Source organism: Phyllobates terribilis, unplaced genomic scaffold (assembly GCF_046119375.1).
Source record: "Phyllobates terribilis strain yellow unplaced genomic scaffold, ASM4611937v1 Scaffold_7__3_contigs__length_470593459, whole genome shotgun sequence".
Classification (NCBI taxonomy): Eukaryota; Metazoa; Chordata; class Amphibia; order Anura; family Dendrobatidae; genus Phyllobates; species Phyllobates terribilis.
Window position 1 is genome coordinate 403,495,530 of NW_027362767.1, and position 71,551 is coordinate 403,567,080.

General features: G+C 45.8%; 3 protein-coding genes across 7 annotated transcripts; all 3 read right to left on the minus strand.

Moving 5' to 3' along the window:
• Positions 1–5,947: 5,947 nt before the first annotated feature.
• LOC141155048 (ADP-ribosylation factor 6-like) lies at positions 5,948–10,857 on the minus strand. 2 transcript variants are annotated; one of them, XM_073641669.1, is made up of 2 exons: positions 10,706–10,857; positions 5,948–8,005 (listed from the first exon to the last, which is right to left on the minus strand). In XM_073641669.1, the coding sequence occupies exon 2, from the start codon at positions 7,974–7,976 to the stop codon at positions 7,449–7,451; it is 528 nt and encodes a 175-aa protein (XP_073497770.1). In that variant the 5' UTR covers positions 7,977–8,005; positions 10,706–10,857; the 3' UTR covers positions 5,948–7,448. The 2 variants fall into 2 exon arrangements, with proteins under 2 accessions (XP_073497770.1, XP_073497771.1); XM_073641670.1 differs by having other exon boundaries at positions 10,690–10,844.
• Positions 10,858–17,605: 6,748 nt separating this feature from the next.
• Positions 17,606–24,904, minus strand: LOC141155040 (uncharacterized). 2 transcript variants are annotated; one of them, XM_073641657.1, is made up of 3 exons: positions 24,775–24,904; positions 24,040–24,107; positions 17,606–20,745 (listed from the first exon to the last, which is right to left on the minus strand). In XM_073641657.1, the coding sequence occupies exon 3, from the start codon at positions 20,714–20,716 to the stop codon at positions 18,266–18,268; it is 2,451 nt and encodes an 816-aa protein (XP_073497758.1). In that variant the 5' UTR covers positions 20,717–20,745; positions 24,040–24,107; positions 24,775–24,904; the 3' UTR covers positions 17,606–18,265. The 2 variants fall into 2 exon arrangements, with proteins under 2 accessions (XP_073497758.1, XP_073497759.1); XM_073641658.1 differs by lacking the exon at positions 24,775–24,904 and adding an exon at positions 24,485–24,729.
• A 17,062-nt stretch (positions 24,905–41,966) lies between these two features.
• Positions 41,967–59,370, minus strand: LOC141155049 (galectin-4-like). 3 transcript variants are annotated; one of them, XR_012247507.1, is made up of 6 exons: positions 59,178–59,370; positions 53,616–53,704; positions 51,885–52,090; positions 42,801–42,873; positions 42,683–42,711; positions 41,967–42,226 (listed from the first exon to the last, which is right to left on the minus strand). XR_012247507.1 is itself a non-coding variant. In XM_073641672.1 (6 exons), exons 1-4 carry the CDS (start codon positions 59,220–59,222, stop codon positions 42,848–42,850), a joined length of 366 nt encoding a protein of 121 aa, XP_073497773.1. In that variant the 5' UTR covers positions 59,223–59,368; the 3' UTR covers positions 41,967–42,226; positions 42,683–42,711; positions 42,843–42,847. The 3 variants fall into 3 exon arrangements, 2 of the variants coding, with proteins under 2 accessions (XP_073497773.1, XP_073497772.1); XM_073641672.1 differs by having other exon boundaries at positions 42,843–42,873; positions 59,178–59,368; XM_073641671.1 differs by lacking the exon at positions 42,801–42,873 and having other exon boundaries at positions 59,178–59,368.
• Between the last annotated feature and the right edge of the window lie 12,181 nt (positions 59,371–71,551).

Genomic DNA, 71,551 nt, shown 5'->3' on the forward strand with positions numbered 1-71,551 from the left:
TAGTCGGACATTTGAAAATAATGAAAACCATATCAATAGACTGCCACTGGTTTGACCACCCTGAGCCACGGGACCGGGTCATCGCCACGGTGACTACAACCCCCAGCATCCCACCAAAGGCCCGGTTCCGGGATCCCCACGCGGCCCAAGCGATTTTAGCATCACTTGGAAAAGTGCTTGACAACTTGGTCACACTATATACACTGCTCAAAAAAATAAAGGGAACAATCAAATAACACATCCTAGATCTGAATGAATGAAATATTCTCATTGAATACTTTGTTCTGTACAAAGTTGAATGTGCTGACAACAAAATCACACAAAAATCATCAATGGAAATCAAATTTAAGACCAATGGAGGCCTGGATTTGGAGTCACCCCCAAAATTAAAGTGGAAAAACACACTACATCAAAGTTGGATCAGCCTGTAATGTTCTTAAAACAAGTCAAAATGAGGCTCAGTATTGTGTGTGGCCTCCACGTGCCTGTATGACCTCCCTACAACACCTGGGCATGCTCCTGATGAGGTTGCGGATGGTCTCCTGTGGGATTTCCTCCCAGATCTGGACTAAAGCATCCGCCAACTCCTGGACAGTCTGTGGTGCAACGTGACGTTGGTGGGTGGAGCGAGACATGATGTCCCAGATGTGATCAATCGGATTCAGGTCTGGGAAACGGGCGGGCCAGTCCATAGCTTCAATGCCTTCATCTTGCAGGAACTGCTGACACACTCCAGCCACATGAGGTCTGGCATTGTCCTGCATTAGGAGGAACCCAGGGCCAACCGCACCAGCATATGGTCTCACAAGGGGTCTGAGGATCTCATTTAGGTACCTTTTGGCAGTCAGGCTACCTCTGGCGAGCACATGGAGGGCTGTGCGGCCCTCCAAAGAAATGCCACCCCACACCATTACTGGCCCACTGCCAAACCGGTCATGCTGAAGGATGTTGCAGGCAGCATATCACTCTCCACATGTGACAGACGTGACAGAGTCTGGAGATGCCATGCCCAGACCTGAATTAGATTGAGCACATCTGGGACATCATGTCTCGCTCCATCCACCAACGTCACGTTGCACCACAGACTGTCCAGGAGTTGGCGGATGCTTTAGTCCAGGTCTGGGAGGAGATCCCACAGGAGACTATCCGCAACCTCATCAGGAGCATGCCCAGGCGTTGTAGGGAGGTCATACAGGCACGTGGAGGCCACACACAATACTGAGCCTCATTTTGACTTGTTTTAAGGACATTACATCAAAGTTGGATCAGCCTGTAGTGTGTTTTTCCACTTTAATTTTGGGGGTGACTCCAAATCCAGGCCCCCATTGGTTAATAAATTTGATTTCCATTGATGATTTTTGTGTGATTTTGTTGTCAGCACATTCAACTTTGTACAGAACAAAGTATTCAATCAGAATATTTCATTCATTCAGATGTAGGATGTTATTTAAGTGTTCCCTTTATTTTTTTGAGCAGTGTAAATCCATGCAACCTGCATGGCTTTATATAGTGTGACCAAGTAATTGTCAAAAAAAATAAAATAAATAAAAATCGTAAAAAATAAAGATTATACTTATATTCCGATGGCCCCCGGTGTTCTCTCCGCTCCGTCTGGTCTGTTGTATGGGTCGCGGTGGTGTGAAAAGTCCTGCAGTGAAGTCATTGAGTCATGTGACAGGTCAAACTCTCTTACATCCATGACTTTGTCCTCTCTAATTCCCTCAACCTTCTGGCTCTCACCGAAACCTGGATCCAGCAGTCGGACACCACCGCCACTGCTGCTCTCTCATATGGTGGTCTACACTTCTCTTGAGACCTGATAACCGATCAGGTGGAGGTGTTGTTCTGCTTCTTTCAACAAAATGTACTTTTCAGGTTATCGCCCCAGTACCCTCCCTTATCTTCCCTTCTTTTGAGGCTCACATGGTCAGACTCTACCGGTCCTTCTCCCTGCGAGTGGCGGTTGTCTATCGCCCTCCAGGTCCCTCCCATCAGTTCCTGGATCACTTTGCTGACTGGCTTCCAAATTTTCTATCCTGTGACAACCCCACTCTAATCATGGGAGATTTTAACATCCCAATTGGCGATTCTCTTTCCCCATCTGCCGCTCACCTTTTATCACTAACCTCCTCCTTCGTCCTTTCACAGCTTGCTAATTCTCCTACACATAAAGACGGGAACACATTGGACCTGATCTTCTCCCGGCTTTGCTCAGTACATGACTTTACTAACTCTCCCCTTCCACTCTCTGACCATAATCTTCTTTCATTCTCTGTCAAGAACTGTGACTCAAATCAAGAAGCCCCCACTTTCCACACTTATAGAAATATACACACCATTAACACCCAGAAATTTATGAAAAAGTTGCAATCATCATTGGCCCCAATCTCCTCCCTCTCATGTCCTGACTCTGCATTGAAGCATTATAACGAAATATTGCTATGCGCCCTGGATGAAGCCGCACCTCCTACACAAAGAACAATTCGGCATAGACGGCGACAACCCTGGCACACGCCTCAAACACGTCTTCTCCAGCGGTGCTCCAGGTGCGCTGAATGGCTGTGGAGAAAATCTAATCTGCCCGAAGATTATAAATTTATGCTGAAAACTCTGCCCTTCACCTCTCCAAACAAACCTACTTTAACAACCTCATCACTTCACTTTACAATAATCCTAAGCGCCTCTTTGACACGTTTCACTCTCTCCTCAATCAAACAGCACAGGCCCCGACCACCGACCTCAGCGCTGACTATATGGCCAATTATTTCAAAGAAAAAAAAATGTATCATATCCGACAGGAAATTTTCTCCTTATCCTCAAATGTTCTGCATGCTCCCCCTTCCCCCATATTGTATCTTGCTCACTTTCTGACTTCGAACCAGTCATGGAAGATGAAGTGATCAGGCTCCTTGCATCTTCTCGTCCTACCACCTGCACCAGTGACCCTATTCCCTCACATCTCCTTCAGTCCCTTGCTCCAGCTGTCACCACTCACCTAACTAAAATTTTCAACCTCTCCCTCTTATCCGGTATCTTTCCCTCTTTTAAACACGCCAGCATACATCCAATACTTAAAAAACCATCCCTTGACCAGAACTGCACGGCCAACTACAGACCTGTTTCCAATCTTCCCTTTATTTCTAAACTCCTGGAACGCCTGGTCCATTCCCGTCTAATCTGCTATCTCTCAGATAACTCTCTTCTTGACCCTTTACAAGCTGGTTTCCACTCTTTACATTCTATTGAAACTGCCCTCACTAAAGTCTCTAATGATCTACTAACAGCTAAATCTAATGGTCACTACTCCCTGCTGATTCTCCTGGATCTCTCTGCAGCATTTGACACTGTGGATCACCAGCTCCTCCTCACTATGCTCCGCACTATTGGCCTCAAGGACACTGTTCTCTTGGTTCTCCTCCTATCTCTCTGACCGCTCCTTCTCGGTGTCTTTTGCCGGCTCCTCTTCTTCTCCCCTTCCCGTCGGGGTTCCTCAAGGAGCAGTCCTAGGCTCCCTTCTTTTCTCCTTATACACAGCTCCTATTGGACAAACAATCAGTAGAATCGGTTTTCAGTACCATCTCTATGCTGATGACACCCAATTATACACCTCTGCTCCGGACATCACCCCTGCATTACTACAAAAGACCAGTGATTGTCTTTCTGCTGTGTCTAACATCATGTCCTCCCTCTATTTAAAACTGAATCTGTCAAAAACTGAACTACTCGTCTTTCCTCCCTCCACTAACCTACCTGTGCCCGATATTGCCATTCCCATTTGTGGCTCCACCATTACTCCCCAGCAACAAGCCCGCTGTCTTGGGGTCATTTTTGACTCAGATCTTTCCTTCACTCCTCACATCAAATCACTCGCTCGTTCATGTCATCTACACCTCAAAAACATCTCAAGAATCCGGACTTTTCTTACCTTTGACTTGGCAAAAATGCTTACTGTAGCTCTTATTCATTCTCGATTCGACTATTGCAACTCTTTACTAATCGGTCTCCCTCTTACTAAACTCTCCCCTCTCCAATCCGTCCTTCATGCAGCAGCCAGGATCATATTCCTCGCCAACCGCTACACCGATGCCTCTTCCCTGTGCCAGTCATTGCATTGGTTGCCCATCCAATATAGAGTTCAATTTAAACGTATCACGCTTACCCACAAAGCGCTCCATGCTTCAGTACCCCCCTACATCTCCTCCCTTGTCTCAGTCTACCACCCTACACATGCCCTCCGTTCTGCCAATGACTTAAAACTAAAATCCTCCATAATCCGAACTTCCCACTCCTGTGTCTCCAAGATTTCTCGCGTGCTGCGCCAATTCTTTGGAATGCACTACCCAGGACAGTTCGATTAATTTCCAATACCCACAGTTTCAAGCGGACCCTAAAAACTCATTTCTTTAGACTGGCGTATCGCCTCAACAGACTAACTGTCCCAGTTTTGGCCTATATTAAAATCTTCTTGAATTTCAGGTTCATACCATCCATGCACTTAATAGCCTCGGTCAGGACTGTACACATACTGGCTGGCGACCAGTCCATGTATTATTATTTATCCTATTTAGTATATCAAGGCTGCATTATACAATATATGTACATTCTACCTTTTGTGTCTCCCCCATTTCCTCAGACTGTAAGCTTGCGAGCAGGGCCCTCACTCCAGGGCACTTTACAATTCATATATTTTTGAATTATAAAGTGCTGTGGAATATGTTGGCGCTATAAAAAATAAAAATGATTATTATTGGGCACATGGATATTACCAGCAATAGACCATCAGACCCTATCAAATTGTATTGAAGTATTTAATCAGCTCTAGTCTGGACAAAGGTAAAAATACAGGAGGAGGAGGTGAGCTGTGATAACACGTTGTAAATGGTGGGTTCTGTGTTATCTACTGTATATAGAGGTGTTATCAGCCATTATACAGGAGGGGGAGGAGGTGAGCTGTGACATCACCTATTGTGAATAGTGGATCCTGTGTTATCTACTGTATATAGAGGTGTTATCAGTCATTGTACAAGAGGAGGAGGTGAGCTGTGATATCACCTATTGTGAATGGGGGATCCTGTATTATCTACTGTATATAGAGGTGTTATCAGTCATAATGCTGTCTGATCAGATGATTGCTAAGAAGTGATCTCTATGGAACAGGAAATGTCCTATTGTGAGAACAAAGTGACAAGATTCCTAAGGCCTATTGGAGCACATGTCAATACCTGTTTTTGTTGCCCATAGCAACCAGTAACCGCTTCAAATTTTCAAACCCGGAATATGGAATGTTGGCAGAGCTGTGACTGGTTGCTATGGGCAACAAGGAGTTTCAGACAGTTGCACAAATCTTACCAGTTGTGTTTTAGCCAGGCTTCACTTGTATTTTCTTTCTATTAGTCTGACAAAGCAAAAAGAAGGATAAATCTAGATATAACATCTTATAATTTTTGGGTCCTCTCGAGCTTACAGCCTTCATAACGAAAGGAACTTTGACAATCCGCATATATTTATGAATTTTAGCCACGTCTTTTGCCTCTCAAGTGATGAGTGAGCACGGCACGGCTTAGCGGAAAAGAATTTTGGTGTTACCCAAGCCAACCAATAGTTGGTGCAAAAAGTGTCTATAGGGGCGCCAAATTTATCATCCAGCAATAGCCACTGCGATAAATTTGGCTTCTCTTCTGACCCTCATACAACTATTTTGAAAAAAAAAGGAAATTTTGTAAAAAATGAGAATGAGCGACTTCTAGACCTACCTGCAATAGCTGCTTGGTACCTGGCCACCCTGCACAAATCACACAGCAACATACAATGACAACACACTGCACAAACCCAACCGAAAAACTGCACCGGCTGCTACGGGCAAGTGTGCACACAATTCTATAGCGGAGGACAGACATGTTCCCTTTCTCCCACAACAAATGCACAGTGCCGACACATGGAGCCTGAGTTTGGATGCATTATTGAGCTTTTATTGATCAGTTGAATAAGAATTAAGCAGTACAACATGGAACAAGGTCCTACTGAAATCGAACATTTTGGAACAGAAACAGCATTAGTGCACCGGACAGGAGAGCAGAAAGAAAGAGGGAGGCTGCATAGCTCAGCACTGTATGTCAGGAGGGAGGGGTCGCCTCCCCAATGTGTCAGCAGGCAGGAGGGCGAATGTCGGACACTATTGCCCATGGAGGGGCTGGAAGACTGAGCCGGTCAAAATAAAGAAAATGTGTATGTTGGCCTCATAATCAACGATGAACACTGCATTATAACAATACATAGGGGGACATGGCTAAACCGCTATTAACACCATTACAGGACAAAGGACCTTGTCCGTACAGTTAAGTGCAACCATGTCAGACTCCATTATTTAGTCTCAGGAGAGGGAAGGGCCAGTGCCAAAAGTGACGAGAAATTCCGAGGCTTAGTGTACAAACTTTTTTTTTTATTATTTTTATTTTTTTTTTATTTTGGGTGTCAGTGTAAAGTTTTATCCTATTCCAGGGGGGAAAAAAAACAAAAACTATTCTATAGCGGACCACATGATGTGTAACGTGTAAACGCAAAGGTAACATTTACGAGACAAGTCAAAAATGGTCATCGTCAAAAGACCCAAAATAGGGACAAGCATAAAAATATGTTCTGGAAAGCATTAAGAAACAACAAAAAAAACAAAACACTGGCTTATGCGATGCCAAACTTTAGTTCTGGCCCCCAAAGACAAAACGGAATGATGGTCAGATCGATTGTATGTTGGATAATAATGTATGGATATACAGAATGATGCTTACGAGCCGGCCATTTGAAGGAATGGTCACCCACAAAATGCATAGAAGGAATGGGTCGTCAGAATGGCGCTGTGTACTGGGGGGGGGAGACGACACCTGCTACGGCATCCATATGTCCAGAGAAAGGCGTATGGACTGAGGGTGGACAGTCCCTTTAAGAGATGACCAACACAATCAAGTGATTTAATGTACAGGCACCAGTCTGGAAAGAGAAACGACATGTTAGGAGGTTACTGCACCTGCGGTAATGTAACACTGAGACATTCACCCTGCACAGACTTTGCTGCCTTTATCGGAAACCATATTTTAATATCGGGGCTGTGGTGATTTTTGCTGCCAAGCAAGAGGTAACCAGCCCTTTTTTTTGTGTGTTAATATTAGGGAGACAGACAAGAGCGTTGGTTGCTGAGGTCTGAAGGAAGAGCGACCGCTCGACTTGTGTTAATCGCTTCACACTACTTATTAAGGCAGATATCGCAGGGGGCCGTCAGAGTCCTTTGTACAGCCCTGCAACTCCAAAAGAAAATAAAAAAACTCCCTTTAACTTTCATTACATAACAAAATGGTTCCCCCAGATTTGGTTGATGAGGATTTACTCCTTCAAAGATCCTCTACTAAACCCATAAAAAAAAAAAAAAAAAAAGTAATCACCATAAAAAGACGAATTTAAGATTTGTAGTTTGACGTTAGCCACATGAGACCCTCGTACAGTCCCTCTCCAGTGTTGGCACAAGACGGCTGGACGTACCAGTTCCTGTCCCTGATGCGGGTTAGTCCCAGCTTTTCCTGGATTTCGTGAGGCTTCATTGCATCCACCAGGTCCTGTTTATTGGCGAAAATCAGAATGATGGCATCCCTCATTTCACGGTCGTTAATGATGCGGTGGAGTTCTTGCCTGGCCTCATCGATGCGATCTCGGTCAGCACAGTCTACCACAAATATGAGGCCCTGCGTGCCTGTGTAATAGTGCCGCCAGAGAGGACGGATCTTGTCCTGGCCGCCAACGTCCCATACGTTGAACTTAACATTCTTATAGGTAACCGTCTCCACGTTGAAGCCGACCGTGGGAATGGTCGTAACGGACTGGCCCAGCTTCAGCTTGTACAAGATGGTAGTCTTCCCGGCGGCGTCTAGGCCCAACATCAATATCCGCATCTCTTTGTTCCCAAACACCCTGGATAGCATATGCCCCATGATGGAGGCTTAGAGTCCATACAGCTGGGCTAGAGAGAGGAGAAAAAAAAGAACATGAATAGCAAGAAAGTAGAAAAATATCAGATCAAGAAGAAAAAAGAAAATCAACCTGTTCTGTCATATAATGGATATTCCAACCTTATAAATTAACGCGACAATATGCCGTCAGTTCATGATCGACCTATGAGACCCCAATGGATCCTGGGACAGAAGGGGTTGTGGCTCCAGTGTAGAGTTACTTCCCCCACTACAAAGCTCAAAATTAAAAAAGGGCCAGCTGCGTTTTCCTCCGAGCCGGGTGGCCACGATCACTGCTGTACAGGGAAACGCTAGAAGAGGACATCGTGTCAGACGAGAGATGTGGCCCCATCATTTCCAGGATCGGTAGGGGTTCCAGATTTCTGACACCTATCACCTCTCCTAGTGATATGCCATCATTTTTTTGTAGAAAGAATACCCCATCAACTCTTATTTTTTCTTGGTTAAAGGGTTATTCCCATCTTTAGAAGTTATCACCTATACAGATGTATATACTATACAGGTGGCTGATCGGTGGAGTGGGGCGGCCAACCGATCCTGAGAATGGGGCTCTGCGGAGTCCGGTCCTAATAGAGCTCTGGCCGAATCTTAGCACCACCACTCCATCCATTCTCTATGGGACTGTTGGAGATAACAGAGTACCGTGCTCAGCTTTTCCAGCAGTCCCATAGAGAATGCCCGGCCGCTGCCCAGTTAGGGGGGGGGGGGGGTGTTCTCAGCATCCGATACCGCCGCACACTACTGGCAAAATGAAGGCAAAATAAAACCCCCAACACTTTTGGGCCTCTGTACTGTTAATGTAAACTTATAAATAAGCTAAGAGAGTACTTCGGCTTTGGGCATATGTGATGTGATCGCAGTCTTGCATGCATTCCCGATAAACCTTAGACTTAATTACAGTCACATCCGGAGGTGTAATCCAGAGTCCAAAAATGCCTCAAACGGCAAGTCTCCTAAGCTATGATGTAAAATGGGATCAGGAATATATCAACTATCCCCTGTCCAACTCGGCTTCTTCTCCAGAGCCCACCCCAGTCAGTGCACGTAGAAAGATAAACCATCCCAGTGTAGAAGTACAAGTGCCATAAGAGTCAGAAATCACATTGTAAATGGGACAGTAAAACATGTAAGCTGTGTGTAAGCGGTGCCACCCAAAAACAACGCGTGGAACAAAATGTAGTGGGAACGAGCACACACACAATAGATTCAGTGTAAGCAAAGGTCAGAGGAGACATTACTAATGGAGGCACAATGCAGGCAGACAAGCAAATCGCTCATTCTCTGCACAGAAAAAGTACAAGGGACCCAACACTACTACCGGTCAAACCTCTCCGGCTCCATGCAGAAATGGTCCACAACCAGAGCAGGGCGCCGAGGGAAGGTGCACGCCAACTGCAAATGAAGGGTCTCTATGCTGGCACCACGGCAAGGAATTGAGTGATTTGGAGCCAGCTCAAATTTATTTTATAGAGGCTGGTAGATGTAGGGTGTGTTCACATTGAGGTTTTGGAGCAGAAACTCTCCAAAAATAAAAAACACTAGTTTTCAATGGAGAGTTTCTGGTCCATAAATTAAAGCATAAAAAAACCTCAATGTGAACGATCCCTTAGAGAAAGTTATTAAAAGGAGGAGGAGGTGTTGGATAAAGTTGGGACACTACTAAAATTAATCTGCATCACAGGCTAGTAAGATACATAGTGTAATATGCCGTAGCGAGAAGGAGCAGGAAATCCCTGGCGAGATTTCCTATAGAAGTGATACTCGTGGGGGTGGGGCACTAGTGACGTCAGGACAGACTTGTACAGGATACAGGAGCCTGGGACACTTGTTTTTGTTTTTTAGCATTGAGGCAGTATATTATTTCAAGCCTCTCCCATGATCACCTGCTTGAAAAAGCCACAGGATATGGATATAAAATAAGTCAGGACGTACATGCAGATTTTTTTTTAAATTTCATCCGCTTTGCAGCCAGTGTAATAATTTCTACAATCCTAGACGGGAAAAAAAAACCTCCTTGTGAAAGCATACACTTAAAGGGGTTTAAAAACATAAAAATTATCCCAGCAGGAAAACTGCAAAAAAAGAAAAGAAAAAAAAAATAGGTGCCAATCATATGGCTGTCACTGCTGCAAAAACCCTGCCGAGACCACCAGAGAATGCCTACAAGGGACCAAACAGGTTAAGTAGTAGTTCACACTCACAGACAACCCCTTTAAGCAAACATTGGACTTTTTATCCTGGATACAATTTCTGCAAACCTTCCGTTTAGGGTTATGGAGACATTTTGTTTGCATTCACTGACAGCAAGCAGAGAGTGTGAAAAGGTGAAAGAAATGGGACGCAATGCATATTAGAAAGTTGCAGAACTTTTCCTGAGATGGACTGGACAACCCCTTTAATAAAGGAGTGCCCCCCATCCCTGGCTCAGTGCTGACATCCTCCCTCCCAGGTCACAATATAAAGGGGTGCAGAGACCTAAAAGTTAAAGGTTCTCCATAATCCAAGGGAGGAATACCCCCCCATCATCCATTGTGACACATGCACATCCCCAACAATGGCCAATTATTAATAAAAAGAAGCCCCCCATAGTCCCAGAGCACAGCTGTGATGTGACAGCCCTGCAGCACAAACCCACCACTTGCCCTAAACCCTTCCCCCACAGCCTGTTACCTACAGAACCGAGCACGTACATTGCCCCCGGTGTCACAGCTGCAGCAGCTCTCAGCAGTCCCGGCTCCTGATCCGGAATCGGAAGGGCGGCGGGCAGCAGAACCACACCGAAAGCAGCCGCGCATGCGCAATATCCCGCCCACCCGACGCACTGCCATCACACTGCTGTAGACTGCCGTCTGCGCATGCCCAATGCCCTCGCCCTGGTTCAGTTAGCGTAACGCGCAGGCGCAGTGATACCTTCAAGCCTACTATCTCACCGGCACAATGTCCATTCAAAAAAGAAAGCTTTATTAGCGCGTGTGCGCATGCGTGCTCCCTTTTTTTTTCTTTATTTGATCAGTACTTTTTTTTTTTTTTTTTTTTTTTTTTTTTTTTTTTTTTTGGTGGGGGTTCCCTCCAGAGCTGAAATCACAGTCATTACTTGTCTAATTGTCAATGCATTTTATTCACCCATCTTTAGTTTTATAGATTTGGATCTGGGAAAAAAACACTCCCGATGCCATATATATATGTGCACTTACCAATAATTATGGCAGAGGGGGTCATAATGATAATTCTTTATAAAATGTTATAGGGATATTAGGATAGTCAATAGGTTAATGGTGTACTATTGAAAATGTAGTGTCTCCATCACAAAAATCATATTTTGGGGAAAAAAATAATGCCTAATAATAATTTTTAATAATAATTGTATTTATATAGCGCCAACATATTCCACAGCAGTTTATAATTAATATGGCTTAAATTGGTGGGCTTCAATGCAAAATCTACCAACAGGACCCCCAATTATCAGGGGTCTTCAATAATATTCTTTTAGGCCTCTTTAGACTCCTGGACCTGGGGGCAACTGCAGCCCCTGCACCCACTATGGTTACACCCCCCGGTACGGTGGCGCCATGACGGAGCCCATAATAAAACATTAGGGTCCAGTGGGCACCATTAGTGTCCGGCTTGTAACCGATCTGGCGCTGTGTATTTTCTGCTTCCTTTTACTATGATGGAATGTAAGACCAGAATTAATGCCGATGTGACCCCAACGTAACTGTATGGGTGGACATATTATAAGTGAAGACAGGTACAGTACGGAAAAGCAAGGAAAAGTGGTATCAGATTTTATGGTAGGGGTAGGATATTCACAGCCCTCCTAAAGCTCTTATGGAGAAAGCAATCCACAGAAAAGGAGCAGCACGGGAGAAGTATTGAGCACGAGAATGGGATGTGGCTATTACGAAGGAAGGCATGGATTACAGCTTATATTTTCATTTTCTGCACATGCTTATAAGGCTATGATCATATGTCCTGTCGGGCTGGTGGGTGTGGGCCCACTGCTCCACGGGCCAGGGAGGAGCGTGACTAAGCGACTACCTGGTTCTTCACTAGAGCCTCTCATGATGAGGTTAGGCTTGAGCTGCAGGTAGCCGTCAGGTACCACTCCAGGGCAGTCTCCGGTACTGCAGCAGCTGAACCCAGGGGTAAAGGACGCAGGTACGGACTCAGAGTGTCAGGCAGGACATGATCACGATCATTGGCAGTATGTATACTGGTGATGATTCAGACAGAACGGGTTTAGGTTCGGACAGAATGGCTGGTTCAGGTAGAACGGATTCAGGTTCGGACAGAATAACTGGTTTCTGATGGGACCGGCTCAGGATCACTGGACTGGTTCTGATGCAGGGTCACAGAATGGGTTCAGGAACAGGGACCTGACAATGAACTAGTAGATTGAAGACACACACTAAGCACTGAAGTTGCTCAGGCACCTCCCTACAGAGGAGGGTGCCTTAAATACCTAATGCCTCCCAGCTATAGGTGGGGTACACTTCCAGAGTACGCGCTGACCCATTAAGAATCAAGGAGTGCGTGAGCCCTAAGCGTGTTGCCGGAAGACCTGCGCGACGTGCGTTGGCCCTGGAAGCCGAAGCAGGAGACGGCACTGACCAGCCATGGTGGTGAGCATGTTGCATGTTTCCTCTTCCTCCTCCCAGCAGGGACTCCAGGTTACGTGTCCATGCCTTACATGTCCTTAATATGAAGAGAAAAGTGGAATAAGTGATCTGTGGTGTCAGTTATATAAATGGAAGAAGAGAGGCAACATGGAATATTCTGCTTGGTGTTAATTTTTTAGAACAGATAAAAAAAATTCCGGAATGCAAAACCTCTGCTTCCGTTTATATAACTGACGCAACGGAACACTTATCTGTTTGTCTGTTCCTATAACGGAATGTCTGGACGGACGTGTGACAACATCCTCACATCTAGCAGCACAGGTAAGATTGGATCGCTTAATCTTTTTGGTGTTTTTTTTAGTGCTTTTTCAGGTGGGTTCCAGACTGAATCCGCCTGAAAAAGGTGTTAGAGGTTTGAAATGGGGTGCTGATGGCATTGTCATGGCAGGCAATGCTGGAGGCCCCGTTGTTTGCCTTGTTTGTACACCTATGAACATTTTATAACCAATGCAATATTACAATATAGTATGGTATTGTACAAGCAATCGCAGGTGTTTAAGTCCTCTAATTGGGGAAAATAAAAGATGTAAAAAATAAAATAAAAACAATAAAAAATATATTTTTTTAAATTTGCCAACTTCGCCTCCTTAAAAAAATAGAAAAAAGAGATCAGTGAGTCACATGGACCCCAAAATGGTAACAATGAAAACTACAGCTTGTATTGACCCCAAAAAAAGTTTTTGAAAAGTGAGGATGAAAAATTGAAAGCAAAGAGAATCCCACTGAGTGTTGCCCAAGGATTCGGCCCTGGTGGAGAGCCCCCTTACTGAAGTTAGGGATGCTTGTCTTTTTTTTTAAACCAGTGTCAGAATGGTCATGGCTATAAACCATTCCTAATACAGAGGAGCAATGAGAATAACATTGGTGGCATGAAATTAGGCAAAACTGCTCATGTAAGGGATGATCATCAATGGTGTGATCGGTATGCGTCCCATCTGCTTCCCCCCTCACCCACCACTTCCTCTCTAGCCAATACTATTGTACTATGTCTTGTCAGACACTAAAAGCCAGTGCACGTGTGGTGGCCATCTGCTCCAGCTTTCAATATGTAGATAATATATTTGTTTGAAACATGTTGGATGTAGTGCATGTGGGGGGTTTCTTCATTCTCTACACTTATGGTCAAAAGTTTACTCTCATTTCTAATCTTCCCTTCAGCAGAACTGCCAGAGGTCTTGGTTATGTAGATATTGTACGGACCCTAATAGGCAGTGATTGCATAGTCAAGAAGGACACTAGGGTTACATAAAAGTGGAACTTTCAGTGGATTTTTACATTTTATCTCAGTACCTCATTTTACTCCTACTGATCCACTGATTCCATAAAAGTTTTGTTTTTTCTTCTATGCCCCTCTGTTCTAAAGTTATGCCCCATGGAAATAAAACTGCAAATTTCCCCTTCAACCAACTGGTAGTAATAAAAGAGAAAATCAGCACACTTGCGGAAAAAGGATTCCTGATGCGCGGAAAAAGCCTTGTAGTATGACAAGTTCACAGGTAGGAAGAATGTAGAAATTCAGTGTAATGCTGGTGGGTGTTGACCCACTGCGCCACGGGCCGGGCTTACCCTGGAGGGGTGTGACTAAGTGACTACCTGGTATTCACTAGAGCCTCTGGTGGTGAGGATAGGCTTGGCCGCAGGTAGTCACCAGGTACCACCCCAGGGCAATAGCCGTGTCCCAGACAAGGGTCTGACGGTCCTAGACACAGGTATGAGGTACAGGAGGGCGAAGATAAAGATGTGATCAGACAATCCGGTGTCAGGGCAGTGTCACGGATGTGTCAGGTGCGATGGACAGTCATTCTACTCCCCTCTTATCTCCTCTTCCCACAATCGCATATAAGATTTCTCCCGTGCATCCCCCTTACTCTGGAACTCTCTAACCCAACATATCAGACTCTCGCCTACTGAGGAATCCTTCAAAAGGAACCTGAAGACCCATCTCTTCCAATAAGCCTACAACCTGCAGTAACCCTCGCTCCACCATACCGCTGCACGACCAGCTCTGCCCGCACATACTGTATCCTCACCTATCCTGTAGATTGTGAGCCCTCCTCACTCCTCCTGTACCAGTCGCCGACTTGTATTGTTCAAAATTTATTGTAATTGTTTGTGCTATGTACATCCCTTTCACATGTGAAGCGCCATGCAATAAATGGCGCTATAGTAATAAATAATAATAATTCTGGATCCTGCTATAGAAGGTCATTGCACTTGGCTCTGCAGGCACCTTCTTGATCTTTGCATCTCTACAGTACAGTGATATCCTGCTCTCTCTAGGACCTAGCAGTTACTGTCACCTTCTGCTGCTAATTGACACACCCTTGCTGGATGTTTAAATACCCTCAGTCTCTCCAGAGAGTCGCCGGTGATAGCTCTATTTTCCTCTGTCCAGGCTTGAAGTACTAGCAGTCGGCTAGTGGCTTCTTGGAGTTCCCTTGGAGAATAGTTGGATCTCTCTGGTGTCTTCTCAAGCTAAGTGTATTCCTTTGTCTGTTTACCTTTTTGTCTTTAGTTACAGTGGGGGCTGACTAGTGCTCACCCCGCCCTCTCCCTATCTATTGCCTATCGCTAGGGACAGTCAGGGATTAAGTTTCCTGCTCGACGATAGGTGCGGAACCTATTTAGGGACGTTAGAGGAGACAGGGTGTTATCAGATCTGCCTAGGGGTCTCCACTCCCCCTATCCCTAGTGTTTGGGCTTCTTCCCCCTCTTCCCATCATTGTGCACTTACTCTTTCCCTCACCTTGTGTGACAGGCAGGCAGTACAGGATCAGAGTACAAAACTGAGGTCAGTAGCGGAGAAGTCAGACAGGGCGGGTTTACGAGCCGCGTCAATATCAGGAGAGACAGAACGAACATGCTCCCTCAGGATTCAGAGACAAGCAACTGGGAACCAATGATCAGGCAAGGAGTGATGGGAGAGGCTGCCTAATAAACCCCCTGTTGCCTAGGGATAGGCTGGGAAGACAAACCGTGCATGACACAGCAGGGTTAAATTCCTGCAGGATCTGGCCGTGCCACCCTAAAGCCAGGTGGAGACTCTCTAAGAGCAGAGCTGGGGAGATGGTCTGATCTTGGAGAAGCAGAGCGGTGACCGCAGTGAGTAGGGTGGCGCTGAGAAGGTGTGCGAGATGCCGGCGTGACATCCAGCAAAGGGGTCCTTACAATAACATCATTATTAAAGATCCATTAAAAATCCATTATGGAATAGCAAACGCGTTTCAGACACAACGTCTTTAATCATTGCATACAATGGTATGGTAATTGGTATACAATGATTAAGGACATTGTGTCAGAAGCACGTATACTATTCCACATTGGATTATTATGGATCTTCAATAGAGATGTTATTTAAAGGACCCCGTTGCTGGATTTCTACATTTTTCCTACATGTACCACATAAAGCTCATTGTGGGCTTTGTCTTTTTCTCCTCTGAGGCTGGCCAATCAAGACATGGCTACTCCCACAGAGGAGTTCTGTGGTACACACCCAGGTGGTTGAAGAGGACATTTTCACCTTTATTACCGGGGGACATAACTTTGGAATGAAGGAAGCACAGAAGAAAAAGAAAAACTGTTCCAGAATCAGTGGAGCGGCGGCAATTGGATGAGGTACAAGGTTTAAATTAAATTATCCGGTGAAAGGTCCACTCTAAAGGGTTTCCGGTGGGAACAAGTTATCTATGCACAGTATAGGTAGTTGTTTGGATGTCCAACTGCTGAGATCCCAACCAATGGCCAGACAGTGTGTATGTTTGACTACCCTTCGATTCATTCTTTACAAGACACCCGAGCGTTGTGCTCGGCTTTCATCCGGCAGTCCCAGAGAGAAGGAGGTGAGTGGTTAATCATAAGCACTGTAGCTCCATTCAGATGGGAGACAAAAGTGCCACATTCTGGTCATCAGTGGGGGTCTCATAGGTTGGATTCACAACTATGTAGAACACAGCTCTATGTATGTAGTTCACCTAAAGCCGCGTGGCCTCCTGGGCACAGTGGCACCTTCTGGGATTGTTGGGTGCTGGCTCCAGCCCTGTTCTCCACTCTGGACAATCCCCACTTATATGAAGGGTCTCCTGACTGTAAGTAGATAAAAAAGTGTCCAGCTGGGACCCCAGTGATCAACTGTTTTCTGAGGGAAAACTTGACAACTATTCAATGTTCCTACAGAGCCAACACAGGGGAAATCAAACATTACACATTGGTTATTCAAATCAGCGAGATGTCCATGTAACACAGGGCAAGATGGGTCCTCCATAGAGAGAGGTGCTCTTTGTACTTCTTTGGCCAAGAGATGATGATCCTAGAGGACCCCTCCGCCATGGATAGGTAATAACTTCTTCTTACGGAAATGAGCAGGACAAGTAGGCACAAACAGCAGGCTATAACACTTGGCAGGCCATGCTGCCTGGAGCCCGATTAATATTTTTTTCCCCCAATACATGACTTGTATGATTTAGTTGGATCTCCTTAAAGAGTATTTTCAAAAATATTGGACCATGATGTAAAAAGAAATTGCATAAAATAATGAAAGTTACATTACTTATCTAAGAATTTTGCCTCTGCTCCAGTGCCAAAGCCACATGGCCAGCACAATAAACTACTCACATGACCACTGCAACCAGTCAGTGGCCTTAACAGTGTACCGCTAAGGCTGCAGTGTTCATGTCGGGGATGTTGTCGCTGCAGGACTGGCCAGTGGGAAGCATCAGAGGTGATGGATAGATTAGGTAAGTAATGTGCCTTTTATTAGTTTCCGCAATCTCCCAAGTATTTTTTTTAATAAGTCAGAAAACCCCTTTAATGATAACTAGAACCCCCCAGAGCCAGTCCTTTCTATTGCCATCATAAAATATGGCAGACAGCACAGAAAAAGCCACAATAATAACCACACGTAGGAGATACGTCCACATTTAAAAACATTTAATGCAGTGATATTTTATGCAGTGTCCTAAAATGGTGCAAAATAGAAATACATTTATATATTTGATGAAGAAGTGAAGCAACGTTTATCATAAAGGGGGGGAAGAAATGCTTTGGTGAGGGTCTTCGAGACAGCACCACCGAGATTGGTCACATCAAATGGCTATGATATGCAGCATTGTGATACAGCACTCATCCTATAGTCAATCCTATATATAATATCCTGTACAGTGAAATCTGCAGTCATCCCATAATGGTACGGCCGTGCTCCTACGCGTGGCAATTAACTCCTACATGTCATGAGTCCATGGTTGCGTTAACCTCTCTAGTGCAGCATGCAGTATGTCCCTACACTCGCGGTAGTCATCGCTGAGTAATTATGCCTGGTGATTCTTCTAGTACGTTCATAGACATATGTTCCCCGAATGATGAAGTGTAAATATGTCTGATTTTTCTGTCTCAGAAGCTTTTTTTTAAGTTAATTCTAAGACACATGCTTGAGTTAAAAATGGTAAATGTCTCCACAACTACTATTTCTGCTATTTCTTCAAACACACAAGTGCGCTGGGCCTTTTTGCCTTCTATGGAAAGTGAAGAATAACACTGTGCCGCTTAAAAGATATATCTAGAACACCGTTGATCGTTTTATCCAGTGCCCTCCGAGTCGTCGGCATAATGGGAGAGCCTATCTGAGGCTTCCTGTACCAACCATTCAACCATGTCCTTCACCTCCACTCTTAGGGTTCCTAAATCGGTGCTCTCACATCCCATTCCATCATCTTTATCATTGACGCATGTATGGAGGATATGTTCTTCCTGGTAGGTATGGTCTATTGCATATTTTGGTGTTAGCACCTCCTCCTTTACTAAACCCAGAACTTTTATGTTTGCTTCCTCAGAAGATGCACAAGAAATGATGTTGGTCGCAGTCTTCTTTCCGATGGATTCAAGAAACTGTTTATTGTCTTCAGAACCCAATGTCTTCTTGGTAGATGAATCTTGACATGGTTCTGAGGTCACAGACTCTTGATTCAGCATGGATGGTCCTTGATTAGACATGTTGCTTGTATAATGTTGCTCATCTTGAACATCTAAGGAGACCCCCGAGACCTTTGCGGTGTTGTCTTCAAAGTCTTCCAATGTTTCTGTTGGAGTGTCCTTGAGTGCCCTTTCCACCTGACTTTTCTGATCTACCAACTTGTTCCCTTGGTCGCTAGCTACCTCATCATGGCTCTCCTTGTCTCCATGATTTTCATTCTCTACCCTTTGGTCAGCTCTATCTCCTTGACTCTCCCACTCAGTCATGTCTTTTTGCTCTAATCCCTTCATCTCTATCTGACCATCTTGCCCAGAAAAAATGTTCCTTACATCTTTTATGTCTCCCTCCTCATGTTGTTGCGCTGACATATTATTTTCAGGATTTCCTATGTTTTCTCTATGACTTTCTAGTTGTGACGCAAATGTATTTGCCTTGGTACACGCTAATTCTTCAGTGCCAGTGATCATGACACTATGACTGTCTTCCTTGGGTAAGTCTATTTTCATGACCACCTCCTCTCCTTTTTCCTGCTTCCCCACCTCCTTTGGTTGGCTCACAATATCTGACAAAGCTTTATCTAAATCATCCACCTTTACTCCATAACCCTTTTGCTCTAGCGCACCTTTCTCGTGCTCTTGTACTCCATCTCCATCTAACATCTTTTCTACTTTCTCTGTTTGATTCTCCTGTTCTGCCACGTTTTTGTCTTCTTGAAGACTCAACCCACCTTCCAGCAAGATGCCCTTCTCTTTAAGAGTTTCTACACAAGACTTCTGCTCTGCCAAGTCTTCATCCATGCCTCCTAGACTTCCTGCAGGTTCTTCTATTTTCACTGATTCCTCCCCTAGTTTACTTAGTGTTTCTTTGCAGCATTCCTGTTTCTTTAAGTTGTTCTTCTGTTCTGCCAAATCTTCGCTCATGTCTCCTAGATCTTGTGCAGGTTCTTCTGTTTTTACAGATTCTTCTGTTGCACTTAACTTTCCTATGCAACATTCTTGTTGTTTTAAGCTGTTCTCATGTTCCTCTAGGTTTTTGTCCATGTTCCCTGCATGTTCTTCTATTTTCACTGAATCTTCCCCTTGTTTGCTTAACGTTTCTTTGCAGCATTCCTGTTTTTTTAAGTTGTTTTTCTGTTCTACCAAATCTTTGCTCTTGTCTCCTAAATCTTGTGCAGGTTCCTCTATTGTCACAGATTCTTCTGAAGGACCACTTAACTTTCCTGTACAACATTCCTGATTTTTTAAGCTTTTCTCCTGTTCTGCTATGTCTTTATCTATTTCCCCTGCACCTTGTCCAGGACCTTTATTTTTTTCTGATTCTTTTCCTGGTCCACTTAACTTTCCTGTGAAACATTCCTGTTTTTTTAAGCTGTTCTCCCCTTCCCCTACTTGGGAAAGTTCCTGTTCTTGAACATCATTATCTGCCTTTCCCAAACTTTTTGCCTGACATTGACTTTCCTGTTCTGTTGTATCTTTTCTTTTTTCTCCCACCACATCCACATGTTTAATATTTTGAAGACCCTCTTCGCTTTGTTCTAGTACCTTCTCCTTGCACTGTTTTACGTCGACATTTTCCTTATCGTGCTTACGTTGAGTCATTTCTATCACTTTCTCCTTTTCTGTAGAATCCTTTTCCCGCATTAATCGATAGCATCTAATTTTACGAAGAAACGACGCCTTAGAATACGGTTTCAGTTCTTCTTCTTGAACACCGTCATTGCTTTGCTCCTCTGTCCTATCCTGAATGTCTTTATTACCTGTTTTCTCTGCAGCTCGGAGGCATGGAAGTCGAAAGATACCACCAGTCACTTTCCGTTTTTTGCCTTTAACTTCCTCCTGGTCTTCTGTATTTTGGCTGCTTGATGGGTCCTCCTCTGTCCTATTGATCTTATTGTTTGGTTCTGTCTTCTTTAGAAAAATACGAACAAAAGCTCCTCTTAGGCAGGATGGTTGAGCAGCTTTTGGACTTTGGCTGCTTTCGGTAGATGTTTTACGTGGCTTCTCTTCTAATTTGGATATTGTGTTTTCAGAAAGCTCTGACTCTTGCAAGATTCCCATGTCTTCACAGTCTAAGGTCTTGTGGTTACCTACATGAAATAAAGAAATGTTTCATACATTGAAAATGATTGCATTCTGTAAGTCCTACTAACTTTGTTCATTGATTTTAGGGTATTCACATTTATTAGATGAATGTCAACTGAACCCAATGATTTCACAAGGACTGGCTGATATAGTCTAGTGAGTAACAGGGTGTCCTGACACTCTCTGTTGAAGGTTAAAGAAGGATTGGTCATGACCATGTTGGATTTCCTTTTGTGCCATGTACATTGGGGAAAATAAGTATTTGATACACTGCCGATTTTGCATGTTTTCTCACCTACAGAGAATGGAGAGGTCTGTAATTTTTAGCGTAGGTACACTTCAACTGTGAGAGACAGAATCTTAAAAAAAATCCATAAAATCAATTTGTATGGTTTTTACACAATGAATTTGCATTTTATTGTATGAAATATGTAGGTATTTGATACAATAGAAAAACAGAACTTAATATTTGGTACTGGAATCTTTGTTTGCAGTTACAGAGGTCAGACGTTTCCTGTAGTTCTTGACCAGGTTTGCACACACTGCAGCAGGGATTTTGGCCCCCTCCTCCATATAGATCTTCTCCAGATCTTTCAGGTTTCGGGGCTGTCACTGGGCAAAATTGAGTTTCAACTGCCTCCAAATATTTTCTATTGGGTTCAGGTCTGGAGACTGGCTAGGCCACTACAGGACCTTGAAATGCTTCTTATGGAGCCACTCCTTAGTTGCCCTGGCTGTGTGTTTTGGGTCATTGTCGTGCTGGAAGGCCCAGCCACGACCCACTTTCAACTGAGGGGAGGAGGTTGTTGGCCAAAATCTCGTGATACATGACCCCATCAATCCTCCCTTCATTAAGGTTCAGTTGTCCTGTCCCCTTTGCAGAAAAGCACCCCCAAAGTATGATTTTTTTCCCCATCATGCTTCTCAGTGGGAACGGTGCTCTTGGGGTTGTACTCATCCTTCTTCCTCCAAACACGTCGAGTGGAGTTGATACCAAAAAGTTGTATTTTGGTCTCATCTGACCACATGACCTTCTCTCATGCCTCCTCTGGATCATCCAGATGGTGATTGGCGAACTTCAAACAGGCCTGGACATGTGCTGGGGTGAGCAGGGGGGCCTTGCGTGCCCTGCAGGATTCTAATCCATGACGGTGCAGTGTGTTACTAACTGTAATGTTTGAGACTGTGGTCCCAGCTCTCTCCAGGTCATTGACCAGGTCCTCCCATGTAGTTCTGGGCTGATTCATGACCTTTCTCAGACTCATCTTTACCCCTTGAGGCGAGATCTTGCATAGAGACCTAGACCGAGGTTTAGGTCTCTATGCAATCATCTTGTGTTTCTTCCATTTTCTAATAATTATGCCAACAGTTGTTACCTTCTCACAAGCTGCTTGCCTATTGTCCTGTAGCCCATCCCAGCCTTGTGCAGGTCTACAATTTTGTCCCTGGTGTCCTTAGACAGTTCTTTGGTCTTGGCCATGGTGGAGAAGTTGGAGTGTGATTGACTGAGTGTGTGGACAGGTGTCTTTTATACAGGTAACGAGTTCAAAGAGGTGCAATTAATACAGGTAATGAGTGCAGAGTAGGAGGGCTTCTTAAAGAAAAACTAACAGGTCTGTGAGAGCCAGAATTCTTCCTGGTTGGTAGGTGATCAAATACTTATTTCATGCAATAAAATACCATTTAATTATGTAAAAATCATACAATGTGATTTTCTGGTTTTTCTTTTTAGATTCTGTCTCTCACAGGTGAAGTGACCTACGATAAAAATTACAGACCTCTCCATTCTTTGTAGGTGGGAAAACTTGCAAAATTGGCAGTGTATCAAATACTTATTTTCCCCACTGTAGCAGCTTGAAAAGAACCTGTGCCAGCTCTGTTGAGCCAAGCATGCGTTTGTATGGAGGATGGAGATGAACAGCTATCTAAAGTGTAAGGAAAGTTTAAGAAGATTGGAATCAAAAGGCTCCAATCTCCGCTATGGACGTATCAATGACGCTATGAATAACCAGACAAACGAGCGCTTCACGTGTCACATTATAGGAAAACAGCAATAAATGTAGAACGGTTATTGATATATTCTTAATAACCTTAAAATATGGTCCATGTTTGAGGACCTATCAGCTTTCCTGACATGGCTTTTTTAATGAAAAGTCTGGATTTCCCATGAAAAACAACAATGTCAGAACATTTCTTAGAATTCTGAGTTGTATCATCCCTCTGTTATTCCACCTGAAATATATAACTAAATTAACAACTGGGTCTTATCATTCCCCTTATGAGGGGGTTGCATCTGACATTATTTAATTGTTGCTGACCGTGTCACTGTTTATCATGGGAACGATACTGCTTAATTGTCCATTTGATTGCACAGTGCTGTGAGGAAGAAAAAAACCAATGCAGAATTCTAAAAAAAAAATGAAAAATGTGCTCCAGTTTTGTTATTTTATGGGGAATACAAGTAATTACTAAAACAGACAGAAGAGCTGATAAGTCCTTAAAGAGGACCTATCACCAGTCAAAAGTGGGCAGCTTTTGCTCTAATTTATTCCGTTGCTCCTGAGTAGTTGTTTTTGTTTTGTAAATCCATCTTACGGTCCAAGACATATGGGTCTTTCTATTCTGTGCTAAATTTTATGGCCTTTGCCAAAGGAACGTGGCTCACAGGATCCTCTGGGGTGTGTCTTTAGGCTGCTCTGCATTACTACCCTATGAGCAACGCCCCCATGTAAAGACCATAAACCTCTGCACTAAATATAGGGCAACATTTCTGGAACTGTATGGCAGATTTAAAAAAAAATAATCCAGAATACACAGGGGAGCGGCAGGAATAAAATAAGATGAAGTCTGGCAATTTATGACCTGGTGACAGGTCCTCTTTAAAAGCATGTTAAATCATCTGTGCTAGGACCAGGTCCTCTTTAAAGGCATTCTACATTATTTGAGCTGGGACCAAAGGCCCACATACACATTAGATGAAAACAATCTGAAATTGACGATTTTGCCAGGATCTGTTGACCTCTGATATATGTGGGGATTCCTGACTCTTCCCTGACATATGATCTCATGGGAGAGAAGGATCGGGCAGTTGACATTTCAAAGGCTGATCCTTGTTTTCAGGTGAGATAAGCTGCTGCCAGAGGAGTTTGGCAGTGGCTTTCTCCTCTCTCCCCATTGATAATACATGAATGAACATTCCTGTACATGGGGGAGTCAGGAAAGATAAAAAAACCTTTTAATCGACAGTTATCTCATGTGTATGTCCAACTTAATACTTCCCAGTACCCCCCTCCTCATACCTGAATTGAATCCCTGGCCAGTCCAACCGTGCACCGCACCTCGAGAGCTCCTTAAGATGAAGGGTCAGCTGTAAAAGAGAAAAGGTGCAAGATCCGCCTTAGTAGATACCGTTTATATGTCAGACATTCATAGAAAGTCATTCTCCACTGTTCCAAAATCTGCATTTATCCCACTCTTTCATTTACGACTACTACCTACGTGGAAGGATCCCTTCCCCCTTATCATGAGTGGAATCATTGTCGCAAACATGTTGATACTTTGAGTATTTCCTCAGAACACTCATGAACCTTCTTCATTTTTTGACCCTGACTTAGAACCCTTATGATGGACTGTATAGGCATTAATATGCCCCATCTGACACACGTCCTCTGCCCGTGTGTATAGCGTAGGAGGTGGTCACGTGCCGTGTACATAGTATGTGTCGTGGCAGTGTACATGAGTCACCTTCTTGTCAGGGTGATGTATCTGTTCTGTATAGCGTGGTCTATTAGGTCTGTGGTCCTGCGGTCTGGTGTAACGGTGCCCTGCCATCTGTTCTTCTTTCATACATTGAGTTCCTCTAGTAGGATGACAGGTGGATCCTTTGTCTGCTGCCTTTAAATACAATCTCCCCCACCCGTATACCGCCATATAAAATATAATGAACCCCTATAACGCTCCCGGCTACGTTATATATGCATGTCCAAGCCAGTGCTATATTTGGGTCCCTTTCCCCACCCCTTCCGTCATCTTACACAGCGTGCAGCCTTGGATCCTCTCTTCTGCGGGATGCAGACTGTGTTTCTGTGCAAACAGACCCCCCACCACCATCACACACACAGACGTCGCTCGCACTTCACTCCGGTTTCCATAGCAACTGATCTGCAAAAAAAAAAAAAACATTCACAACCCCGCGAGGATGCGCTCGCCGGAGCGTATTTTTTTTATTTTTTTTTTTGTCTTTTTACATACGGAGTCTTCAGACATAATCATGGCCTGATGATCATTGATTACGACACGACCAAATGCCTCAGCATTTCTTAGGTAGACGGGTTGGAAGAATGCCATTGTCAGGAAGATTTTCTGAATGGATACAGAAACAGTCAATGTGTCGTACGCCTGGCGATTGATCCTAGAAAATACTCAAGGGTTTTCCTGCCAGGATTCTTTCTCGTGCCAATATTCCCATCTGGGATTTTTATGGCACGTCCTATAAATGTCTGGTAGATAGGGGTCCCACCTCTGATCTAAAAAAAATTGATACTTAACCCCTTCAACCCCTCAAACCTGTTTGCACCGTCATGACCAGGCCAATTTTTACAATACTGACCAGTGTCACTTTATGTGGTAATAACTCTGGAACGCTTAAACAGATCCCACTGATTCTGAGATTGTTTTTTTTCTTGACTTATTGTACTTCATGATTGTAGTAAAATTTCTTTGATATCACTTGCGTTTATTTGTGAGAAAAACAGAAATTTGGCAAAAATTTTAAAAATTTTGCAATTTTCAAACTTTTAATTTTTATGCCCTTAAATCAGAGCGTTACATCACAAAAAATAGTTACTAAATAACATTTCCCACATGTCTACTTTACATCAGCACAATTTTTGAAACATAATTTTTTTTTGTTAGGGAACTATAAGGTTTAAAAGTTGACCAGCAATTTCTCGTTTTTCCAACAAAATTTACAAAACCATTTTTTTAGGGACCACATCACAGTTGAAGGGACTTTTAGGGGTCTATATGATAGAAAATACCCAAAAGTTACACCACTCTAAAAACTGCACCCCTCAAAGTACTCAATACTACATTCAAGAAGTTTATTTACCCTTCAGATGCTTCACAAGAATTAATGCATTCTGGAAGGAAAAAATGAACATCTTACTTTTTTTTCACAAAAATTTAGATTTAGCCCCAAATTTATTATTTTCAAGGGTAACAGGAAAAATTGCACCCCAAAACTTGTTGTGCAATTTCTCCTGAATACCCCGATACCCCATATGTGGGGTAAATCTACTGTTTGGGCACATGGCAGGGCTCGGAAGAGAAGTGTAATGGGTCTGGGAGGCGGAACCTCTGGGCTACTATACAAGGGAGCGGTCCTTGTAAGGGAGCGGGTGGCGACCAGGCAGGTAGTCACAGCAGGTGACCGGGACAGTCTCTGGGTGTACGGGCAGGAGGTCACGGCAAGTGATCAGGGCAGTCTCTGGAAGAACGGGCTGGAGGTCACGGCAAGTGACCGGGGCAGTCTCTAGGTAAAGGGTAGGTACGACCTGTGATGGCTGAACCTCCAGGTAGGCTAGCAAGGCAGATGGAGGATGTGTGCTCCCAGGTGAGCAAGCGAGAGTCTCTGGAATAGCAGGTGGTCACAGCACGTGACGGCGGAGCCTCCAGGTAGGCAAGCAGGCAGGTAGCGGAGAAGCGCTCCCAGGTGAGCGGGCAAGAGTCTGGAATAGCTGGTGGTCACAGCACGTGACAGCGGAGCCTCCGGGCTGGCAAGCAGGCAGGTAGCGGAGAAGCGCTCCCAGGTGAGCTGGCAAGAGTCTGGAATAGCTGGTGGTCACAGCACGTGACAGCGGAGCCTCCGGGCAGGCAAGCAGGCAGGTAGCGGAGAAGCGCTCCCAGGTGAGCGGGCAAGCTGGTCCATAGACAGACTGACCGGAGTTGTAAGGCAGACCGTCGGACCTCAGGCAAGCAGGCAGGTAGGTGATGTGCGCTCCCAGGTGAGCGGGCAAGTTGGTCCTTAGGCAGACTGACCGGAGTTGTAAGGCAGACCGTCGGACCTCAGGCAGGCAGGCAGGTAACAGGAAATCAGGCAGGATTAGGACAGCAAGCTGGCAGGAATCTGGCAGGTAACTGGCAGGTAACTGGCAAGGGACCTGAGGGCTGAAGCAGAGTAGAACGGTGCAACAACATTGCTCGGGAACCTCCATTTTGGAGGAGGTGCCTTATATATGGTAAAGTCCTCCGGCCATTGGCCGGGGACTCCTTAGGACGGCGCGCGCGGCCCCTTTAAGAGGGAGGGAGGGCGCGCGCGCGCCCTAAGCACAGTGGCCGGGAAGGAGCGCGCGCTGCCAGCAGAGCAGGAGAGGGACGCCGGGCACGGAGCAGAGCGGTGAGGGGAACAGCGTCCCTGCCTAGCAGAGGGCAGGGACGCCGGCACTACAGTACCCCCCCCTTTAGGCCCCCCCTTTTTTAGGCCAGATAGAAATTTAGCTAGGATGAGAGGGGCATGGATGTTCTCCCGGGGCTCCCACGTTCTCTCCTCAGGACCAAACCCCTTCCAATCTACCAGAAAAAAGGTCTTTCCTCTTACCCTTTTGGTGGCAAGAATGTTCTCTACCTCAAACTCGTCCTCAGCAGAAACCGGAGCAGGAGGCGTACCTGTAGACTTGGAAAAAGAGTTAAGCACCACGGGTTTGAGGAGAGATACATGGAAGGAGTTAGGGATCTGTAAGTTGGCCGGGAGTTTCAATTTATAGGCCACCGGGTTGATCTGACTGATGACCTCCAGAGGACCGATGAACCGAGGTCCTAACTTGTAAGAAGGTATCTTGAGTCGAACATATTTAGATGAGAGCCAGACTTTATCTCCTGGACGAAATTGTGGAGGATCCAGGCGTTTTTTGTCAGCGTGTCTTTTCATACGCTCGGATGACAGAAGGAGTGCGGACCGGGTACTCTCCCATATGGAGGAAAATTTGCTAACGAGAGATTCCGCAGCCGGGTTGTCCACAGAGGTGGAGACAGGAAAAGGAATCCGAGGATGCTGACCAAAGACTACAAAAAACGGGGATTTGGAGGAGGATTCGCTCTCGTGATTATTATAAGAGAACTCGGCCCATGGTAGGAGATCCACCCAGTCAGAATGGTGGGCATTAACGAAGTGCCGGAGGTAACTGGTCAGGTTCTGATTGATCCGCTCCACTTGACCATTGGACTGTGGGTGGTAAGCGGAAGAGAAGTCCAGGGTGACGTCTAGTAGTTTACAAGTGGCTCTCCAGAAACGTGAGGTGAACTGTACCCCACGATCCGACACGATGTGGAGGGGCAGGCCATGAAGACGGAAGATGTGGCGGATAAAGTCTTTAGCCAGCTCGGGTGCAGACGGAAGGCCTGGCAGGGGAATAAAGTGAGCCATCTTGGAAAAGCGGTCAGCGACCACCCAAATGACCGTACAACCGGCAGAGACGGGGAGATCAGTTATAAAGTCCATTGCTATATGCTGCCAGGGGGCAGCAGGTACAGGAAGCGGAAGGAGGCGTCCGGCTGGCAGATGTCTCGGGACTTTGTTGCGGGCGCAGGACACACAGGCAGAAACAAAGTCTATTATGTCCTTGTGCAGGGTAGGCCACCAATAGTGCCGGGCAATAAGCTGGAGGGTCTTTTTCTGACCGGCGTGGCCAGCTAGTTTAGACGAATGGCCCCAGTGTAGGATCTTCTCCCGATCAGGTACTGAAACAAACGTCTTACCGGGAGGGAGACGATTTAGACTCACGGGAGCCACCTGCATTACTCTGGCGGGATCGATGATATGTTTAGGTTCTTCCTCGAGATCGGACACCAGAAAGGATCGGGACAAGGCGTCTGCTTTGACGTTTTTGTCAGCCGGGCGAAAATGAAGAACAAAATCAAAGCGAGCAAAAAACAAGGACCACCGGGCTTGGCGCGGGTTAAGTCTCTGGGCATGCTGGAGGTAAGCCAAGTTCTTGTGGTCAGTGTAAATTATTACCGGGTGAAGAGCCCCCTCGAGTAGGTAACGCCACTCCTCCAACGCCAGCTTGATGGCCAATAACTCTCGGTCTCCTATGGAATAGTTGCGCTCAGAAGAGGAGAAGAGTTTGGAGAAGAAGCCACAAGTTACCATTCTCCCGGAAGATGATTTTTGAGTAAGTACCGCTCCGGCTCCAGAGGAGGAGGCGTCAACTTCCAGGAAGAACTGCTTGTTGCCGTCCGGGCGATGCAGCACCGGGGCGGAAGAGAAGGCCTGTTTTAGGGAAAGAAAGGCCTCCTCTGTTTCGGGCGGCCACTCTTTGGGATTAGTACCCTTACGGGTGAGCGCGGAAATTGGGGCAGTCCGGGAAGAGAAGTGCGGGATGAAGAGGCGGTAATAGTTGGCGAAGCCCAGGAACCGTTGAATAGCCTTCAACCCCTCTGGTCGGGGCCATTTCTCGATGGCAGACAGTTTCTCAGGATCCATTTGTAGGCCAGTCTGAGAGATAATGTAGCCCAGAAACGGAAGCGAGGTCTGCTCAAAGAGGCACTTCTCATATTTAGCGTAGAGATGGTTCTGCCTGAGCCTGAGCAGGACCTGACGAACATCCCTCCGGTGAGTCTGGAGATCCGGAGAGAAGACCAAGATGTCGTCCAGGTACACCACTACGCAGGAGTAGAGAAGGTCCCGGAAGATGTCATTGACCAACTCTTGAAAGACGGCAGGAGCGTTACAGAGGCCAAAGGGCATTACCAGATATTCATAGTGGCCGTCCCGGGTGTTGAATGCCGTCTTCCATTCATCCCCCTGACGGATACGAACCAGGTTGTACGCCCCACGGAGGTCCAGTTTGGTGAAGATTCTAGCCCCCCTCAGACGATCAAATAACTCCGGAATGAGCGGAAGGGGGTACTTATTCTTCACCGTGATCTGGTTAAGGCCTCTATAGTCTATACAGGGACGGAGAGAGCCGTCCTTCTTTTTGACGAAAAAGAAGCCTGCTCCCGCCGGGGAGGTAGATTTCCGGATGAATCCCCTGGCCAGATTCTCCTCAATATATTCGGACATCGACCGGGTCTCAGCAGCGGATAATGGATAAATACGCCCACGGGGAGGAGAAGTACCAGGTAACAGGTCGATAGGGCAGTCGTATGGTCTATGAGGGGGTAGTGTCTCTGCCTCCTTTTTATTAAAGACATCAGCATAAGACCAATAAGGAATCGGAAGTCCAGGTAGATTAGCAGGGGTAGGAGAAGGACGGACGGGATGAACGGGAACCAGACAGGTCTTATGGCAGCCCTGTCCCCAGCGAAGGACTTCTCCGGTCTGCCAGTCAAGAACGGGTGCATGTTTCTGGAGCCAAGGTAGGCCTAGCAAGAGGGCGTGAGAGAGTCCAGGCAGAACATGGAAGGAGATACTTTCAGAATGCAGCATTCCCACCTGCAGAGTAATGGATTCGGTGATGAGTTGGATGGGGCGTGGTAAGAGACCCCCATCCACGGCAGCAACAGACAAGGGTACAGCCAGAGGTTTGGTGGGGATGCGGTATTTCTCTACCAGGGACTGTGAAATAAGATTCCCGGCTGCTCCAGAGTCCAGTTGGGCTAGTTCGAAATAACGGTTCTCCCCGTAGACGATTGAAACTGACAACAGCAGGGATGGAGAGGATTTATTCTTGTCTAGGTGGACCTCTCTGAGCGAACCTAGACACAGGCGTTTCCCGACCTCTCCGGGCAGGCACGGATAAGGTGCTCCTTACTGCCACAGTAGAAGCAGGTCCCCTCGGCACGGCGTAAGTCCTGACGGGTCTTGACCATCTTGGTCTGGTCGACCTGCATAGGCTCAGGAGGGTGTACCTGGTTAGAGACAGAAGGAGTGACGGGTTTCTGAAAAGTAGGAGCTAGACGTGGTAACCTCCTCTCACGGGTGACCTCTCTGGCATGCTCCTGGAACCGTAGGTCAATCCGGGTGGCAAGAGTTATTAAGTCATTGAGAGTGGTAGGAATGTCCCGACCGGCAAGTTCATCTTTAATACGGCCGGACAGACCCTCCCAGAAGACGGAAACCAGAGCGTCGTTATCCCAGGCCAGCTCCGAGGCAAGGGTACGGAACCGTATGGCATATTGGCCCACGGTGAGACTTTCCTGACGGAGGCGTAGCAACGATGATGCGGATGAGGTCCTCCGTCCGGGTTCGTCGAAGACTTTCCGGAAAGCCGTGAGAAAAGCAGGCAAGTTGGACACCAGGGGGTCTCCTCTCTCCCATAGAGGATTTAGCCAGGCCAGGGACTCCCCGGTGAGATGGGACATGATGAATGCAATTTTGGCTCGGTCGGAGTTAAACTGGTGGGACAATAGTTCAAAGTGCAGGGTGCACTGATTTATGAAGCCCCGATCCTGGGCTGAGTCGCCTCCGAAGCGAGGAGGTGCAGAAAGCCGAGGTCCGGGGTAGGATATCATGGTGTTAGTGGACAGCGGAGCTGCCGGATTGCGAGACATGGCACTGGCGGAGGTTGTTGGTGGAGCAGTCAGAGTGTCCAGGCGAGTATTGACATTCCGCAGGTGACCCAGGATGGACTCCTGTTGGGACCTCTGACGGGACAGTTCATGACACAGGTCCGAGAGCGAGGGAGCTTGGGTGCCACCGGGTTCCATGGCCCGAGCAAACTGTAACGGGTCTGGGAGGCGGAACCTCTGGGCTACTATACAAGGGAGCGGTCCTTGTAAGGGAGCGGGTGGCAACCAGGCAGGTAGTCACAGCAGGTGACCGGGACAGTCTCTGGGTGTACGGGCAGGAGGTCACGGCAAGTGATCAGGGCAGTCTCTGGAAGAACGGGCTGGAGGTCACGGCAAGTGACCGGGGCAGTCTCTGGAAGAACGGGCTGGAGGTCACGGCAAGTGACCGGGGCAGTCTCTAGGTAAAGGGTAGGTACGACCTGTGATGGCTGAACCTCCAGGTAGGCTAGCAAGGCAGATGGAGGATGTGTGCTCCCAGGTGAGCAAGCGAGAGTCTCTGGAATAGCAGGTGGTCACAGCACGTGACGGCGGAGCCTCCAGGTAGGCAAGCAGGCAGGTAGCGGAGAAGCGCTCCCAGGTGAGCGGGCAAGAGTCTGGAATAGCTGGTGGTCACAGCACGTGACAGCGGAGCCTCCGGGCAGGCAAGCAGGCAGGTAGCGGAGAAGCGCTCCCAGGTGAGCGGGCAAGCTGGTCCATAGACAGACTGACCGGAGTTGTAAGGCAGACCGTCGGACCTCAGGCAAGCAGGCAGATAGCTGATGTGCGCTCCCAGGTGAGCGGGCAAGTTGGTCCTTAGACAGACTGACCGGAGTTGTAAGGCAGACCGTCGGACCTCAGGCAGGCAGGCAGGTAACAGGAAATCAGGCAGGATTAGGACAGCAAGCTGGCAGGAATCTGGCAGGTAACTGGCAGGTAACTGGCAAGGGACCTGAGGGCTGAAGCAGAGTAGAACGGTGCAACAACATTGCTCGGGCACCTCCATTTTGGAGAAGGTGCCTTATATATGGTAAAGTCCTCCGGCCATTGGCCGGGGACTCCTTAGGACGGCGCGCGCGGCCCCTTTAAGAGGGAGGGAGGGCGCGCGCGCGCGCCCTAAGCACAGTGGCCGGGAAGGAGCGCGCGCTGCCAGCAGAGCGGGAGAGGGACGCCGGGCACGGAGCAGAGCGGTGAGGGGAACAGCGTCCCTGCCTAGCAGAGGGCAGGGACGCCGGCACTACAAGAAGGAGCACCGTTTGACTTTTTGAACGCAAAAATGGCTGGAATCGAGTGTGGACGCCTCTTCGCGTTTGGAGAGCCCCTGATGTGCTTAAACAGTGGAAACACCCCACAAGTGACCCCATTTTAGAAACTAGACCCCCTCAAGGAATGTATCTAGATGTGTGATGAGCACCTTGAAGCAGAAGTTGATAACTTAGAGCCGTGAAAATAAAAAATCACTCTTTTCCAACAAAAATATTCTTTTAGCTCCAAATTTTGCATTTTCACAAGGGTAACAGTAGAAAATGTAACATACAATTTGTTGTGCAATTTCTCCTGAGTACACCAATACCTTATATGTGGAGGAAAACTACTGTTTGGGCGCTCGGCAGGGCTTGGAAGGGAAGAAGCAACATTTGACTTTTTGAACTCAAAATTTGCTAGAATTATTAGTGGACGCCATGTCGTGTTTGGAGGGTCCCTGATGTGCCAAGACAGTGGAAACCCTCACAAGTGACCCCATTTTGGAAACTAGACCCTTCAAGGAATGTATCTAGATGTATGGTGAGCACCTTGAACCCCCAGGTGCTTCACAGAAATTTATAATGTTGATCTATGGAAATAAAAAAAAAGAATTTTTCCCTTAAAAATGTTCTTTTAGCCCCAATTTTTTTGTTTTCACAAGGGCAACAGAAGAAATTGCACCATACAATTTGTTGCGAAATTTCTTCTGAGTACGCCGATACCTCATATGTGGGGGAAAACTACTATTTGGGCGCACGGAAGGGCTCAGAAGGGAAGGAGCGCAATTTGACTTTTTGAATGCAAAATTGTCTGGAATTGTTAGCGGACGCCATGTCGGGTTTGGATAGCCCCTGATGTGCCTAAACAGTGGAAACCCCCACAAGTGACCCTATTATGGAAACTAGACCCCTCGAGGAATTTAATTAGACATGTGGTGAGCACTTTGAACCCCCAGGTACTTCACAGACATTTATAACGTTGTAGACTGAAAAAAGATAATTAGCTCATATCACCTGATACTCACAGGAATCCCAGGCTCACGGATTAGTGTCCAGCATACACTTGCAAGGATATATAAAGAAGGTAAAATCCGGTGCCACATGCGATAAATCCTTTTATTCCAAAAATAAAAATCACAACATGTCCCTAGGAGGGGAACAACTGGACGCGTTTCGAGGACACAGCCCCTTAATCGTCAGCATTTATAACGTTGAACTGTGAAAATGAAAAAATAAATTTTTACCGCAAAAAAAAAAAAAGTTCTCCTGAGTACAACTGGAAAGCTACTTTTGAGGCACAGTGAAAAGCTCAGAAGGGAAGAAGTGCCATATTGGAGTTCAGATTTTGCTGGAATGGTTTGCGGGGGCACTATCACATTGGCAGAGCGCCTGAGGTGCAAGAACAGTAGAAAACACCCCATAAGTGATGTCATTTTACAAATTACACCTCTCAATTAATTAATCTAGGGGTGCAGTGAGCATGTTGACACCACATGAGCCTCACAGAAATTCTTACCATTGGGCAGTGAAGAAAGAATAATTACATTTTTACCACTCAAATGTTGTTTTAGCCCCAAATTTTTAATTTTTTAGAAGTCCTAATAGGAAAAAATGGACTTCACAGTTTGTTGTACAATTTCTCCTGAGTCCACCAATACCCTGCATGCAATCAGAAAATACTTTTGAGCATAGTGCAAAACTCATAAGTGAAGGAGTGCCATAATTTAGTGCAGATTTTACTGTTATTCTTTGCGGGTGCCATGACCCACTGGAAGAGCCCCTGAGGTGCCAGAGCAGCAGAACCTCCTATAAGTGACCCCATTTTACAAACTACACCTCTCAATGAATTCATCTAGGGGTGCAGTGATCATATTGACCCCACGGTGTGTCACAAAATTTTATACCATTGGTCAGTGAAGAAAAAATAATTACATTTTTACCACCAAAATTTTGTTTTAGCCTCAGATTTTAAATTTTCTCAAGGGGAAATGGGTAACAATGGCACCAAAATTTTGCACACAATTTATGCTGAACGTGGAAATACCCCATATGTGGCTGTACAGTACTACTTAGCCACGTGGTGAGACTAGGGAGGGACAGAGCGCTATTTGCCTCCTGGAGCGCAGATTTTCCTAGAATAGTTTGCAGACTTTATATACAGAGCCCCTAAGTACTAGAAGAGCAGAATCCCCCTCATGTGACCCCATTTTGGAAATTATACACCTTTGGGAATTTGTCTACAGGTATAGTGATGATTTGACTCCATGGGTGTTTTCCAGAAACAAGCAGCAGTGGATGCTGCTGAGTGAAAATTGCAAATCTGCTATTATAGTGCCCATACATTGTAGTGCCCATACATTGTAGTGCCAAGTACGTTATGCCCATCACGTGCTCCTGGAGACACCGACCCGTTAATTAGGTGGGCTCTGATCGCTACAGAAATGCCAAACATGTGGACGCTAAATGTGATTTAGGCACACTGGGGCTCAGAAGGGAGGGAGCATTTGGATTTGGGAGTGCAGAATTCGCTGGATTTCTTTTGGGGGGTGAGGAGCCATCACATGCTAAGAGACTTTTTTTTTTAAAGAAAAGTTTTTGCATCGCCATATTTTGAGAGCTATAATTATTTCATATTTCTGCCAACAGAGTCATGCTGTTGTTGTTTTTTTGCGGTATGAGTTTCCGTTTTTATTGGTACCATTTTCGGGCACATGAAATTTTTTGATCTCTTTCTATTGTAATTTTTGGGAGGCAGAATGATCAAAAACCAGCAATTCAGGAATTGTTTTTTTTTTATGCCGTTCCGCACGTGGTAAATTGATAAGGCAGCTTTATTCTTCGGGTCAGTACGTTTATAGCGATACCACATTTATATATTTTTTTATGTTTTGGCGCTTTTACACAATAAACACTATTTTATAGAAAAAATAATTATTTTTGCATTGCTTTATTCTGAGAGCTATAATTTTTTAATTTTTCAGCTGATGGAGCTGTATGGCAGTTTTTTTTTGCAGAACAAAATGACATTTTCAGCGATGCAATTTTTATTTACATTTGTCTTTTTGATTGCGTTTTAGTCCACTTTTTGTTGGATGATAAAGCATCGTTTTTTGTCTTTTACGGTGTTCACTGAAGGGGTTAACTAGTGTGACATTTTTATAGGGCGGGTCATTCTGGATGCAGCGATACCAAACAGGTGTACTTTTTTTGTTTATTTTTATTTTATTTTTTCATAAAAAATATTTATTTATGGATACAATATATATATTTTTATTATTTTGTGATTTTTTTTATTTTTTTTTAAATATTTTTACAACTTTTTTTTACTTTTTTTACTTAGTCTCACTATAGGGACCGCTCCTGGCAGTGAGTGCCGGGTGTCAGCTTTCAGAATCGCTGAACACCCGACAACTCCTGTGTGCAAAATCGTTTGGACGTATTCATACGTCCAGGTCGGTAAATACTTATGGAAACGTTCAAGGTCGTGAAGGGGTTAAAGAGTCACCGTCCTTTTAATTTTTATGCAATAAATCAATATTACACGTGAAAATAAGCAACTTTGTAATATATCTTATAAGAGAAATCTGCTTGTTTCTCCTCCTGGACTGATCATTCATTCTCAATTCTAGGGTAAAATCTGGAAAATACATATTCAGTGAAGTCAGATTTTCCCATTACTGAGATGACAGTTGGTGCTCATAAAGTTCTATGGAGGGGAAGGAGCTAGAGAAAGACACAGACATTCCGCTGCAAGTTCCCAAGAAACGACAGTTACAGTTCTCCATAGGACTTTATGAGCACCAACTGTCATCTCAGTAATGGGAAAATCTGATTTCACATTTTACCCGAGAGTTGAGAATTTTGAGAATGAAAGTTCAATCCAGGAAGAGAAAGAAGCAGATTTCTCTGATAAGATATATTACAAAGTTGCTTATTTTTATGTATACTGTTGATTCACGAAGACAGAAGAAATTAAAATGGACATTTACTCTCTAACCGCTCATTCTATAGCATCATGGCGTAATAGTGCAGCTACATGCAATTGTGTCGCTGCCGAAGCAGGGATCCATCTTTCAGATACAGCCAGAGACCCATAGAGAAGGCAGAGATGGTTTATTACCATATCTGCCTTCTCCATCGCTGTATACACAGCATTAAAGAAGCTCTGAGTACGCAATAATAGAAAGCACTGACGACGCTTCCTCCTCCATAAACAGCGGATACGTGATCGCTGTGTATAGCAAGGGAGCAGGAGCTGCTGGGTCGGCGGAGACACAGAACACTCTGCTATGCAGTCAGTAACCTGCATTTCCCCTGTAACTGGGACTAGTACATCAGCCCCAGTTACAAGGGAAATATGATGAAAATAAAAATAATTCAATATTTAAATGTCCCCTAAAGGTCTCTTATGACCTTATGAGGGGACACAATGTTTAAAACAAATGAAAAATAAATAAAAAAGAACAAGTAAAAAATAAATAAATAGATAGATTAAAATAAAAATGCCACGATCAATCCAAATTGCTGTTACTAGCCCCCTGTCCAATATATAAAAATATTTGTCACACAAAAAAAAAAGAAAAAATATTAGCAAAAAAGAGAGAATATGACAGTGACATAAAGAAGAAGCCAAATGAATCACAAAAAAGGCACAAAATGACATCAATATCCAAATGAGAACAGTTTTTACAGATCTATAACCTGCATGTATGAAAAAAAAAAAAAATATATATGCTTGGTCAGGAATGGGGGTAAATGGCCGGTCTTGAACTGGTAGCACATATTCTGGTTTGTTTCGCACTTATTTCTTTATTCCTTGTTTTTCCTTGTGTTCCTTTGCGTGTTCGTCACTGTCCAGGCGTCTGAGTTTTCAAGGGTTTCAGTTCTGTATAATTTTTCACAATTACGCCCTAGAGTCACTCTCACCCCTCTCGATGTCCTCTCCATACAGACTCCTGTCACATTTAGAGGTGTTGATTTCGTTCCGTCAATGATCGACTGTGTAACTAGTCGCTCTGCACCCATTTACTGGCCTGTTTACTCAGGCTGACAAACAATGACGGGGACAGAACGTCTGAATTAGCGATCAGCCTGTCCCCATACAGTATCATGTTATCGACAAATCACCGAAATCTCTCAATTCCCCCATACACATGAGCGATCAGCTCGTTCATGCAGCTCATCCTCCCTGAAAGCAAAAGGTTCAGGAATTGAAATTCCAAAATTATCTGTCGGGGAAGGGTCAGGAGACCCTCATACACATCAGATGGTTGGTCCAACCAAAATTGTTGGGTTTGGCCAACTTTCATCTAATGTAAATGAAAGCCTTAATACAATCCACAGGCCATGTCTCAGGTCTACAGAGCAACATAGTCACTACTCACCCACAGGGATCGCACACCCACCCTGCAGGATCTGACTAGTGTCAATTGGGTTGTCACTTGCCATAAATATGAAGTTCCTTTCACTTATTGTAAATGCCGCTGTTCTCCTGAATCCGGAGATGTTTTTCTTTTCTTCCTGCTCCTCTCCGTTCCTGAGATAGGGCCCTCTCTTCCCTGTATATAAATCAGATCTTTATAACCAAGTGGGCGTAGTCCACCACTCCTCTGTGGGCGTGGTTTTAAGGAAAACACCCACTTGGGATAACAAGACTAGACTTATATACAGGGAAGAAGAGGCCATATCTCAGGAACGGAGAGGAGCAGGAAGAAAAGAAAAACAGCTCCGGATTCAGGAGAACAGCGGCATTTACACCAGGTAAAAAATAAATTACATAAAGTACAGACCAAAAGTTTGGACACACCTTCTCATTTAAAGATTTTTCTGTATTTTCATGACTATGAAAATTGTACATTCACACTGAAGGCATCAAAACTATGAATTAACACATGTGGAATTATATACTTAACAAAAAAGTGTGAAACAACTGAAAATATGTCTTATATTCTAGGTTCTTCAAAGTAGCCACCTTTTGCCTTGATGACTGCTTTGCACACTCTTGGCATTCTCTTGATGAGCTTCAAGTGGTAGTCACCGGAAATGGTCTTCCAACAATCTTGAAGGAGTTCCCAGAGATGCTTAGCACTTGTTGGCCCTTTTGCCTTCACTCTGCGGTCCAGCTCACCCCAAACCATCTTGATTGGGTTCAGGTCTGGTGACTGTGGAGGTCAGGTCATCTGGCGTAGCACCCCATCACTCTCCTTCTTGGTCAAATAGCCCTTACACAGCCTGGAGGTGTGTTTGGGGTCATTGTCCTGTTGAAAAATAAATGATGGTCCAACTAAACGCAAACCGGATGGAATAGCATACCGCTGCAAGATGCTGTGGTAGCCATGCTGGATCAGTATGCCTTTAATTTTGAATAAATCCTCAACAGTGTCACCAGCAAAGCACCCCCACACCATCACACCTCCTCCTCCATGCTTCACGGTGGGAACCAGGCATGTAGAGTCCATCCGTTCACCCTTTCTGTGTCGCACAAAGACACGGTGGTTGGAACCAAAGATCTCAAATTTGGACTCATCAGACCAAAGCACAGATTTCCACTGGTCTAATGTCCATTCCTTGTGCTCTTTAGCCGAAACAAGTCTCTTCTGCTTGTTGTCTGTCCTTAGCAGTGGTTTCCTAGCAGCTATTTTACCATGAAGGCCTGCTGCACAAAGTCTCCTCTTAACAGTTGTTGAAGAGATGTGTCTGCTGCTAGAACTCTGTGTGGCATTGACCTGGTCTCTAATCTGAGCTGCTGTTAACCTGCGATTTCTGAGGCTGGTGACTCGGATAAACTTATCCTCAGAAGCAGAGGTGACTCTTGGTCTTCCTTTCCTGGGGTGGTCCTCATGTGAGCCAGTTTCTTTGTAGCGCTTGATGGTTTTTGCAACTGAACTTGGGGACACTTTCAAAGTTTTCCCAATTTTTCGGACTGACTGACCTTCATTTCTTAAAGTAATGATGGCCACTTGTTTTTCTTTACTTAGCTGCTTTTTTCTTGCCATAATACAAATTCTAACAGTCTATTCAGTAGGACTATCAGCTGTGTATCCACCTGACTTCTGCACAACACAACTGATGGTCCCAATCCCATTTATAAGGCAAGAAATCCCACTTATTAAACCTGACAGGGCACACCTGTGAAGTGAAAACCATTTCCGGTGACTACCTCTTGAAGCTCATCAAGAGAATGCCAAGAGTGTGCAAAGCAGTCATCAAAGCAAAAGGTGGCTACTTTGAAGAACCTAGAATATAAGACATATTTTCAGTTGTTTCGCACTTTTTTGTTAAGTATATAATTCCACATGTGTTAATTCATAGTTTTGGTGCCTTCAGTGTGAATGTACAATTTTCATAGTCATGAAAATACAGAAAAATCTTTAAATGAGAAGGTGTGTCCAAACTTTTGGTCTGTACTGTGTTTATGGAAAGTGAGAGGTCGTCTATAAGCCCAACAAACTTAAGTGATTGTTTCCATAACCTTGAGTCCTACAGAGAGGCGAGATATTTAACGGGGAAGTAATGGTTACATGCGGATATAGTTTTCAAAACCTTATAGCGGAAAAAAGCTGTGGAGAACTCAGAACGACTTTCTGGATTATCAGATGCCAGATTGATAGAATTTGGTAATTAACTGCGGTCATAGACTGGGATGGGGTTTGGCTTCAATCAGATGAATATTGCAATATACTCTCAGCGTTAGGATGTCTGACTGCAGATCTCATCTGGGCTCGGAAATGTTCGCTATGATGGGAATGTGATTGCCGGGAGATGAGTGAATGTCTGCACCGCCCCATGTGGATAATCCTCAGCTTATTCTAGTCCGACATCACATTCATAGTAATAACTCCTGGCGACCCAGAAACATGCTGACGTGTATCAGAGGCGTTGTCATTGTACATTTCTATTACAATTGTTTCGCCCCATAGAAATATCGATTAAAGGGAGTGCAGCGCTGATGTCGCTTTCTGTCCTCTTCTAATGCTTTTTCCTTCATGTCATTGCTCCTGTTTGCAAACCCGTGCAGTGACTTGTAGCAAGCTAAGTTCTGCAGTTCCCTAAACATTGGGTGGCCATAACTTTGTAAGGGAAGCAGGATCTGGAACCATTTTAAGGGATCCCACAAGTTAAACCCATAACAGATACACCTTTTAGGCTGAATTCACACTTTAAACAAACCTGGCAGTGCATACAAAAGCCAGAAAAACCTAATGTGTCCTTTCTACAATATCTGTATGTGTGAATCCAGTCTTACAAAAGGCCTTTTTTGGATAACGTAAGGCTCTTCTTCCATGTAGTCATGTAGAAATGCTGTCACCTTGTGGCAGACAGTGAAATTACATATCAGGATCTTGCTCCAATTTCCCATTATTTGGAAGGTCAAATATTACATTAGTTAATTTTATATTTGTTTGAATAATTTTAACCCTTCAACCGCTAAAATCAATTGCTTGAAATTTCGGGACAGGGATCCTTTCGCAATCAATTGATCAAACTCCAGATGGGCAAAATTCAACCACATTTTAATGTCTCTCGAGATTGCAATAGCCAGGCTCCCTATGGTACGGCAATAATGAACTTAGATGGTGACGAGGCGACGTCACACTGAAGGTGCAGCCTAAGTAATGATTGTGCCGCCATTTTTCCGGGATTAGCAGGTTTCACCATGAAGCACTGGCATAAAATCAAAGTAATAGCAGCAGTTTTCATTTTTTTTTATTGGGGTATCTTCTTGTCCAGCACATGTCAGTTCCCATTAAAAGCTTATTTAGAAATTTTGCTTTATAGATTTTATTCTACTGTTAGATAGCGGGGTGCTAGGATATCAATAGCCTATGCCTGGAGAGCCCCTTTAAATATTTCCTTTAATGTAAAAACGTAATAGAGGTTAGTCCCCACTCTCCGGATTTCCCTCTATGTGCCAGAATGGAGAGGAGATCTGGATACATTACATAAATGGATTTTAATTTGACTTGGGATGAGAGAAGCCAGGCCATTTTGGTATAGGGGTATTCCAATCCTGCACATTTATGGGAAGAAAAGGGAAACCCAAAGTGAGTAAGATTCTAGAGGTGAAAGATTAAAAAGATGTCCAATACGCAATGATTGTATCACCAACTGGGAAAAGAAGGATTGGAGAACCCCCATAGACCTCAGTATTGACTATACTAAGATTTGTGGCATCGATAGATGTTTTGCTGTTACATAGACTCCCATTCATCAAACAGTTTTAAATAAAATTTTGCCCTAAAATGGTTTGAATTGGCACAAAGTTTTGTTTCATTGAGCAAAAATGTTTTGACTTCTTGCATTTTTACGCCACCTCCGGCAAGTTATCATAGTACATTTCTTGCTGGAGAGCACAGCAGCTGAAACAAGCCTCTTAATTAATTTTGTGCGTCTTACTCTGACGTCAAAACGCAAGTCTGGATGAATCGGGCCATAGACATTTTTTTTTTTACCCTACATTCTTATTTTATGGATGAGGAATAAAAATATAAAAAAAAATTTAAAAGAAATTTTATTCAGTTAATGTAGATGCTAAAATATTCTGTGTGTGATCTGGGAGATATAGAACAGACATGTATTCAGATAAACACATGGACGATATTGACGTCTCCTTCTACTTCCAGCTTGTCCGTTTGCTGCAGATTTCAGAGCCGGTGAACGAAGTTGAAGCTGTGACATCCATTCATCAAGTGTGCGTAATCTCAATATAAGGAGAAGGGGACTGTCAGATGCCTCGGTTGATAGAGTCTCCCTCCTGAGAACAAAAGGATTGAACATGCTAAAATACAACAGACTGATCATTTTTTCCCCTGACATTTGTGGTTGGGAGAAAGTCAGTACGCATTCATACACAGGTGGTCGGCCATTCCTACTTATATTGGTTGGTTTGGCCGACAATAACCCCTTCCCAACATAGGATATAATGGTATATCCTATGTCGAGTGTAGGTGTATGGAGCGGGCTCATTAGCTGAGCCTGCTGCCTGCTCCATACCAGGCTAGTGCCGGCTATGTAATCACCGATTGCTGCTGTTTAACCATTTAGATGCCACTGCCAATCTCTAACAGTGACACCTTTACGGTACAATTGCCAAGTCCTATTATTCTGACACCCATCGCCCCCTATTCTCTCATTACCACTTTTGTAAGACGATTACAAGAAGCTGATGTGTTGTCTTGGTGGTCCTACTGAAGGAACCCATCACTCTCACCTTTGTACTCCCATTAATCCCGATTAATCCTAGAAAGTAAAGAGAAAAAATAAAGTATAACACATGTATTTTACCACATTTGCAAAAGTTTGAGCTATGAAAATCTAAAATTAATCACCCCATACGGTTAATGCCGTAAGTGAAAAAAAAAAAAAAACACCTGCATCACTGCGGTTTGGTTATCACACCTCCTGCAAAAACAAAAAACAACTATCAAAATGTCATTATGTAGCCTAAATTGGGTAAACTACTGCTTGACAAGGAAAAAAAAAACAAGCCAAAAAATAAAAAACATGTCTCAGGAAATGATGACACAAATCAAAAATAAATTAAAGTTTTTTTTTCTACCACTAAACTATAACATATATATATATATATACAGTACAGACCAAAAGTTTGGACACACCGCGGTTCTCCTGAATCCGGTGATGTTTTTCTTTTCTTCCTGCACCTCTCCGTTCCTGAGATATGGCTTCTTATTCCCTGTATATAAATCAGGTCTTTATAACCAAGTGGGCGTAGTCAACCACTCCTCTCTGTGGGTGAGTTCTTAAGGACAACACTCACTTGGGATAACAAAACTAGACTTATATACAGGGAAGAACGGGCCATATCTCAGGAACGGAGAGGAGCAGGAAGAAAAGAAAAACAGCTCCGGATTCAGGAGAACAGCGGCATTTACACCGGGTAACAAATAAATTACATACAGTACAGACCAAAAGTTTGGACACACCTTCTCATTTAAAGATTTTTCTGTATTTTCATGACTATGAAAATTGTACATTCACACTGAAGGCATCAAAACTATGAATTAACACATGTGGAATTATATACTTAACAAAAAAGTGTGAAACAACTGAAAATATGTCTTATATTCTAGGTTCTTCAAAGTAGCCACCTTTTGCTTTGATGACTGCTTTGCACACTCTTGGCATTCTCTTGATGAGCTTCAAGAGGTAGTCACCGGAAATGGTCTTCCAACAATCTTGAAGGAGTTCCCAGAGATGCTTAGCACTTGTTGGCCCTTTTGCCTTCACTCTGGTGTAGCACCCCATCACTCTCCTTCTTGGTCAAATAGCCCTTACACAGCCTGGAGGATGCTGCAAGATGCTGTGGTAGCCATGCTGGTTCAGTATGCCTTCAATTTTGAATAAACCCCCAACAGTGTCACCAGCAAAGCACCCCCACACCATCACACCTCCTCCTCCATGCTTCACGGTGGGAACCAGGCATGTAGAGTCCATCCGTTCACCTTTTCTGCGTCGCACAAAGACACGGTGGTTGGAACCAAAGATCTCAAATTTGGACTCATCAGACCAAAGCACAGATTTCCACTGGTCAAATGTCCATTCCTTGTGTTCTTTAGCCCAAACAAGTCTCTTCTTCTTGTTGCCTGTCCTTAGCAGTGGTTTCCTAGCAGCTATTTTACCATGAAGGCCTGCTGCACAAAGTCTCCTCTTAACAGTTGTTGTAGAGATGTGTCTGCTGCTAGAACTCTGTGTGGCATTGACCTGGTCTCTAATCTGAGCTGCTGTTAACCTGCGATTTCTGAGGCTGGTGACTCAGATAAACTTATCCTCAGAAGCAGAGGTGACTCTTGGTCTTCCTTTCCTGGGGCGGTCCTCATGTGAGCCAGTTTCTTTGTAGTGCTTGATGGTTTTTGCAACTGCACTTGGGGACACTTTCAAAGTTTTCCCAATTTTTCGGACTGACTGACCTTCATTTCTTAAAGTAATGATGGCCACTCGTTTTTCTTTACTTAGCTGCTTTTTTCTTGCCATAATACAAATTCTAACAGTCTATTCAATAGGACTATCAGCTGTGTATCCACCAGACTTCTGCACAACACAACTGATGGTCCCAACCCAATTTATAAGGCAAGAAATCCCATTTATTAAACCTGACAGGGCACACCTGTGAAGTGAAAACCATTTCCGGTGACTACCTCTTGAAGCTAATCAAGAGAATGCCAAGAGTGTGCAAAGCAGTCATCAAAGCAAAAGGTGGCTACTTTGAAGAACCTAGAATATAAGACATATTTTCAGTTGTTTCACACTTTTTTGTTAAGTATATAATTCCACATGTGTTAATTCATAGTTTTGATGCCTTCAGTGTGAATGTACAATTTTCAAAGTCATGAAAACACAGAAAAATTTTTAAATGAGAAGGTGTATCCAAACTTTTGGTCTGTGCTGTATATATATATATACACATACATACATACACTGTAAGAACTGTAAGAACACGTCAGGTAAGTGGTCGATATCGTGTATGTATCACTGAGGTGACTGGCCTTGGTGATGAAAATCCCAGGAAGTCTGTACCAGTAACACTAGATTACTGAGTCGTTTGTTTAAGTAGATATTCTGGGTCCAGGATTTAGGAGTGACAGAGAGCCTGGGTGGGAAAGATTGCTCTCATACTCCAACCCGGGCCTTACAGGCCTAATAAGAGGTAACCGAGACAGCTCAGAGTGTGTTCTGTGCTAGGGGTGAACAGTTGTGTTTCTTGGGGAAAGCATTTAAAGCTGCTTGAGCTCCTACTGCATGTGACACCAGGATTGGTGGGACCATACACTTATTTTGTTTTGCCTTGCCTGAAGAAAAGACTGTCTCTGTTATATCCTATTGTGCTGAAGAAAGCAATTTCAGTGTAAGTGCAGGAAAATGCAATAATCGTTACTTTGTTTTAAGACCAAGACCTGAAATTAGTGCCTACTTCTGAGCTGAAACCTCACAATAATATATATCACATACCACATTGCAAATTATTATGCAAATTGGATTTAAATGTCATAAGGATGTAATTTTAAAGCTCTTTGGATCACTAAAATCAATCTCAAACACTTGTGATAATTAATTTGCCAGATGAGGCCCAATTGAAGAAAAACATTTTAAGAAGGGAGTTCCACATTATTTTGCAGCCACAGGTTTCAAGCAATATGAAAAAGAAAAATGATCTCTCTGCTGCCGAAAAGCATCATATAGTGCAATGCCGTGGACAAGGTATGAAAACATTAGATATTTCCTGAAAATTTAAACGTGATCATCGTACTGTGAAGAGATTTGTGACTGATATAGAGCACAGAGAGGTTAGTGCAGATAAAGGCATAATAAGGAAGGTTTCTGCCAGACAAATTCATCAGATGAAGAGAGCAGCTGCTATAATACCATTACAAAGCAGCAAAGGGGTAGCTGAAGTAGCTGGTGCCTCTGGAGTCCCGCAAACTTCAAGGTCTAAGATCCTTCAGGGCTTGCAGTTGTGATTAAACCTACTATTCAGCCACCCCTAAATAGAAACAATTGCAGTGGCCCACACATACATGAATACTAATTATAAAATAGTCTTGTTTACTGATGATATCCTGCAACCCTGGATGCTCCAGTTGGTGGAGTAGTGGATGGTTGGTGGATGGCCACCATGTCTCAACAAGACTGTAACGTCAGCAAGGAGGCGGCGGAGTCATGCTTTGGGCCAGAATCATGGGGAGGGAGCTAGTAAACCCCTTTAAGGTCCCTGAAGGTGTGAAAATAATCTCAGCAAAGTATATAGAATTTCCGACTGACCACTTTCTTCCATGGTACTAAAAGAAGAACTGGGCCATCTGTAGCAAAATCCTCTTCAAGCTGACAATGATCCATCTCATGCTGCAAAGACCTCCGAGTCATTGGCTTCTATGGGCATAAAAGGAGAGAAACTCATGGCATGGCCCTCCAGTTTCCCCTGGCCTCAACCCTATTGAGAACCTTTAGAGTATCCTCAAGCAAAATATCTATTAGGGTGGGAGGTTGTTCGCATCAAAACAGAAGCTCTGGGAGGCTAGTCTGACATCCTGGAAAGTAATTCAAGCCAAAACTATCCAAAAACTCACAAGTTCAATGGATGCAAGAATTGTGAAGATGATATCAAAGAAGGGATCCTATGATTACCGTGTAATTAAAATGTTTTTGATTGAAAAAGCTTTTGATTTCAGTAAATGTGACCTCTTAAAAGGGAACCGGTCACCACTTTTTGAGCCAATGAACAAATGCCACCACCTTTATGTGCTCCCATGCTGCATCCTACAAACGTGCCTATCAGCTCCGGACTCCCCCCTGTATACCCCAAAAATACCATTTGATATGCTACCGCTCTGTATGTAAATAAGGGTGGTCCGGTCCGATGGGCATCATCTGTCCCTCCTCTCTGCTGCTAATCGTGTCCTCCTGCTTTGATTGATGTGAATGACGCCTATGATGTCGCTATGCGCAGGAAAATCAGAGAAAAATATTGTTTGCATAATAATTTGGAACACTGTGTGTACGTATATATACTTTACAATTTTGTTTTTGCTGTAACTGGAATAGCAGTACTGGGACCACCACTGATACCTTTACTGGTACAGAAGTGGGCTTTGAATATTTGCCCCTAGTATATGGATAGAGATTGGGACAGGTGATTGGATTATCTCTATTATAACACTACAGGTCCTTATTGACACTTACGTCCTTTGCAGCAGGTCATTTGCCTACGATGCTTATCTCCTAGTACTGCGATGTCGCCCCCCACCTGCAGCCAGTTCACTTTCTCAAGAGGAATTCTATGTCCAAATTCATAGAAAGGGGCGCCATTTGCAAACACCTGCAAAGGGGGAAGATGATTGACAGGGCCGGCTCCAGGTTTTTCTGGGCCCCGGGCGAAAGAGTCTCAGTGGGCCCCTTTAACACATACCACGATTCATGATGCAGAGATACAGCGGAGAAATATATATATATATATACAGTACAGACCAAAAGTTTGGACACACCTTCTCATTTAAAGATTTTTCTGTATTTTCATGACTATGAAAATTGTACATTCACACTGAAGGCATCAAAACTATGAATTAACACATGTGGAATTATATACTTAACAAAAAAGTGTGAAACAACTGAAAATGTCTTATATTCTAGGTTATTCAAAGTAGCCACCTTTTGCATTGATGACTGCTTTGCACACTTTTGGCATTCTCTTGATGAGCTTCAAGAGGTAGTCACCGGAAATGGTCTTCCAACAATCTTGAAGGAGTTCCCAGAGATGCTTAGCACTTGTTGGCCCTTTTGCCTTCACTCTGCGGTCCAGCTCACCCCAAACCATCTCGATTGGGTTCAGGTCTGGTGACTGTGGAGGCCAGGTCATTTGGCGTAGCACCCCATCACTCTCCTTCTTGGTCAAATAGCCCTTACACAGCCTGGAGGTGTGTTTGGGGTCATTGTCCTGTTGAAAAATAAATGATGGTCCAACTAAACGCAAACCGGATGGAATAGCATGCCGCTGCAAGATGCTGTGGTAGCCATGCTGGTTCAGTATGCCTTCAATTTTGAATAAATCCCCAACAGTGTCACCAGCAAAGCACCCCCACACCATCACACCTCCTCCTCCATGCTTCACGGTGGGAACCAGGCATGTAGAGTCCATCCGTTCACCTTTTCTGCGTCGCACAAAGACACGGTGGTTGGAACCAAAGATCTCAAATTTGGACTCATCAGACCAAAGCACAGATTTCCACTGGTCTAATGTCCATTCCATGTGTTCTTTAGCCCAAACAAGTCTCTTCTGCTTGTTGCCTGTCCTTAGCAGTGGTTTCCTAGCAGCTATTTTACCATGAAGGCCTGCTGCACAAAGTCTCCTCTTAACAGTTGTTGAAGAGATGTGTCTGCCGCTAGAACTCTGTGTGGCATTGACCTGGTCTCTAATCTGAGCTGCTGTTAACCTGCGATTTCTGAGGCTGGTGACTCGGATAAACTTATCCTCAGAAGCAGAGGTGACTCTTGGTCTTCCTTTCCTGGTGCGGTCCTCATGTGAGCCAGTTTCTTTGTAGCGCTTGATTGTTTTTGCAACTGCACTTGGGACACTTTCAAAGTTTTCTCAATTTTTCGCATTGACTGACCTTCATTTCTTAAAGTAATGATGGCCACTCGTTTTTCTTTACTTAGCTGCTTTTCTCTTGCCATAATACAAATTCTAACAGTCTATTCAGTAGGACTATCAGCTGTGTATCCACCTGACTTCTGCACAACACAACTGATGGTCCCAACCCCATTTATAAGGCAAGAAATCCCACTTATTAAACCTGACAGGGCACACCTGTGAAGTGAAAACCATTTCCGGTGACTACCTCTTGAAGCTCATCAAGAGAATGCCAAGAGTGTGCAAAGCAGTCATCAAAGCAAAAGGTGGCTACTTTGAAGAACCTAGAATATAAGACATATTTTCAGTTGTTTCACACTTTTTTGTTAAGTATATAATTCCACATGTGTTAATTCATAGTTTTGATGCCTTCAGTGTGAATGTACAATTTTCAAAGTCATGAAAATACAGAAAAAGCTTTAAATTAAAAGGTGTGTCCAAACTTTTGGTCTGTACTGTATATATATATATATATATATATATATATATATATATAATATATATATAATATATATATAATCTTTGCATTGTACTATATATATATATATATATATATATATATATATATATATATATATAGTACAATGCAAAGATTTCACCTCTTACATTACATGAGTGATATCTATTGTAAATTCCACAATAGCTCAGAAACCGGTGAATCGCTCCACACAGAATACTGGCCCCCATATAAGGCTCCATACGGAATACTGGCCCCCATATAACGCTTCATACGGAATACTGGCCCCCATATAAGGCTCCATATGGAATACTGGCCCCCATATAAGGCTCCATACGGAATACTGGCCCCCATATAAGGCTCCATACGGAATACTGGCCCCTGTGTAAGGCCCCATACAGAATACTGGCCCCCATGTAAGGCTCCATACGGAATACTGGCCCCCATATAAGGCCCCATACGGAATACTGGCCCCCATATAAGGCCCCATACGGAATACTGGCCTCCATATAAGGCTCCATACGGAATACTGGCCCCCCATATAAGGCTCCATACGGAATACTGGCCCCCATATTATGCCCCATACGGAATACTGGCCCCCATATAAGGCTCCATACGGAATACTGGCCCCCATATAAGGCTCCATACGGAATACTGGCCCCCATATAAGGCTCCATACGGAATACTGGCCCCCATATAAGGCTCCATACGGAATACTGGCCCCCATATTATGCCCCATACGGAATACTGGCCCCCATATAAGGCTCCATACGGAATACTGGCCTCCATATAAGGCTCCATACGGAATACTGGCCCCCATATAACGCTCCATACAGGATACTGGTCCCCTTATAAAGCTCCATACAGGATACTGGCCCCCATATAACGCTCCATACAGGATACCGGTCCCCTTATAACGCTCCATACAGGATACCGGTCCCCTTATAACTCTCCATACAGGATACTGGCCCCCATATAATGCTGCATGCAGGCTGTTACCCCCCACATAATGCCCCATACCGGCTGTCCCCCCCTTATAATGCTCCATGCAGGCTGTTACCCCCCACATAATGCCCCATACAGGCTCCCCCCTTTTAATGCTCCATGCAGGCTGTTACCCCCCACATAATGCCCCATACAGGCTGCCCCCCCTTATAATGCTCCATGCAGGCTGTTACCCCCCACATAATGCCCCATACAGGCTCCCCCCTTTTAATGCTCCATGCAGGCTGTTACCCCCCACATAATGCCCCATACAGGCTGCCCCCCCTTATAATGCTCCATGCAGGCTGTTCCCCCCCACATAATGCACTATGCAGGCTGCCCCCCCCCCTTTATAATGCCCCATGCAGGCTGTTCCCCACCTTATAATGCCCCATGCAGGAAGTCACCCCCCCCTCTATATAATGCCCCATGCAGGATGTCCCCCCCTCTTTATAATGCCCCATGCAGGATGCCCCCCCTCTTTATAATGCCCCATGCAGGATGCCCCCCCTTATAATGCTCCATGCAGGCTGTTCCCCCCCACATAATGCCCCATACAGGCCCCCCCCTTTTAATGCTCCATGCAGGCTATTACCCCCCCCACATAATGCCCCATACAGGCTGCCCCCCCTTATAATGCTCCATGCAGGCTGTTCCCCACCTTATAATGCCCCATGCAGGATGTCACCCCCCCCTCTATATAATGCCCCATGCAGGATGTCCCCCCCTCTTTATAATGCCCCATGTAGGATGCCCCCCCCTCTTTATAATGCCCCATGCAGGATGCCCCCCCCTTATAATGCCCCATGCAGGATGTCACACCCCCCTCTATATAATGCCCCATGCAGGATGCCCCCCCCCTCTTTATAATGCCCCATGCAGGATGCCCCCCCCTCTTTATAATGCCCCATGCAGGATGCCCCCCCCTTATAATGCTCCATGCAGGCTGTTACCCCCCCACATAATGCCCCATACAGGCTGCCCCTCCTTATAATGCTCCATGCAGGCTGTTCCCCACCTTATAATGCCCCATGCAGGATGTCACCCCCCCTCTATATAATGCCCCATGCAGGATGTCCCCCCCCTCTTTATAATGCCCCATGCAGGATGCCCCCCCCTTCTCTTTATACTGCCCCATGCCTCCATACATTAAAAAAAAAAAAATCAAATACTCACCTCCCTTCTCCTCACCTGCTACCTGCTGCCCGCTGCACGGGTCCGAACGCCAGCGTTGTCGGTGTCTTCCCGCTCAGCGCTCCCTGTGACGGCCAGGGGAGGGCGCGGTGTAAAGACGTCACCGCGCCCTCTGACCTGAGACGTCACAGGGAGCTCAGAGCAGGAAGACAGCTGATCTGCAGAGGCACAGGGAGAGGTAAGTATCCAGCTGCCGGGGCCCTGAGCAAGCGGCGGAGAAGGGCGGGCGCTGACACCGCTCTCCTCCGCCCATAGCCCAGCGGGGTGCGCGACCGCCAGTGGGCCCCTCTGCCTGCTCAGGGCCCCGGCATTTGCCCGGGTGCGCCGGGTGCTGACGCCGGCCCTGATGATTGAGGTTACCAAATTCCTATGTTACAATGGTGCTCGAGTATAAGCATAGAAATTGGATGCCAAATGCAATTTTTTTGGTGATTTAAAAAGTCCATGGGGAAAACTCAGTCTGAGAAACCAGGTCCAGACCTACTGAATTTTATACTTTTTTACCTTTTCTTTGCACTAAAACAAGCAACTCCGGAGACCTTTCGCACTTTACAATATGGAGAAAAGTACTGGGTCACCTACACATGGCACCTTCACAAGCTCAACAGTTCTCTGTTATAACACCCGTGTCCATCTTACCTGATCGTTTGTTTTTTGTAACCTCAATCATGATGTTGAAGACTTTCCCAGACTTGAAAGGCATTTCTTTCTTAATCTCCTCTGTCCCCCAAGCTTCTCCATGTCTTGAGTTAAAGCCCACCTTGTCAGGGCCATCATATGGAGCGTTCATTTGGAGGGCAATGCCTGACGTCTTCTCTGGTCCGGTTGCAAAGTGGATAGAAAACCTTGACCAATCAAAAAGAGAATAGGAAGGAATCAATACAAAATAATAGACTAGAAAAATACAAAGCGGTAAAATATGGAGTGGCACCTCTGTATCTAGTGAATCACCGGCGGGGTTGGTTAGTGCGGAATGTCATGCTGCCATATCTTCCTGCTATATGGTTGGTCCCAAAGGAGCTTCTTGATTATGGCCATAAACTAGAGATTTTGACCATTTTGCTGACCATCATTACTGTTCATGACAGGTGTTGACTGATGGGAGATCTGTTGAAATATTGATCTGCTGGGTTCCATTTTGTCGGTTGCCGTAGTAGAAAAGTTGTTCGATGAAGAATAATAGATTTGCCTCCCATCAATGGAAGTCCAGACTAAAGCCCTCATTCACAATAGACTAACATCGTCTAAGCCCACTGATATCAGGTTCAACCAACAGGCTAAAGTGTTCGGGGCCCACTGAGAGGTGATATCGGGGCAGATAAGGAACCGGCATGCTCGATTGCTGACTACCGATCCTTTGGTTCTCTAAGAGATAAGCCACCGCCAGAGATGTTTGACAGCAAATTTCTCATAGAGAAAACAGTAGTGCCTGGCAGAGGGAGAGCTCCTGTGTATCGGAGAGCCGGACAAAGTAGTTGGTGGCCTGACGAGCATTTGGCCGACACCTATCTAATGTGTTTGGGTGGAGACTTAAGCGACAGATCACAACATGGAAGGTTTGATGATTTTGTCCAAGTACTATTATTTATTACGATCGGCATTTTTGGCCAAGATCGGCATTTTTGGCCAAGATGGCAACTTCCACAGGCCACCCATGGGTGACAAGTTCATAGAAAATGATGATCTTAAAGAGGACCTGTCATCAGATCAAAAGTGCCTAGTTTTTGCTCTTATTTTATTGCTTCTTTTCCCCGGAGTATTCATTTTTTTTTTTCTTTTTAAAAATCTGCCATACGTTTCCAGAGTTATCAACCTTTTATATGTGCCAAGTTTTTATGGTCTTCAGTAAAGGGGTGTGGCTCTTAGCATAAAGACACGCCCCAGAGGACCTGCGAGCCACGCCCCCTTAGAAGAGACAATAAACTGTAGCGCTAAATAAAAAGGCCCATATCTCTGTAGCCGTATGGAGGAGTTAAAAAAAAAGAAAGAAATTGAATACACAAGAGGAGTAGTAGGAATAAAATAAGAGTTAAATCCGGGCACTTTTGATCTGTTAGCAGCTCCTCTTTAAGACAAGCATCAACACTGCTGCTGACTTCTACCTCAAATAGTAAGCTGAATCTTTAAATTTTAATCTATAAGATATTTGTGACTCCCTTCTATCTAGAATATGAGCGAAAGTTTAATAATTAATCTATGATAGTCCAAGAAACATATGAGGGTTGGATGAAAGGAACCAGAAAAAAACAACAACCTAGAATTGTCGTTGCTCACTCAAATGTTAACTTTTTTTATTATTTATTTTTAATAAATATCATTACTAAAAAAAAATTTAAAAAAGTTAAAAGATGATGCATAAAGCTGTCTTACTTGTTATGTGTACTGGGAAGCATGGCCTTAACAACCACATACATCCCCACCCGCAGGCCTCCAGCTATCACAGTGGTATAAAGGACGGGCTGCAACAAATCACAGAAATAGAAGGGATCAGGATTAGAAATCTTACTGTCATTTTTTTTTTGCTTTTACTACAAACCTCAAATCAATGTAAAAATAATTTAAAACTTAAAGGGAAATATAAAAACTTGAGTCGTCTTTCTGCATTTAGCCAATTACAGATTTTTGGGTATGTCCACACGCAGCTTGTTTTAAAGTTTGTTTTTTTTTCCTGTAGAAAACCGCATCAGAAATTACGTGCGCTTTTTGCTGCTTTTTATATATATTTTTTTTTGCTGCTACGACATTTTCATCTCAACGGGGAAAAACGTCAGTAAAAATGCTTAAAAAATTGACATGCTGCTCTTTTAAAAAAAAAAAAGTACCCCAGTTCAAAAATTGCATAGAAAAAAAGCGCACTGCGTGAACGAGATTTTAGAAATATTTCACATTTTGTTGTTGATGTCAAATATTGCATTTTTTTCTGCATGAACAAGCACAGGAAAAGCAGCTTTTGGGCACTTTGCACCCATGATGCAAGCTCCGGCCAGCCCTCCCTATTGGAGAGCACAATCCTACCAGTAGGTGGAAAGGACTAGAGATGATGAAGTGTTCTCATTAAGACCCTCTCCGTCACCATGACATATTATCCGATGGCCTTTTTATGTGTTGCGAAACTTGACGGGTGCGACTCGCTGCTTCTTTTATTTTGCAGTTCTTGCTATCCACCAGACATATTTCATACAGGGTGTGCCACCAAACTTGCATAGATTCAGGATCAGAATGGTCCACCAGAAGATCATCTGGTGGGCGCAGACTCTTAAATCCCCCATACACATTATATGGCTGTTGGCTAAACGATAGTCCTGCCGATCAGTCGGCCGGCAGCTAGCTCTCACGACTCTCCCATACACAGGAGCTCTCTCTCAGCTGAGCACTCCGGTGTTCTCTATGAGAAAAAAAGGATCAGCAGTCCATAATCAGACATGTTGGATCTTTATCTCCCTCAACATCATGTCAGGTGAGATTCAGGAGAACCTATACACATTTAACTGTTGTTGGCCTAACCATCGACATCTTTGTGTTCGCCCAATGTTAGTCTAATGTACAGTACAGACCAAAAGTTTGGAGACACCTTCTCATTTAAAGATTTTTCTGTATTTTCATGACTATGAAAATTGTACATTCACACTGACGGCATCAAAACTATGAATTAACACATGCGAAGTTATATACTTAACAAAAAAGTGTGAAACAACTGAAAAGGTTCTTCAAAGTAGCCACCTTTTGCTTTGATGACTGCTTTGCACACTCTTGGCATTCTCTTATAAAGAGGGGGGGGGGGCATCCTGCATGGGGCATTATATAGAGGGGGGGGTGACATCCTGCATGGGGCATTATATAGAGGGGGGGGGGGAATCCTGCATGGGGCGTTATAAAGGGGGGGGCAGCCTGCATAGTCCATTATGTGGGGGGGAACAGCCTGCATGGAGCATTATAAGGGGGGGACAGCCTGTATGGGGCATTATGTGGGGGGTAACAGCCTGCATGCAGCATTATATGGGGGCCAGTATCCTGTATGGAGAGTTATAAGGGGACCGGTATCCTGTATGGAGCGTTATAAGGGGACCGGTATCCTGTATGGAGCGTTATATGGGGGCCAGTATCCTGTATGGAGCTTTATAAGGGGACCAGTATTCCGTATGGGGCATAATATGGGGGCCAGTATTCCGTATGGAGCCTTATATGGGGGCCAGTATTCCGTATGGAGCCTTATATGGGGGCCAGTATTCCGTATGGAGCCTTATATGGGGGCCAGTATTCCGTATGGAGCCTTATATGGGGGCCAGTATTCCGTATGGAGCCTTATATGGGGGCCAGTATTCTGTGTGGAGCGATTCACCGGTTTCTGAGCTATTGTGGAATTTACAATAGATATCACTCATGTAATGTAAGAAGTGAAATCTTTGCATTGTACTATATATATATATATATATATATATATATATATATATATATATATATATTTCTCCGCTGTATCTCTGCATCATGAATCGTGGTATGTGTTAAAGGGGCCCACTGAGACTCTTTCGCCCGGGGCCCAGAAAAACCTGGAGCCGGCCCTGCCAGATCAGACTCCTCTAAGTGCAGACCCCAGGCCAAATTCCTTCTAAGTACAAGACCCCAGACCAGTCTCCCTAAAGTCTGTAAACACAGACCCCAGACCAGACACCTCCTTAATACCAACCACAGACCAGACTACCTGCACTATAAAGACCCCCAAACTATCCCTAAAATACAGTCCAGGATCAGATTACCTCTAAATTAAAGATCTCAGACCAGACTACCCCTCAGATGCAGACCACAAACCAGGCTCCCCATTACCACATACCCCAGACCAGACGTACAGATAGTCACCCCTCTCTTTTCTTGCTCCGCTCTGTACTCCCAGGGCAGCTGCACAATAAGATAGGCAATGGCCTCCATAAGTGAAAAATAAGTGCAAGAACGAGAAAGGCTGAGAATATTTGGCACCCCGGAGATTTAGCTGCACTCCCAGGAGTCATGGTGTTCTTCCCTTTCTTGGGAGGCCTCCCTGATATTCTAGGTGAACTTTTCAGGCTCTATAGACCAATATGACCACAATCTCTACATCCCTGCACTGTATGAATCTACTGCATAATAAAAGCAAATGCAAAACTTTTTGGGTACCCACGATAGGGTGGAACACAGGTACCCCATAACGTATTAATCTCCTAGTGTTTACAGTACAAAAAATATCTGGGTGCGGCCGTGTCTGGTGCCTCATTCCTCTCATTAGTTGCAGTAATAATCTTCAGTATTTTATACAATTGGGTTCAGCGGATTGTGTCCTAGAATAACATTTTTTTATATTTCTTTGTAAAAGGTATAAAAGCTTTCCTATCTGCATGTGACATCGGCTTTCAATGTCTATATCAAACTACTCATGACAGTTAAAGCACCTCTCCAGCGTTTTCTTTTATTGCAGCCCTGCTCCTGCCCATAGTCTTATACTTACCAGTCGCTGTCTTCTCCTGTTCTTCTTCTGAAAACGGTTGTGGAGCCATAATGGTGGGGCATATTACTGGGTGTGGGGAGATAGTGGTGGGGCATATTGCTAGGGGTGGGGAGATAATGGTGGGGCATATTGCTGGGTGTGGGGAGATAGTGGTGGGGCATATTGCTCGGTGTGGCGAGATAATGGTGGGCATATGCCTGGGTGTGGGGAGATGCCAATGAGCTACTCTGCTGTAAACAGGTTACTTATACACAGTTGAAACCAGAAGTTTCCATAAACTATATAAAAAGACACATCTGCATGTTTTCTCAATATCTGACATGAAATCAGAATAAACCTTTCCCATTTTAGGTTAATTAGGATTATCATAATTTTTAATATTTGCCAAATGCCAGAATAATGAGAATGTTTTAAGGCATTTTTATTACTTACTGCAAAGTCAAAAGTTTACATACACTAAGATTACAATGCCTTTAAACAATTCTGGACTGCCCATATGATGATATCATGTGTTTGGAAACTTTTTTGCAACCCCTGAGTTAATTATAGACACACCTGTGGATGTATTTTAATGCACACCTGAAACACACTGCTTCTTTGTTATCATGGGAAAGTCTAAAAAAATCAGCCAAGATATCAGGAAGAGAATTGTGGACTTGCACAAGTTTGGCTCATCGTTGGGTACAATTTCAAGATACCTGAAGGTGCCTCATTCATCTGTACAAACAATTATACGCAAGTACAAAAAAGATGGGAATGTCCAGCCATCTTACCGCTCAGGAAGGAGACAGGTTCTGTGTCCCAGAAATGAACGTGCTTTGGTCCGACATGCATATCAACCCAAGGACAAAAGCAAAAGACCTTGTGAAGATGATGGCGGAAGCTGGTAAGATTGTGTCAATATCCACAGTGAAACGAGTACTGTATCAACATGGGCTAAAAGGTCAATCTGAAGAAGCCATTACTCCAAAAGAAGCAAAAAAGCCAGATTAATATTTGCAAATGCACACAGGAACAAAGACCTTAATTTTTGGAGACATGTCCTGTGGTCTGATGAAACTAAAATTTAACTTTTTTGGCAGAATGACTATCGTTATGTTTCGAGGAAAAAGGGAGAAGCTTGGAAGCCTAAACACAACATCCCAACTGTGAAACATGGGGTTGGCAGCATCATGTTGTGGGGTTGTTTTGCTGCAGGAGGGACTGGTGCACTTCACAAAATAGATGGCATCATGAGAAAAGAAGATTATGTGGCAATACTGAAGCAACATCTCAAGACATCAGCCAGTAAATTAAAGCTTGGGCGGAAATGGGTCTTCGAAATAGACAATGACCCGAAGCATACTGCCAAAATGGTAACACAGTGGCTTAAGGATAACAAAGTCAATGTTTTGGAGTGGCCATCACAAAGCCCTGATCTCAATCTTATTGAAAATTTATGGGCAAAACTGAAAAGGCTGCGAGGAAGACGACCTACAAACCTGGATCAGTTACACCAGTTTTGTCAGGAGGAATCGGCCCAAATTCCCACCAACTATTGTGAGAAGCTTGTGGAAGAATATCCCAAACGTGTGACCCAAGTCATTCAGTTTAAGGGCAATGGTACCAAATACTAATGAAATGTATGGAAACTTTTGACTTTGCAGTAAGTAATAAAAATGCCTTCAAACATTCTCTCTCTAATTATTCTGGCATTTGGCAAATATTAAAAATTATGGTAATCTTAACTGACCTAAAGCGGGAAAGGTTTATTCTGATTTCATGTCAGATATTGAGAAAAACATGCAGATGTGTCTTTTTATATAATGTATGGAAACTTCTGGTTTCAACTGTATATAGACTTTTCTTCCCAGGTGAAGAAGTCTAGGTGTTGCACGGCTGGCATAGTATGTGAGCACCGAGAATCTGGCAGGAACCAGCTCTTAATTTCATGGTTAGGAGGTTATGATACACACATGATACTGTTATTGTATAATTTTAGGCTGTTGCTCAGGTCCAGGAAAATTCACAGATAAAATTATGACCATAAAAAGGATGTGGATTCCCCTCTTTCTGCCATTCTAGAATAAGTAGGGTGTGGCGCGAGTTCTCTCTGCTTCGTCCCTTCCATTCTCTGACTATCAGTCACTTTACTTTGTAGACCGCTGTGCAGAAATACTCCACCAATAGGCAAGGAGTAGGAACAAGCAGAGTTGTGACCCCAATCTATACAGAAGGGGCAGCCAGATCCCTCCTGCATGCACCCAAAACCAGCAGCTGCTAATACTGTCCGGATGGTAGATCCTAATATACTGCACTACTGGGGTCCATGAAACTTGCCCGATATCTGCTCATTTTGAAAAATGATGAAAGCATTGAAATGAAGGAACAATATATTATTATCAGATATTGTTATAGTGTTATTATATCATTGCAGTTTAATTAGACAATCTGAAGGCCAGGTAGTTGGTACTCACGGGGTTGAACGCAGGTTGATAGCCTGGAGCTGGTACATACGCCATGTTTACTGCTATAAAGTCTTGCTCAATAGAAAAGTTTCAAGAAGATGAAAGATGCTTTATATCCGGAGAGAAGGGGTAGGGCCGGTGCCTGGAGCATATCCCCGAAAACCGGAAAATCCACTTCGTGCCACGAGCCACTAACCAAGAGAGACTCCTGCTGGAAGACACACAGTGTTAGGTCACGGCCCCACTATCAGTATCTGGTCAGTATTCGGTCAGTGTTTTTTTTCTCAGGAGTGAGAGCAAGAACCAGGTGAGGAACAATCCGAGAAAAGGTATAATAGAAACAAGTCACCAATTCTGCATTTATCACCCACTCCAGGTTTTGGCTCCCACTCCTGAGAAAAAATACTGACCAAGTACTGATAGTGGGGCTGTGGCCTTAGGCTCACTTTCTGATGTGGACCCACTAAGCTCCAGGTCCGGGTGGCTACACTGTCCCTGGCACCGGTGCAGCTGGCAGGTCCACGCACTGAGGACGTGGTACACTCAGGAGTCTTGGAACAAAAGGACAGATGCAATTAAGTCAGCAAGGAAAAAGGCAGGTTAGCATGGTGTGCACAGGAGGTGGAGAAAACCAAAAGAGAGTCTTAACCCCTTTCTGACGTGGTGCGTATTAGTACGCATCACATCGGTACCCCCAGTTCAGCATGATAAAAGGCAATAATGGGCGATCAAAACATCATATGTACCCCAAAATGGTATCAATAAAAATGTCAGCTCGGCATGCAAAAAATAAGCCCTCACCCAGCCCCAGATCCCGAAAAATGGAGGCGCTACAGGTCTGAAATATGGTGACTTTTTTTTTTTTTTAAGCAAACTTTGGATTTTTTTTTCACCACTTAAATAAAAAAAAACCTATACATGTTTGGTGTCTACGAACTCGCAATGACCTGGAGAATCATAATGGCAGGTCAGTTTTAGCATTCAGTGAACTTGATAAAAAAAAAAAACTGAAAAAAACAACTGTGGTATTGCACTTTTTTTTGCAATTTCACCACACTTAGAATTGTTTTACCGTTTTTCAGTACATGATATGGTAAAACCAGTGATGTCGATCAAAAGTACAACTCGTCCCACAAAAACTAATCCCTCACATGGCAATATTGACAAAAAAAATAAAAAAGTTCTGGCTCTGGGAAGAAGGGGAGCAGAAAACGAAAACACAAAAACGGAAAATGTTCCGGTCATGAAGGGGTTAAAACACAATCTGAATACACAAGTGTGTGTCAGTGAGCCTTGGACAGGACTAGGTAGATGATGTAGAAGCTGGAACTGTTTTGACTGTAGAAGAGGACCAAAGGACGACCTGCAGATGGAGAGTTTGAAAACAAAGAGGCAGAAACAAGAACACGCTCAGGCTAAGTCACATCTTCCCTGCGATTCTCTTTGGCCCCATTCCCAGAGAAGACATCTTCAGAGTCCTGATAGGAGGCAGGAATATTAGTGGCAGTAGATGCAGAGCAGAGTTTCTGAGGTGTTTGAGGTGGAACTGTGACTGCCCTCCCTGTGAAATGGGGTTACTCGGAGCCGGGTCGGTGTAAGGGTAGCGGGGGATGCAGTCGTGGCCTTGACCCAGTCCGTGCCCAGGGCGGTCACATAAAAGGGGGGGTTTAATGGGCTTTCAAGTAAGAGTGGTATTTTTCGACTACGCCACCTACGGTTTCCAGTGATGAGCACCAGCGCTGCTTCAGTCCACTGAGGCCGGTGTTACCGGCAGCTAAGATGGGACGGCTCCCCCCTGGCGGAGCAGGCCTCAGGGCAGTGTGAGGAGGAATGGTGGGTGCAGTGCCGCGCAGGAAATAACATGCTGAAGCGGGGTGTGAAGTCATCCAGGGCTTTTACTCACATTCAGATGAACTTTTAGCCGCAAAGCTTCCCTCTGCTCCTCACGGTGTACTGCGGCCACCGGGAAGGGGGTCCAGCACTTTCCAGGTAGATCAGGAGCACCTGTCGAGACCCCTCTGGTGTGTGTTCCTCTCCTTGGTGAGTTCTCCCACTAAGCCTTCACCTGACTGTTTGTGTGGTTAGAACAAGGTGTAAGGCCGGGTCCCACTGGATAAACGCAGGTAGAGAGGTACAGGTGGCGTAGGCCGCTCCGTCCGTATCCCCCTGGGAACCACTAAGCCTCCGGGCTTTTCTGACTGAGACATGAAGTAACAAAGTCAGATATCGGGGGCAGGTCACCCCTCTTGCGGCAGGAATCCCTCTGACTAGGCCAGAGTAAAGAATACAGGGGGGGTAGGCCGCTCCGTCCATATCCCCCTGGGATCCTTTTGCCTGTGGAGCCTATCTCCTCTGCTCCTCTCCAGGCCTTCTTAGGTAGGGACCTTGACCGGGTAGAGACAGTGGTTAACTTTGACCCACTCCTCGTCTCAAGGCCAGAGTACAAGGACCGTGTATCTTCAATCGGATGCAGACTCTAGCAGAGGATCACAATCAAAAGACGAAGATCACAATCAAAAAACCTTGAACTTAAGATGGCCGTAGATTAAATATGAATTAGTAAGTGTTGCCTAAAAGTGTGTCCTCCACCCTCACCCACTACATGGTTCCCCCTATCTTTGGTTCCCCCCATCTCCTCTATCCCGGGTCGGGGCAGCACCCTGGTGCATTTAGGCCCCCTACAGGACGGGAGTGGTGTAGTGTTGAATGGTGAAGTGGGGTCCTGTGAGATGCTCCATCCTTACCTGGAAGAGGAGATACCACACTTCTACTGAGGTGCAGTACCCCTGTGGCGACTGAACCCTCAGGGGCGCCACAGAACTTTGAAGCAGATATGACAACAAGATGATTTCCACTGGGCGATTTGGTCGGACGATCAGTCAATGACCGGATCGTGTAGTCCTAGCCATGGAAGTCCCAAAAGCATGGGTGCATCAGAAAGTGGCAAAACTAAAGAAATAAAATGTCCTCATTGTTTACTGCATCAGTCTGAAGAGTTAGCGTCACTGTCCAGAATTGGATACAACCACTTGGAAATGTTGAACCATTCACAGAGATTAGCTTCAGGGGCATCTACAAAGAAACAAAGGGAATTTCCAGCCTTTTGACCAGAGAGAAGGTCATAAAATCTCTGCTGCTCTGGAATTGTGGCACCCCAGGGGTCTGGTTTTCCACAGTAATGTAATGTTATGTCTGAGAGCAGGTGGGAGGTCCTTTGGTCAGGGATCCTGTGCATGCCACACCTCCTGCCCAGTCTTGGGAGGGGAAGAACTTCCCCTGTATAAACCCTGGGCTGAGGCAGGGTTAGTCAGTCAAGGAGAGTAGAGACAAGAAACAGCAGAAGCAATACTACTACGAGTCAGGGGCTGGCAGCTGCAGAGCTCGCCCTGACTGAGAAGCTTTCTTACCGGACCCGGCGTCCGAGGCTGTGGGGACTAATCTTTACCCAGCAGCAGAAGCCGACCGGCAGGGGATTTCAGGTCCTCAGGCCCAGAAACCCGAAGGCACGGTCACACGCGTGGGACCAGCACCGCCATCGTGGAGCGGAAGCCATTAGAAGGCCCCGAGTCACCGGCCATACGGGTGAGCACCACACGGTACACTCAGGGACGTGGGCTACTTATATCCGCTTCTAGCAAGGTAGCCAGAAGAGTACTGTCAGTTTGGGAGGCCTACAACTCCGCCTGGCCAGGGGAGATCCCATCTGCTCAAGGACTGACCAGGCCCCGTTCACTAGCAAGTACTCCGGGAGGGTCTATCGTTGTTACCAGTAAAGACCCTGAATTACACCGCACCGTCTCTGAGTGGTTCCTGCTACCCCCATCATCCACATCTGCTGCCCTGAGGCCATACCCCTCCCGTTGGGGGTTATACTATCACGCTGCACCATCCATCCACCGGCCTCAGCAGACTGTCCTGCAGCGGCAGCTCCATAGCTGCATTCAACGGGTGGCGTAGTCGTCCTACATCTACCGCTGTTACATCGCCGCTCAGTTTGACTCCCTGGGCACGGACCGGGTCACCGCCACGAGACTACAACCCTCAAGAGATCCGGCTCTGGGTAAGCTCCCGCGTGCGCAACGCAGCGCGACACAGGCCCAGGGGCGCGTCAACTTTGGCGTAGTCGGCAGGATTTCGTGCCCGCAACCACCGGGTACTGCGTGCCTGAAAAAGAGACTTTTCAAACTTACCTGTGGTGAAGATTCCCGCCATCCGGCGCCATCTTCAGCCTTCTTCCCGCCATCGGTGAAGTTTCCCGCCATCCGGCGCCATCTTCTGCCCTCTTCCCGCCATCCGTGGAGTTTTCCCGCCATTGGACGCCATCTTGAGGACGCCGCGCGGGAAGAAGAGGGGCGTGGACTCCGAAAGCGCGCGAGAACTGAAGCCCCGCCTCACGTCCGGACGTTGCGTAAGGTCCTGGAAGGAGCCCAGCAGACGCCGACGTCACAGGAGCGCGACGGGAGGTCCTCAACCCTGACGATCCACTGCGGAGCCGCGGCCTACGGAACAGGATCATCGCAAGGTAGGCCACGGTCCACTAGGGGGGAGGAAGATGTCGGATACGGAGGAGAGCTTCACTGCCTCAACCCCCGCCAGCGCTACCGCTGCTGCAGTTATGCCCTTCACCATGCCCTATATCCCGGGAGCAGCTTGGCTACCCCAGTACTCAGGGGAGTCACATACCCTGCATGACTTTAGAGAAAAGCTGGATAGCCTCTTCCAGGTGTACCCCCTCACAGAAGAGCAAAAAGTGAGCATCCTGGTGGCCCAACTAACCGGGGCAGCCAAAAGGGAAGTAAAATCCTGGCCACCTGGGAGGAAGACTGTCGCAGGGATACTAACCCGGCTGAAGGACACCTTTGATACCCGCACCTCAGCCGAGATTAAGCTTAGATTCTACGGGTGCAAGCAGCGAGCGCATGAGAGTATAAGGGACTATGCACTAAACCTACAAGAGGCCCTGAGGGCCATTAAGCAGACCGACCCTGATGGAGTGGGAAACGAGGACAGGCTGTTGACCGAACAATTTATAGAGGGACTATATTGTAATGCCCACCGAACCCAGTTGCGGGCGATGGCCTTACAGGATCCCCATCTGGGCTTTGCACAGTTCAAGGACAGAGCCATCCGGGTGCTCCGAGAACCGGCACCGGGTGGCGTTGTGACCCACAGGCGCCCAGCTAGCACTTACCACCAGGAGGCGGCGCCCTTGTCGGCAGGGCCTGTGGGAGCTGATGCGCAGGCTTTGGACAATGACCCGGCTCCAGACCTACACCATCAGGTCCAAGAGCTAGCTAAGAGCGTTGCTGCGCTAACCCGAACTGTGCAGTCTTTACAGGCTTCCACCCCAGGGAAGATCCAGCTGGCATCCGGACCGGAGGACATCCCGTGGCGTCGACCAAGGAGGACCCCACCGGCCAGAGGAAGACCCAGTGACCGATACAGCGAGGACGGACGACCCATCTGCCGCCGCTGCAATCAACCTGGACATATGGCAAGGTACTGTTCTTTAAACGGGCACAACCTGGGGTAGAGGGCCAACCCCCAGGAAAAAGATCACCAGGCCCATCGAACTGGCGCGACAGATATGTGGGAGGACGTCCAGTCTTGCCTGTGGTACTGGATGGCATTCCCATGAGTGCCCTACTGGACACCGGGTCACAGGTCACCACCATCCCGTACGTGCTCTTTAAGCAGTACTGGAATGACTCGGATATTACCCGCTACCCTGACGACGACTTGAGTATCATCGCCAGCAATGGCCAGCCCGTGCCACAGATCGGATTTAAAGAGGTGACCATCAAAATCGGTAGAGTCGAACTGGCAGCACAGGGACTGATCATTGTAGATATTGACAAACATGAGAGTCACCCAAAAATAACTCTAGGAACTAATGTAATTGAAAATTGTCTTGCAGAGGTGATTTTCCTTTTACAGCAGGTTGCCAAGAACGCCAGCTCCGGCGAGCAGCGGGTGCTCCAGAAAGAGATCCGGGCACTGATGCGACGGCAACAGGTGGAACTCTCCGGCGGTGAGATTGGTAGCGTAAGAATGTGTGACCCTTTTCCTATTGCCATGCCCCCAAAAAGTGAAATGATGATTTGGTGCCGGGCAGCTATTGGTCTGAGAGGTAGAGATTACCAGGCAATGGTAGAACCAGTTTACTCGGACAGTAGGCCCACCATTTTGACAGCACGGGGGGTGGTTGATGTACGCCATGGGAGGGTGCCCGTTCGCATAATAAATATCGGGGAGAGGGAAGTGTACCTGCCCCGGTATGCCACGCTAGCCAAATTATATACCATTAACCAAAATTCTATACAATCTGTGGAACCCTTGCCTCCATCTCACCCGGAGGAAGGTAACGGCTCTAAGAAAAACATGGAGGACTGGTGTCAGCAACTACATCTGGGTACTGACTCCACTCCCGCACACCAGAAACAAGGAGTCTATCGGGTGGTTCAGGAGTACGCGAGAGTGTTCAGTAAACACCCGTTAGACTTCGGGCGAGTCAAGGGGGTAGAACACCACATCCCCACGGGAGACCATCCTCCTATAAAAGAGAGGTATCGACCCGTACCCCCTGCCCACTACCAACACGCCAAGGGGATGCTTAGAGACATGAAGGAGGCTGGGGTGATCAGGGATAGCTGTAGCCCCTGGGCAGCTCCACTAGTCTTAGTCCGAAAGAAAGACAACACCATGAGGATGTGTGTAGATTACCGGAAAATCAATCGTATCACACACAAGGATGCGTACCCCTTACCAAGGATAGAGGAGTCATTGGCTGCTTTAAGATCTGCTAACTTCTTCTCTACCTTGGATCTCACTAGCGGGTACTGGCAGGTTCCTGTAGCAGAGGCGGACCGGGAGAAGACCGCATTCACCACCCCGATGGGACTTAGCGAGTTCACCTGCATGCCGTTCGGACTCTGCAACGCATCGGGAACCTTCCAACGACTAATGGAGTGTTGTCTGGGCCACAGAAACTTCGAGACGGTCCTGTTGTACCTGGACGATGTCATCGTATATTCCAAGACGTATGAGGACCACCTGAAACACCTGGCGGAAGTGTTCGAAGCTCTGGCAAGTTACGGCCTAAAGGTGAAACCCTCCAAGTGTCACCTCCTGAAACCAAAGGTGCAGTACCTGGGACACGTGGTGAGCGCTGACGGAGTGGCTCCCGACCCTGATAAGATCACCGCAATTAAGGAATGGCCAAGCCCCTCCAGCGTAAAAGAAGTGCGGCAGTTCCTCGGGTTGGTAGGCTACTACCGAAGGTTTATTCCCGGTTTCACCAAAAAGGCAGCACCTATGCAGGACCTCCTGATAGGCCAGCCCCAGAAGGCCAAGAACCAGAAGCCGCCCTTCAAATGGGAGGAGCTGGAAGAAGAGTCCTTCCGCCAGCTGAAGATGGCCCTCACGGGGGACGAAATCCTGGCGTACCCGGATTATAGCCAGCCCTTTATCCTCTACACCGACGCCAGTAACATCGGGCTAGGAGCCGTACTGTCCCAGATCCAGCAGGGGAAGGAACGAGTAATTGCCTACGCCAGCCGAAAACTGCGACCCACCGAAAGGAACCCCGAGAATTACAGCTCATTTAAGTTAGAGTTCCTGGCCGTAGTATGGGCAGTCACCGAGCGCTTTAAGCATTACCTCGCTTCTTCCCGGTTCACCGTGTACACGGATAACAACCCGTTGACACACCTGGACACGGCAAGACTCGGTGCCCTGGAGCAGAGGTGGATGGCCCGTCTGTCCAACTACGAGTTCACAATCAAATACCGGGCAGGACGCTCCAATACCAACGCGGACGCCCTGTCCAGGATGCCCAACCTGCCGGACGGAGGAGAAGATCCGGAGGGACTGGAAGAAGTTGAACTCCCTGCATTCCACCGTCATGGGACTATCCAGTATTCCCACCGGGTAAGGAGTAAGCAGGCTGCTACGTTGAACCCCTTACCCCACTACAACTGGGCGGAAACGCAAGACAGCGACCCTGCCGTCCGACTGGTGAAGGAGATGCTGACTCGGCCGGAGGCTCGCCTTGAACCAGACGCTCCGGAGGAAGCCAAACAACTATGGGCAGAGAAGAGTCGACTGTTCCTTTACAAAGGGAAGTTGTGCCGCAGAATGGTTAACTCCCGGACGCATGAATTACTCTGGCAAGTAGTGGTGCCACGAAGAGACGCAGCCATGGTGATGGAGGCATACCACGACGGAGCTGGACACTTCGGGTGGAAGAAGCTGGAGTTCCTGCTGCGCGAGCAGTTCCACTGGGTAGGCATGAGGGGAACCATCGAGAAGTGGTGCAGAGACTGTGGCCCGTGCAACCTGAGAAGGAAGGACCGTGCCAGCCAGAAGACTCCCCTGCAGTCCATCGTCACCCGGCAACCGTTGGAACTGGTAGCCTTGGATCATGTAAAACTGACCCCAAGCAGAAGTGGCTACGTCTACGCGTTAACCATCGTGGATCATTACTCCCGGTTTCTGGTTGTTGTCCCCGTCAAGGACTTAACGGCTCAAACAGCAGCTAGAGCCTTCCAGCAGCACTTTTGCCGTCCACACGGGTACCCGGACCAAGTGCTGACGGACCAGGGACCTGCCTTTGAAGCGGAGGTCTTCCAGGAATTCTGCAATCTGTATGGCTGCCGGAAGATAAGGACGACACCCTACCATCCGCAAACTAATGGACTTTGTGAGAAAATGAACCAGGTGGTAATGGATCTTCTAAAAACGTTGCCCCTGGAAGAACGCAGTCTGTGGCCTGAGAAGTTGCCCGATCTGGTGGACCTATACAACCACATCCCGGTAGGTTCCACCAACTGTACCCCGGCTTACCTAATGAGGGCAAGACCTGGTAAGTTACCTGTTGACCTGGAAATGGGAGTCCTGACACCCGAGGACACTTCACCAGAAACAGACTGGGACACAGAGAGGCAGCAGCAGTACCGGAGAGTACAGGAGAGCGTGGAGCGAAGTCTCTGTCAGGCTAGGGAAAGACAAGAGAAAACTTACAACCAGTATGCTCCCGCTGTTCCCCTGGTACCCGGAGAGCAGGTCTTGAAGAGGAAGAGACGGCTCCACAAGTTGGATGACCAGTGGGAGAAGGACCCGTACACCGTACTGCCCTCAAGCCACGAGAACCCGAAGGTTTGTACCATCAGTAAAGACGGAGGGGAAACCACAGCCATTGTATCCCGGGACCACCTGAAGAAGTGTCCCGAACAACTGAGGAACCCTGAAGAGGAACAAGACCATCGACCCGTAGAGGAAAGGGAAGATATGGTTAGTACTGTGCTCGGGGACTTCCCTCGGTCTTGGACTCAAGTCAATGGTGCAGTTGTGGTACCCGTACTCACCTTCCTCCAACCAGCATCCCAAGCACCTACGGAGCAACAGGTAGAGCTGGAAGAACAGCCGGTCCAGGAGGCAGAAGACTCCACACAAGCAGAACAGGAGGATCAACCCTCTGCTTATAGTGAGCCTGCCGTACCCCTAGTGAGACAAAGAGCCGGTAGACAGCTGCCCAGTTTACCCTTGACAGCTCCTACACCCTGTAGTTCAGGGCCAGACAGTCAGCTCCGTAGGTCCACTAGGGCCACTAGAGGCCAGTTACCCGCACGCTGGAGGATTTGAAGTGTATAAATTGTTTTATTTATGTTTATCTGTGTATTGTTGCTTGTGTATAATTTTGTGTTTCCAGTTATTTTTAGGAATCCTTGGTGGATTTACCGGGAATCCTTGTACATAGTTGGAGCGTAACCCAGGATGGACTAGAGACTGTTAAGGACTCGGGGTAGGACAGACCCCTACCTGGTTACGTCTCCCTGTTTTGGTGAAATGGACACCTTGCTTTCTTCAAAGACTACACCCGGTTACGGTCATGCCGTGACCACCTTTATGTGTTTCTTCTTATTGTACTATTATTGTTGTTATATCTTGTTATGTTTTTTCTAAAATATGTTTAATGTGGCACCCCAGGGGTCTGGTTTTCCACAGTAATGTAATGTTATGTCTGAGAGCAGGTGGGAGGTCCTTTGGTCAGGGATCCTGTGCATGCCACACCTCCTGCCCAGTCTTGGGAGGGGAAGAACTTCCCCTGTATAAACCCTGGGCTGAGGCAGGGTTAGTCAGTCAAGGAGAGTAGAGACAAGAAACAGCAGAAGCAATACTACTACGAGTCAGGGGCTGGCAGCTGCAGAGCTCGCCCTGACTGAGAAGCTTTCTTACCGGACCCGGCGTCCGAGGCTGTGGGGACTAATCTTTACCCAGCAGCAGAAGCCGACCGGCAGGGGATTTCAGGTCCTCAGGCCCAGAAACCCGAAGGCACGGTCACACGCGTGGGACCAGCACCGCCATCGTGGAGCGGAAGCCATTAGAAGGCCCCGAGTCACCGGCCATACGGGTGAGCACCACACGGTACACTCAGGGACGTGGGCTACTTATATCCGCTTCTAGCAAGGTAGCCAGAAGAGTACTGTCAGTTTGGGAGGCCTACAACTCCGCCTGGCCAGGGGAGATCCCATCTGCTCAAGGACTGACCAGGCCCCGTTCACTAGCAAGTACTCCGGGAGGGTCTATCGTTGTTACCAGTAAAGACCCTGAATTACACCGCACCGTCTCTGAGTGGTTCCTGCTACCCCCATCATCCACATCTGCTGCCCTGAGGCCATACCCCTCCCGTTGGGGGTTATACTATCACGCTGCACCATCCATCCACCGGCCTCAGCAGACTGTCCTGCAGCGGCAGCTCCATAGCTGCATTCAACGGGTGGCGTAGTCGTCCTACATCTACCGCTGTTACATCGCCGCTCAGTTTGACTCCCTGGGCACGGACCGGGTCACCGCCACGAGACTACAACCCTCAAGAGATCCGGCTCCGGGTAAGCTCCCGCGTGCGCAACGCAGCACGACACAGGCCCAGGGGCGCGTCAGAATCAATAAGCACCTGTCTCGTGAACACAGAGGAACAGTAGGAAATGGACATAGGCACAAGTAATTTATCTTTAATCCAAGGGTGATACCTAACTCCTCACTTGGAGTCTGAAGTTCTCTCCTTTTGGCCGTCAGTTTGGAACAATTTGTGCGATAATGATCCCGTTCACCACAATACAGAGTCTGCCAGTAAGGCGAAGGGATCATTCAGCGGAGATGATCTGTTCAGACCGATCTCCATGGGTTCAGGTACAGCCATTCTGGGAGGAGATTTTGGAGATGTTTCAGAATCAAGTGTTTTTTCCTTACACCGTTCTTTAAATCGCAAGTCCACTCGGGTGGCAAGGGAAATCAAGTCATCGATGGGAGACGGCAAATCTCTACCAGTGAGTTCATCTTTGATCTGACTGGATAAGCGTCATTGTTCCAGGTCAACTCAGCATATGAGGTGAGGAAATGGATGGGATAATGTCCTATACTGTGAGTTCCTTGTCTGAGCTGCACGGTGGCTCAGTGGTTAGCACTACAGCCTTGCAGCGCTGGGGTCCTGGGTTCAAATTCCACCAAGGACGACATCTGCAAGGAGTTTGTATGTTCACCCTGTGTTTGTGTGGGTTTCCTCTGGGTTCTTTGGTTTCCTACCACACTCCAAAGCCATACTGATAGGGAATGTAGATTGTGAGCCCCAATGGGGGCAGTGATGATAATGTCTGTAAAGTGCTGTGGAATTAATGGCGCTATGTAAGTGAGTAAAATAAAATAAATAAATAAATCAGCAGTGGAGTGGACATGACCCTGTTTCTCAAACATCTTACGGAAGGCAGACAAGAAAGATGGTAGAGAATGTATCATTGGGCCATCCTGCTCCCATAATGGTGCTGCCCACGCCTAAGCTTTGTGAATTAGACCCACAAAGTAACAGGTCCTGGTGGGTACATGGACCCAAGCATCGGAGCAGATGGCACATGGGGGGCAAGGGGTGTGGTACACTCAGGAGTCTTGGGAGCAAAAGGAGGGATGCAATGAAGTCAGCAATGAGAAAGGCAGGGTAGCATATTTTATAGGTACAGTCTGTACAGATTTCCCATTACTGACATTGGCGATGGCACCTGGTGGTATCTCGGTATCACTGCTGGGGCAGCGGGTGATATAAAGGGGTTGTTCACCTTTTGGGGAAAATTTTTTTTTTTTACTTAAATGCATGTATTTTGGGATAAAATAATTTTCGAAATTCATTAAAAACTTTGCACCTGCACACTCAACTATCATGTGGCATGTAGTCATAAATCAGCTGAGAGGAGCTCAGAAAAATCTTGTGTTCACAATGAGGTTTTTTTTTCACTACGTTTTTGGAGCAGAAACTTTCCCAACTCTCCAATCAAAACTTTTGTCTTTTTTGGAGAGTTTCTGCTCCAAAAACACAGCAAAAAAACAAACAAACA

Coding starts and splice junctions, on each gene's coding strand:
- LOC141155049 (XM_073641671.1), bottom strand. CDS start 59,222: ATGGCGTATGTACCAGCTCCAGGCTATCAACCTGCGTTCAACCCC. Junction 53,705..59,177: donor ATCAACCTGCGTTCAACCCC/GTGAGTACCAAC, acceptor GATTTGTTGCAG/CCCGTCCTTTATACCACTGT. Junction 52,091..53,615: donor CTTCCCAGTACACATAACAA/GTAAGACAGCTT, acceptor TGATTGGTCAAG/GTTTTCTATCCACTTTGCAA.
- LOC141155048 (XM_073641669.1), bottom strand. CDS start 7,976: ATGGGGCATATGCTATCCAGGGTGTTTGGGAACAAAGAGATGCGGATA.
- LOC141155040 (XM_073641657.1), bottom strand. CDS start 20,716: ATGGGAATCTTGCAAGAGTCAGAGCTTTCTGAAAACACAATATCCAAA.